At 33.2% G+C, this 72,089-nt stretch overlaps 3 protein-coding genes and 1 pseudogene across 6 annotated transcripts in view; 1 reads left to right on the plus strand and 3 right to left on the minus strand.

Annotated features, from left to right (window-relative positions):
* Window positions 1-1,425, plus strand: part of LOC112010864 (beta-glucosidase 46) — a 5,724-nt gene extending 4,299 nt beyond the window's left edge. For 2 of the 3 annotated variants that reach the window (XM_065782557.1, XM_024043234.2), the window contains 2 exons: window positions 62-182; window positions 1,046-1,425. In XM_065782557.1, coding sequence (XP_065638629.1) covers window positions 62-182; window positions 1,046-1,316 — 392 coding nt within the window. In that variant the 3' untranslated portion in view covers window positions 1,317-1,425. The remainder of the gene's footprint in view (window positions 1-61; window positions 183-1,045) is intronic. The other variant, XM_024043235.2, reaches the window with a different exon arrangement.
* A 28,812-nt stretch (window positions 1,426-30,237) lies between these two features.
* Window positions 30,238-33,332, minus strand: LOC112027133 (G-type lectin S-receptor-like serine/threonine-protein kinase CES101; annotated as a pseudogene).
* A 6,345-nt stretch (window positions 33,333-39,677) lies between these two features.
* Window positions 39,678-41,198, minus strand: LOC136071365 (G-type lectin S-receptor-like serine/threonine-protein kinase CES101). The gene is made up of 3 exons (XM_065782541.1): window positions 41,148-41,198; window positions 40,704-40,911; window positions 39,678-40,621 (listed from the first exon to the last, which is right to left on the minus strand). The coding sequence occupies exons 1-3, from the start codon at window positions 41,196-41,198 to the stop codon at window positions 39,678-39,680; spliced, it is 1,203 nt and encodes a 400-aa protein (XP_065638613.1).
* Window positions 41,199-41,641: 443 nt separating this feature from the next.
* LOC112001975 (G-type lectin S-receptor-like serine/threonine-protein kinase At1g67520) lies at window positions 41,642-46,996 on the minus strand. 2 transcript variants are annotated; one of them, XM_065782559.1, is made up of 9 exons: window positions 46,161-46,996; window positions 45,145-45,862; window positions 43,627-43,728; window positions 43,372-43,473; window positions 43,114-43,280; window positions 42,823-43,033; window positions 42,506-42,743; window positions 42,252-42,402; window positions 41,642-42,175 (listed from the first exon to the last, which is right to left on the minus strand). In XM_065782559.1, the coding sequence occupies exons 1-9, from the start codon at window positions 46,728-46,730 to the stop codon at window positions 41,867-41,869; spliced, it is 2,568 nt and encodes an 855-aa protein (XP_065638631.1). In that variant the 5' UTR covers window positions 46,731-46,996; the 3' UTR covers window positions 41,642-41,866. The 2 variants fall into 2 exon arrangements, with proteins under 2 accessions (XP_065638631.1, XP_023889922.2); XM_024034154.2 differs by having other exon boundaries at window positions 45,145-45,874; window positions 46,161-46,995.
* Window positions 46,997-72,089: the final 25,093 nt, after the last annotated feature.

Consider the following 72,089-nt stretch of genomic DNA (forward strand, 5'->3'; position numbering starts at 1 on the left):
CTTTTATAGTCTCAAATAAATTTTGGCTCTATGTGGTTAACAAGTTCTTATATAATTCTAGTGTACCTAACAGGGTTTTGTGATGAGGAGAATCCCCATTTCACCATGGAAAATTCAATTCATGATGTCAAGAGAGTGGAGTACATGAGCAGCTACTTAGATGCTCTAGCAACAGCAATGAGGTAATAGAAGATGAAGCCATCATTGGCACTAAACGTTTTACATATGTTTATGCTTTGTATTCTATCTTGTTTTGAAAAACAAATAGGAAGTACTCACTGTTAAGGAATCTTATACTGTTTAGATAGGTTTATCAGTTTATGTACTATTTTAGCCTCTCCACTATATAGCTTAAGCTGTTAGAAGTGACATAACCTGCAATCATTTTGTATATTTTCCTCTGTGGTATTTTCTGACAAATTGTGAGATTTTCCCTTGTGAGAAAATATAAAATACAGCGCTGATACCATGATAAATTGTATGGGAAAATATAAAGGATAAAAAGACAATAAGAAAAAGAGAGAGAATGCAAGGAATTCATGTGGTGTGGCCTTAGAGACCTACATCCACAAGAGGTAGATAAAACATATTAGAAAATATGAGACATGGTTTTTATATCACGTTAGGAAAGATAAAACATGGCGCTAATACCATGATAAAGTGTTTGGGAAAATATAAAATAAGAAAAAAAAAATATTATCATTGAGAGATAAGATAAAGAAAGAGAAAGTAGAAAATGAATGTAGTTTGGCCTTAAAGGCCTACATCCATAGGGGAAAGCACTTAATGGTTACATTTTTGTTATATGAATTGTGTATTACAATGAACTTATAGTAGCTTGGTAAGTATTAATAGTAGGCTAAACCTAGACAAACCATACATTAAATTAGCGTAACACTATTTGCAATTTAACTAGGATTTCTTTGCTTGAACTCCAAGTAGAATTGAAAAATAGATTTCAGTCTAGTCAACCCGATATCTTTAACATTTCTAATGAGATGTTTGAAGGCTAGCTGATTTGTGTTTAACTTGGTAATATTATCAGGAAAGGAGCCGATGTGAGAGGGTATTTTGCATGGTCCTTGCTTGACAACTTTGAGTGGCTATATGGATATACCATTAGGTTTGGGCTTCATTATGTTGATTATGCCACTCTCGAGAGAACTAGAAAACTATCAGCGACTTGGTACAAAGATTTCATTGCTAACCATAAGGCACACAATTTTAGTGCTGATGGGGCACCTCAAGAGCAACAGCTTACAAGAAATTCATTAAAGCTGAACGCCACCTCAAACAAGCTGGTGCAATTGCTATAACTTCGGTGCTTGCTAGTTTGTAAATTTTCGGCTTTAAGTGAGCCTTGCATGTACAAGCAATGTGTAAATATCTTAATAAATTTCTATTCCATCGCGAGTAGTTGTAACTCCCAATAAAAACCCAAGCCTCTCCTTCACCACATAATGGTTAAAAAAGGCAAAATATCGTCATAAAAACACCGAAAGTCAAATAGATATAAATCAAGCATACTTTATGTTTAATTTAACCACAAACATTGTTGGAGGAAATTTGCCATTGAACATGATTTTAGCAACTATTTCTTTAGTTGGCATGATTTTGAAACATTTTAGCAAACAAGCATCTCAGCCTTAGGGGGTCGAGTTCAATGAAGAAACTTGAGTCTCTAAGACTCAAGTTCCATAGAGCATATAGAGAAAGAAGAAAGAAGCAGACCAAGAAGCACACTTGAGATTTAGAGACTCAAGTTCTTTCACTGGCCAAGGTATACATGTACAAGCCAAGGTATACGGTATACCTGCCAACATTTGTTACTACTTTTTTTAATTTTTATTCTCTTCCACTATCTATGGTATCTTTTATTATTATTTTTAAAATCTTTTTTTCACTCTCACTTTCCAAGATAAGTCTTATCACATTACTTTTTCTTTTCTTGGTTGAAGAACTCCTCTGCCTCTTCACGTGGCCACACAAAACTAAGAAAAAAAAAGCTTTAAAAATACTAGACATGGCAAAATGGGCGGGTCGAATCGGGTTTGGGTCGGGTCAATCGGGTTGTAGGTTAAACAGGTCACGGGTCAAAATGGGTCATTTTAAGCGGGTTATAATCAGGTTCGGGTCAATTGGGTTACGGGTCGGGTCGGGTCGGGTTCACCCGTATTTTTCACATGATTTTTTTTTAAAATTTTTTTATTTATAAAGAAAACAACATATATTTGCCATTTGGAAAGTTATGCAACAAATTACTTGATGTAAAATGTATTATTTTGAATTCACCACTTATTTCAAGAATGAACTCAATTAAACTTATTAATACTTATTCAATAATTTTAAAATTATACAAATCCTAACATTGCTATCTAAAACAAAATAACATAAAGATAAGTAAAACAAATACACAAGTTTTATTTCTACACAATATCAACATTCCAAAATATAAACAAAATTACAAATGAGTTATTGGATAACTCATTTGATAAAGAATAAAAACATATAAAAAATTTACAATTTTGAAAATTAATTTTATAATCTATTATCAATTGTTGTTGACAGTCTATTTCAATTTGAGACATACTTTAAAGTTTGATTGCTTACTTATTTATACATGACCTCTTTTATGAATATCATATCATTGTTAAGCAACACATACTCTAGGAAATATAATAATTTATTTTGAAAATCTGTTTATTTTGGACATAAATTATTAAAAAATAGGTCTAAGTTTTCATAATTTATGCTAATTTGATACTTTAGCTTCACTATTTTCACACTTGTGAATGTTTCACATATGTCTACAATTTTAAATCTATATTTTTAACTCTACTGTAAACAGAGTATCTTGGCATGTACTTTGCTATTTGATATCAATTGTTTCCTTAAAGTTCACAATAAACAATTAAATCAATATTGTCTTAGTTTTACTATTTTTTTACCAAAAAAAAAAAAGTTTTAAAAAAATGGTTCGGGTCGTGTCAGGTCGGGTTGTGGGTTAGGTTGGGTTGACTCGCAAAAAACACTGGTTGGGTCACAGGTTAACCCGTTTTTGCTTCGGGTTAAAAAAATTGGGTTCGGGTCGGGTATTTTTCAGGTTGGGTTGGGTCGGGTCAGAAAATTTTGACTTGTTTTGCCATGGCTAAAAAATACAAATGGAAAGGAACAAACAAACATAGACACTCAAATGCTAAGAGAGAGATTTGAAGAAAGAACTAAAGAATGAAAAGTGGAGGAAAGCTGGAAAAAGTGGGTAAGTGTCTTTGTTTCGCCTGAAATCTATTTACGGGTTGGAATCCAGTATTGAAGTCTTGAAGAAAAGGTGATTCTAACTTCATTTTGCAAAGCTATTGTGCATTTTTCTTTCATTTTTCTCTTTCTATCTACTGGGATTTCTTAACTTACTCAGGTTTTCACCTTCCTGCCCTTAAAAAACTGCCAAAATTACCCAAAAAAAAAAAATAGCATTTCCTGTTTTGACCTGGTATCCATTTACCAGCCAAAACACCTGGATTTCGCCGGTATGGCCGGTATGAGGCCAGTACATCCGGTATTTTTTCCAGTACGAAACAGGAGATTAAGTGTACCGATTTACTGGCCAGTACGGTATATACTGGCCGTACTGGCCGGTACGGTACGAGAGTCACTTCCTTGCTTGAGAAGCTAGTTTGCAAAATAATTTTGCAAACTTAACAACTAACTAAATTGTTCCAAAAATAATGTGAAATGAGAAATTTCATCAACATTGTTGTCCCACCTTAGGATTCCGACCAAATCTAACTAGAAAGATTGAGAATTTCACTTCTTGCTTATTGATAGGATTGGACCCTTCCCATTATTTAATTCAACTCATCATTTTAATATTTTTTATAAATTATTTTACTTAATTCTAACTTCTCTATAATAAGAGCTTCATTATTCTCCTTCATACTAATCTTGATTTTAGGATCTTCTTCCATAATAAGGCCTTCATTAATTTCTTCAGAAATCTCTATATTTTGTTCTTTGACTTCTACATAATCTTCAAGAACAATATTTTCTTCAACATGCAATTCTTCCTAGCCAGTAATAATCTTGTTTTGTATACGACAAAAGTTCTTCACAATCCAAAGGATAAAAGTTGATAGCAAGCATCTTTTTCATCCTTAGCTATGAACAGATTTTTTCTTTACCTCGTCTAATTCTATTAGACTGTATTTGTTTCCACCAATGTAAGGCATACTCATTATATTTATACAAAGCAAGTTTAACTTTTCTCTCATAATAAATATTCTCAAATTCAAATAAATCCTCTAAATCAAGTAACCAATCAAGAAAATCTTCTTTAAAAAAAAAAAACCATTAAAACTGGCAATTATTCTATAAGGCCTATATGAAATTTTCTTACCAATAGGTTGCCCATGAGTTATGTCTCCGTTGCAATTATCCCTACTATTTCCATACTTCAACGGCGCCATCCTAGCAAATATTTGTGAGTGCTGGCTGTAAGTTACGTAATACTTGATAAGTCTTCTATCACCGAAATTGCTATTGTCTCATATGTTAGCCACCAGACCAGAATAAGTTAAGGCTTTGATACCAATTGATGCGAGATGCGAAGATGTTAAGAAGCAAAACACATCTACTTCTAGAAAACAAGAAACATAACACGTTTGCTTCTGAAAATAACCTCAAATCCATGACAGTTCCCTGAATCCACGAGAGTTCCTTGAATCTATAAGGAGAAAGGGTCTAGAATCCATCAGAAAATAGCAAGACAAAATTATGAATTTTATTGATTGAATAATTGTTAAAAAAAAAGTTTAAAAACTTATGAGCCTATTTAAGGCTCCGTAAAACTTGAAAGACAAGAAAATGCATTCTAAAATAACTCTTAATTAATACCTAACCATAACAAGAACTAAATTTAGCCTAAAAACATTAGAAGCACCTAAAAACAAGGAAATAACTTAGTAAGAATTCAAGAGATTTCAACGTTAGGATTAGGTTGTAGGCTTAATAGTTTAAATGCAATTTGATGAGAGTATACATCTTGAAGGATTAAATTATTAGAATTGTACGGGTAGAATTTTTGCACAAATTTGAAAATTCATAGAGGAGAATCATATAATAAAATTATATAAACAATAATAATGAATCAATATATCTAAATATCACATGCATGGAAGTTCAATGTCTAATGAAAATCATCAACTATGCTTATCATAAATTCACATGCACATATTCAATATATTTCCATATTCATATAAGCTTAATATTCTAGCATACACTGCAAAATTAGCTTTTAAAAAAAAAAAGCATTTAAACATAAAAATTGGGTAGGACATGTGAATATGGGTAAGCATAAAATTAAACATTTATCTATGTTAAGCATAAAATCAAACATTTATCATGCGATTTGTTCGAAACTAACTAAGGGAGGATGAAATGTGTATGCTATTAAAAAATGTTTATGGAACATAAGCCAACTACCATGTAGAGATATAACATTAAGTGCATCCATATTGTAAATGCATGGACATAGTTACATAACAACAAAGATTATCATACTGGTATTACTTAAAATCAATTCCTAATCCTATCATGAATGGCATTATCCATTCATGGCAATCAAAGAGTATGCACCATGTTATTCATATAAAGCAAGCAAGATCATGGGAATAAGAGAATAAGAGAGAGATGAGAGAATTATGCCCTTGGAGTATTTTTTTTGTTTTGTTTTTTGTTTTTTTTGTTTTTGGGAGTATTTGGGAGAGCTTTGGAGTAATTTTTTGTGTTTCTACCTTGTATAATCATGTCGGAGGACTACTACATTAAATATTTCATGCAGGGCTGGCCCAACCTAATTTGAGGTCTAAGGCGAAAGTTTATGTGGGGTCTTTTATATTTAAATATTAATTAAATAAAATTATTTAATATTAATCAAATTGAGGTTAATTTGATGTATTAAATACATAATTTAATGACTAATACTAACTAAAACTAAGGTTAATTTCATATAGAGAATTGAATATCATAGTTGAAAAATTAATTTAACAAAAAATAAATTAAAAGAAAATTAATTTATCTTAGATATATAACAATACATAGTTAATTACATTTATAATCTAATTTATAATTTATGATATTAATTGATGTGTGACTTTGTAGTAGATTAGTTTACAAATACTAAAGTTTCAAACTATTAGGGAAGATTAATCATCATTGATGATCTAACCCATTTGCAAAATTTTTTTAAAGCTTTGTTAGAAATAAAAAAATAAAATGTTAAAGGTATTACTAAATATTTATGATATAATGTGAAAGTAACAATGATTGATGAGCTTCAATAATATATATTAATGAAAAGCTCGTTATGTCTACCTTTTAAATATGATGTTTACCTTTTAAATATATCCACTTTATGGAGAATTTATATAGTCTTCTGGGGGACCACGTCATTTGTCCACCATTTCATTAAAAGAGTCTTACTTGTTTAAAATTGTTGAGTTAATAATTAGTTTCTATTTAAAAAGTTTTTTTAACTCAGCAATTTTAAACAAGCAGGAGTCTTTTAGTGGAATGGTGGACCATGTAACTTGTCCACCATGAGGGTCTCATAATTTCTCCACTTCATGGCTACAATTTTCAAATTAGGTAAGTTTGAAGCTTTAGAAAGTAGTGTCACACTCAAGATTTTGTCTCAACAATCCCATTTGACATTTTTATGATTTCTTTTTGTTTATGGGAAAATTTTATAAATACTACAAAATTGAAACATGTCATAAAATTTTCCAATAATTTCTTATTTGTATCAAATCGTGGTTGTTTGATTATAATTTACTCAATATTATACGACAATCAATCTTTCGAACTTTGTTTATTCTTGAAGAATGGAAAAGTGTTGGGCATTATTGTTCTTGCAATATCTTGCTCATTTTAAGTCTGATTTGGGCTCGTGAGCAAATATTTCAAAGGAAATCCAATTATCTTGAACATGAGCTTGAATTCAAACAAATTGGATGGTTAGATTGTTGGTCAAATCGTGGACAAACTCTAGTTAATTATAGTACGATTTAGTCAAATGTGAGGGAAATGTTTGGAATACAGATTTTGATATAAAATGATAGAATTTGTTGGTTTTATGAATTTTTAAGTTCGTTTGATTGCCGATCAATTTAGTCAAAGTTTGGTAAATCAAGGGAATTTTTGTCATTTTGGCCCCAAACCCATAAAATTGGCTAATTTCGCATTCAATTGGTACAAAATAAATTGATTTTAACATTCCCTTGATCCAAAGGTAAAAATAAAAATTTTTAGAATTTTTAAACATAGATTGGAATTTTTGCATGTAAAATGAGGACACAGAAACCAATTCAATGTCAAAAATACCAATTTTTGCATTTGTGTGTGTGTGTGTGTGTGTTTGTCTATATATTAAGAGGATTCAAAAAGTTAGTTATAACTACAAAAAATGTCAAAAATACCTTTAATCTAATTACATAATCTTTATTCCTAAAAAATAAAAAAATAGGGTTAGAATTGTCATTCAATAAAATTAAAAAAAAAAACCTAATTAAAATTTTTCTTAAAAATTAGTACACACTCTCTATTTAAATATATTTTACACACGTTTGATACATTTTTTCTTAAAAACTAGCACACACTAAACCTAGCAATTTACTTAATTTCAAAATCCTAAATGTACCAAACTACTTCACCATTGCAAATGATAGACTTTTTCAAGATCTATTCTCTCAAGTAAATGATACACATCCACAAGTTTAGAGTCATCAAACTCTAGATATCTTTTGACATATAATTCTAGGATAAAATAATCCAAGAAACATGACCTCCTAAAGTTGTATATGACACATAAGAGCATTAGCATCAGTAGCGGTAAAAGTTTCCTTTTTATTTTACAATAAAAGCTTACTTTTTCTACTTTACACAATCAATTTGCAAAAACACCCGCATCAGATTATCTATAATACACCCTCTTTTATTAAAATAATACTTTTTCACATTTGTCTTTTATTATTTACCATACCCATACACGGTCCCACCACCTTATCACACACCACTTCTCTAAACACTCTCTCTCTTTCTTTTTCTCCTTCTTCTTTTTACTTTCTTATTTCTTCTTCTGCAATTTCTCTTCTTCAACATCTTCTTTCTTTCTTTTTCTTCTTTTTCTTTTCTAAAAAAAATTCTTTCTCTTCCCCCCCCCCCCTCTCCCTCTCTCTCTCAAATTGATGCTCTCTTCAAATATGAAGAAAAATCTCTCTACCAAGCTTCCTTAGCTCAATACACTCACACACTCTCTCTCATGGCAGCGGCAAGCTTGGGTTTTGGGTTGATTTGTATTTTGCCAAATGGGTTTTTTGTTGTGTTTTATTTTGAGTTGATTTTGCTTTGAGTTAATTTTAAGTTGGGTTTGTGATGATTTACATTAATTTTGGGTTGATTGTGTTTAGATTAAATTGATATTGTAATGGGTTGGTTGTGGTGGTGGTGGTAGTGGTTGGTTAGTTGTGATGGTGGATGGATGCTGGTGGTCAACTTCTTCTTCTTGGCATTGAAGAGTGGGTGAGAGAGAGTTTGACAAGGCAAGGGAGAGGAGAGAGAAAAAAAATCATATAGAAACTACGGTAACTGTGCATATGCACAGTTATTGTAGCAATTTTGCATATAAACAGTGTTTAGACTGATGTGGGTAGTTTTTTTTAGCAAAAATGTGTAAAATTGTATAAAATTTGCAAAATTTTCTATTTTGCACTGACAGGTGCGATTGCTCTAAAATATGTAAACTCACAAGCAGAAACCCAATCTCAAATCCTTTGTACTCCAATTAAATGAATAATTTGTTTAGCTCTGAGGACCATAGCTTCTTGTCATACATGAGAAAATTCAAAGGCTATGAGGAAAATCTTAGGTATAAATGAATTCATCATATAATATTATGGCAATGGACAGAGTGCCATGTCTAGAACCCAGAGCAATTGTCAAATAGTTGACATAAAAGTATGCACAAGAAATCTATCAAACATTAGTCGAAATGTCAAATTAATCCTAGTTATTCTTAAGGGTACTAATATTGCTTATAATTAAAGTATATTATGTCTCTAGATACAAGAATTAGTCTCTCCAAAATTAGGGATAAGACTACCTACCAATCACCTCACCTAGATCCCACAGAAGCGAGGGGGCCTCTTGTGTGTCGGGTATGACCTTTTTTGAGGCTCTAGGTAACAAAAATCAGAAAAGTTGACAAGCATAAAAGGAATGAACACTTGCGCCAGGAGTTTTCTATTATAGAAACTCACTGTGGATCCACATCCATAGGAATCCCTAACCGTTGGTTCATGAATTATATAGCTGTAATCATCTGCTAGCATCCTAAAGAAGTTGTTGTTCATACATGCTGCAGATTATTATTGTTCAAAACTGGCAAATAAAAACATCCCACGGAGAACACAATTTTCACCTATTGCCGGCAAATTTATCTACTTTGAGTACTGAAGGAATTTAACTCGTCACAACATTTCGATCACAGATGAAAAAAAAAAAAAAAAAAAAAAAAAAAAAAAAGAGAGAGAGAGAATATGTCATGGATAAAACGGGGATGAATATACCCAAAAGACAAAATTTTACCTTGCATAAGAATTTTAAAAAGGTTTTTTCTTTTTCTTTTCTTTGATAGAATATCATGATATATTTCAGAAAAAAAAAAAAATGCCTGCATTGAGTTGAGATTGTCCCATGAGATCTTCTCAGTGGAAAGGTTCCAGAATATAACCCTATACCTGAAAAATGGGGACCCACCAATATCCTGTATTTCCATCCATTTCTCCCTTAGAAACAAAAACATGGTCAAAAGGGAAAATTCCATCTTGCCTAATACCAACACCAAGAGAGCTTATTGCGTTAAGCACTTATCATACATGGTCGCGCATCTAGACCTGGCAGCATGGATTTTTATACAGTCGGGATTTTAGACAACAACAATGAATAAATCACAGTACTGTAGAAAGCAATAAATTAATACATAAGAGGTTAACAATGCACCAAATTGATAATATTAAGGCATCCATTGCTTCATGGTTTTCGTTACCATCCATCAATAACTGGTTGTGCAAACCCATTTTGTTTCCCATGTTTTTGGAATTTCCAAAGTTAGCTGAAAGTTGATTCTTAACATTGGGGTGCTCTGCACGCCTTGTATGAAGCCCTGTTAAAATGAAAAAGTTTAGCTTTTTCCGAGTTTCTTTTGCAAATGGTGTACAAGCAATGGTCACTTTTCAAAGAAAGCAGCGGGAACAAGTGAACGAATGAGAGAGGGAATGGAGAAAGTTGAGTTCAGAACTCGAAGGAGCTCCTTGTCTACCTGTTCACCTTAGTTATGGCATGTTTGGATGTTTAAAAAAGGAGGGGGAGTAGAGTAGAGGGAGGGAGAGTAATGCAATTACCTTGTTTGGAAGTTTTTTAAAGAATGAGGGGGAGGGGTTTGGAGGAGGGAGGGGTTTGGACTCCCTCTAGCCCCCCAATTTTAATTCCCCCAAATTGGAGAGATTTGGAGGGGGAGTAGAGTATATAAACTATTGACCAAGTAAATTACCTAATTTACCCTTATTATATTAACAAAATTACACAAGGGGAAGGGCTAATTACTCCCTTCCCCCTTACTAATTTTAAAAACATCCAAATAAGGTGGAGGTGAATCATTCTCCTCTACTCTCCTCCCCACTACTCCCCTTCCCTCTACTCCCCTCTACTCTCCTCCCTCTCTAAACTTCCAAACAAGCCATTAATGTCTTCTTCTCCAATTGAGCGCTTTGTCTTCTTGCAGAAAAGATAAAGGAAAAACAGGGGAGCTAAAGAAAACAATTTTGATCTTTGTTGTCTTCTTATCAAGTATGGTTTGGTGAGGATTGGGGGTGTTTGGGTGTGGGAATAAGGATCGAGTGTTGTTTGAGTATAAAGATTGTGACGTGGCAAATTATTTTGAGGGAAGTCTACGTGGAATTGGTGGGTAATACCTGGCACGCCACAAGGGTGTGTGCGTTCCTTGTGTGGACTTAATTGTGTGCACCGGACCTTATGTATACTAGTCGTAATCTCACGCAATGTGCAGAAATATCTAATAATTTTGTAATTGTAACTCTTTTTATATTATAATTTTCATCTACTCATATTATGATCTAATTTGCTAGTGATAGAATATAAAGAGGGATTTAAGTTTTCACAATAATGATAGTTAGAAATGAATGATAAAAATAGAGTTTTCCCACCATTAAAAAAAATTCAAACTTATCTTTAATCCTAAACAAATCTATCTCTATTGAATTATACAAGTATGATCATATTCTCTCTTCTTGAACACTGTGCTTATCTTGATACATTCATAAATATATACTGAATCAAAACATACCTTTATGAGGATGCTTTGCAAGTAAACTAATTATCATATCAATCGTCACTTAACAATAATCAATTAGACATTAGAAAAATAATTTGTTGTTGATAATCTATTGAGACTATTTTCTTTGTGGAAACTACAAAATTGTCCACCCAAAAAGATTACAAATAGACAATTATTAGCAAAGCCTCCTAATTAAGTTTCTATATGCATCCTTATATTATTACTATAATAATAAGAACAACAACAACAACAACAACAACAACAGCAATAATGAAAATATCATTGCTAAAGCTAAAATATATGTCACTCATTCAATTATTTTTGTCTGACTAATCTTTGCTTTTTTCTTAATAAGTGGCAATATAGGGTACTTTAATTACAACTATTAAGAGTACTTTCTCTACGAAAAGTACAAATTTGTCCACCCAAAAGGATTAAAAACTAATATTTAAAAAAAAAAAAAAAACTTAGTATAGTCTCGTAGTTTAACTTCTAAATGGATTACTAAAAAAACAAATCAAATTCTAACTTGCAAAACAACTAGTTATTAACCCAAATAAAATCAAACATATGGGATAAAGAAAAATAACTTGTGATCATGGAATTGGAATACCAAAATACATAAATATGCATAAAAGTTGATACAAATTTGTCAAAAAGATAAACAAATATGATGTGATAATTAAATCAATAATAACAAAAAGCACTGCTAGCAAAAAAAATGGTTGTAATAATAAAAGAACCTACCAAAAGAGAAAAAAAAATTTGGAGAGAGAGAGAGAGAGAGAGAGAGAGTACTGGCATTTTTTGCCATGAAAAACTTGGAAGGAATAGGGGAGAGAGGTGGAAATGAAGTAAAAAGAAAATTAAGATGGAAGAGGAAGGTTTGAAGTAGATAAAAGGATGAAAATTTAAAAAGATAATGATTGAGAGAATTTAGAAATGGTAGAATTTAAGAATATGGGGAAAATTAAAAAAATTTATAAAGGAATCAAATGAAAATTTTAAAAAGACAATAATTGGAGGAGATGAAAGATTGAATTAAGAAGACAATGGTTGAAGAAGATGAAATGTTGACTAAAGTAAAAAAAAAAATAAATAAATAAGAAAAGATGCTAATGACGTGGTGCAAAAAGATATTTGTAAAATTTATTGCAAAGCTTCCATATTATATATAGTATAGATAGATATGTATAGACATTGTTTTTGGCTTTTGATTATTCATTGATTTTATTTTTTAGTTATAAACATATAAATTAAAGTAGATGAATATGTAAAGACAAAATTATATTTAAAGTTAAAATCGCCCAAGAGGATAATAATAATTAAGTGGCTAATGATATGGTGGATGAGGTGGCGCAACATGAACATAACAACAATAAATAGTGCGTTTCAACTTTTAAATATACTAGCCGCAGACCCACGCGATGCGTGGGAATATATAAATATTTGTAATGGGGTGTAATATATAAAAATTAACAATTACTTCAAATATTATTTATTTTTTTAAAAATTGCTACAAGTATTTTTCATCTTTTTATATCTACAAAGTACAAATATATCATACTATTATATTTTGTATGTTTGATTAATATTTTTTTTTAAGATGAACTATATTTTTCTAACTTCTGTTGTAGTGTGTTATATTTGATATACAACTAAACTTTATAAGTTTCAAATTCATTATTCAAATTTCTCATCTCTTAAGGAATAATGAGATTATCATAATAATAAAAATTCATCACAAAATTACAATGTTATCTTAACAAAAATTAAAATGAAACAAAAGGAATAAAAGCCATGTAGAATGTGTTTTGACATAAACTCAAATTCCTATTTCTAAAAAACTAAGTATTAACCCAAATCAAAATTCAACCAAAGCTTTAAAAGGGAGAGAGAAGACTTTGTAATGGGAAATTAAAAAAAAAAAAAATACCAAAACACATATGTAAATATAAAAAACCATCAACCTTAATCAGAATTATAAGAAAGAACAAAAATCCACAAGAGAGGGAGAGAGAGAGTATTTACAATTTTTTTTGGGGGAAATATGGATTGAATGGAAGAAATGATATCAAATTTATACAAAATAAAATAGGGAGAAGAAGAGTCAAAATATAATACAGAGAAAATGATGAAGGAAGTATGACAGTAAAGTAGAGAGTAGTGGAAGATAAAGACAATCAAGTAGAGAATAGTGGGGAGATAAAGAGGTAAAAACTTAATAGACCCTCACTTATACTAATTTCCATCAAAGACCAAATTGTCAAACACATGCTATTGATTCTACTCATGTCCACTACACACATTCATCAACGTGTCTATATACAAATCACGCACTTGCCATTACATTCATTTTATCAATGTTTTGAATTTCCACAAAGGGTTCAAAATAGTGCATATACGAATTGTAAGTGTATGAGTCACTTATATTATCATGATGTTGTGGTCAAAGTTAGTGGCAAACTTATTGAACTCGACCAATTGTTTTTGCCTCAGAGAAGATGGCTATTAGCATTCCAAGTCATGAAGTTTAAATGGCTATGGGAAATTATCATAATGTATCAACTGCTATGCCCCAAAAATAATAGTTGCTCCTACCTTCATTGCATCACATCAGCTATATCATATTATGTTTAATAAGGAAAGAAATAGAAAAATATGAAATTTAAAACTCAAGTATAGGAGTATTGTTAAGTTTTGTCTAAAACTCATGTACACAATATTCTAGACCTTCAATAGGAGACAATTCCAAAAAGAAAATCAAGTAGTTGAAAGAAAGTAGCATAATCCAAAATCTAAAACTAAAAACCCAATTGTTGTTCATGTACACAATATTATAGATAGATGTTCAAGAATTAAAAACCAATTAGTTTCTCCATTCGCATAACAATTAGCTTAAAGCTAGATACTAATGGAATTTTAAAAGAATTCAGTTTTTTGAATTTCCTCACTCCTAAAATCCCAAACTATTTCTCAAAATCTAAACAATCCCCAAAGTTGTTCGTCAACCAAATAGGCCAACTAAGGTCCAAAACACAAAAATTCCAGCCACATCACAACAATCTACTTAAGCTGGTGTGCTTTGAAGAATTAGAGTTTCATTTAAAAAAGTTGAGATAAAAGGATTTAAATTGTTACATCCCAAGTTTTATACAACAAAAAAAATTTAAGCTTCAAATTGTACTTTGTTTTCTCTTCCATTGGCCCACAATTTATGGGACACCAAACAGTCCAATTAAATAATAAACAACAAATTATTAATATAAAGAAAGAGAAATCTTATATAGCTAATTGTGTTGAACAATAAAAAGCAAATTATCAAGCACCACCCAAGAAAAACAACAAATTTATTCCCCTTTCCTTCAAAAGGTTCTAAGAAAAAAAATAATTACCCATTGATTGGTATGAACTTCAATAGAATAAAAAGCTTCCAGTGATTGCAAGGCTTAATTGTTGATATCTGTCAAGAAATTGACAAACAAAACAAAGATAAAAATGAAATTTAGGTCAACATATAAAACGATAGGAAAAGGAGAACAATAACGATTTATCTTTGATAAAAATGAATAACACACTTACTATAAATAAATACAAAAACGGAAAACATCACATTGAAGTTAATTATCAAACAAAAAAACTTTATGGCAAACATATTGAAAGTAACATTCCTGCAATCTAGAGAAGGGCAACCATAAAGCAATTTATAACAAACATGATCAAATGCTCAATTCAAATCAATTTTGAAAAAGAAAAAACATATTTAAATAGTTTTGAGACCATGAAAACTCAAACTCATTAATCATGAAATCCCAAAATTGAATTACATTTTTTTTCTAGTAATGAGATGAAAATAAATAAATAATAAGAATAATACAACAATAACAAAAAGAACCATTAGTAGGAAAAAAAAGTGGTTGAAACAATTAAAAAAAAAATCAACCAAAAGAGAAACAAAATTGGAGAAAGAGAGAGATTATTGACCTTTTTGTCGTGTATAACTTGGAAAAAATAGGGGAGAGGTGTAAATGAAGTAATTAAGAAGAAATTTATATGAAAATTAAGATGGAAGAGAAAGGGTGGAAGTAGATGAAAGGTTGAATGAAGTGAAACTATTGAATTTAAGAAGATATAATGGAAATTTTTTTAAAATCTAAAGAAAATCAAATGAAAATTAAAAAAATAAAATTATGGAGGAGATGAAATATTGAACTAAAAAAACAATAATTAAAGAAGATGAAAAGTTGAACAAAGTAAGAATTCCAAATAAAAACAAAAAAAAAAAAAAAAAGAAAAGAAAAGAATAAAATAAAATAAAAGATGCTAAAGATGTAGTGCATAAAGAACTTTATAAAATTTATTACAAAACTCCATTATTATATATAGTATAGATATGTATAGACATTATTTTTGGTTTTTTTACTCTTCATTGATAATATTATTTAGTTATAAACATCTAAATTAAAGTAGACAAATATGTAAAGGTAAAATTATATATAATGTTAAACCATTGAAGATGAATGTATAAAGTCAATAATCTATTTATATTTTTTTGTTAAACACGTTAGTAATATAAAAAATAGAATGTTAGTAATATAAAAAATAGAAAGGTTTTAAATATTTAAAAATCATTTTTAGTAGATTGTAATATAAAAAAAGAAAAAAAAAATCTCAATACTTTATGTAACTTTTCCCATAAGATCAATATTGTTGACATCCTTTATATTCGAAAAACACTGAAACACATAAACAAAGAGATTAATTGTGCAGAATTGCAAGAGTATATACATGATATTAGTATTTCATTTACAACATATACATGATATATACATGATTCATGGTCAGTTGGTATGAACCGTAATAATTACATCCTCTTCAATGATAGCAGCGGCAATTTTAGGTTGCATTAGTAACTTAAAATCATCTTTAACAGCGAGGCCATCTCTCCCTTATAGCCTTTAATTTCATGCACACTTCAAGCATCGTCAGTTGCTATGAACCATAACAATTACATCCTCTTCAATGATAGCAGCGGCAAATTTAGGGTGCATTAGTACCTCAAAATCTTCTTTAACAGCGAGGTCATCTCTCTTAACACAGCTACATCGGCCTTCTATAAGTACAAGGCTAAACACAACTACAAGAAATCCTAGGGATCTGAAGTGTTTCACCATCATATCCTTTCTACAACAAAGATTTATTAATGACATCATACAGACCAAACGTTAATTCCAAAAAGTTATGAAAATTAGTTAGGAATTATAAACCTAAAGTATATATGCAAGTAAACTAAAAAAAAATCAACAGAGAGAGAGAGAGGGAGAGAGAAATAACCTTTTTTTATGAGAAAAAGCTATGCAGAGAATGGAAGAGAATGACAAATTTATAGTGAAATGGTGTGAATAAGAAGAGACAAAAATGAGAGAAGATGAAAGGAAAGATGAAGAGTGATATTAAAGTAGATGGTAGTGGGGAGATGAAAAGGTAAGGGGGAGATGAAAAGGTAAGGGAGGGAGAAAGTTTGGAGTAAGTGAAAATATTAAAAAAAAAAGAAGTAAATGTAAAAGAAAAATAGAAAAAAAAAGGAAAAAAAATAGGATAATGATGTGGTAGAAATAAATAAATAAGTAGTGCGCTGGATTTATTATATGGTGATAGTGGAAGTAAATAAATAATTAGTGGACTGCATTTATAGGGCTGGGATTTATAGGACTGAAAATTGTAAAAACCACTTTAAAATTGTAGGAAAAATTATATTACAAAAAAAAAAAATGATGTGGCAGCTGATATGGCGCAACGTGAGAGCAGCAGCATTAAACGCCACGCTTCAGCTTTTAGTAATATATAGATAAGAGCAAAGGTCCCAACATAAGTTTTATCTGTTGAGAATAATATATCTAATGCATCAAATGTGTCTTGTTAAGTAAGCGTATCTTATAAACTTCTCTACTTTTATCGTTTTACTCATTAACTATCTTTTACTCTTAATAAACTTCTACAATGATGCAGAGTTACCTTTGGATTCAAAATCATATGGTGAATTGCGGAGGTATATATATATAGAAGCATATGAATCATTCTCCTTGAAATTTGTTCATCCCGTCCCAAATCTCGCAGCCAGTCTCATCATCATTTGTGCAAGCATAGGCTTGACAAAAACAATAGTTCTTGCATACGGCCTCACAGTCATTTAAGGTAAGTTTATCGCTGAATTTGAGTCCATTCTGCGACATGATGCCCTTTCCAGCCATGAACCGTTCACGCAGAGTACACCTGCTAGACGTTCTCCCAAAACGTCCATTGCGGAGGGACAGTGACCTACATGAAAGGATTTCCCTTTGTGTGTTCATGACCATACCAGAAAGAGCACCAAATGAGTTTAATGTCAACCTTTGGAATGAGACGTCTTCATATACAAAATAAGTGAAGTACTTCTCTTTCTTAATTAATTAGCCAAATTATTTATTAATCAATTTAACATGCAAACGCGTAGTAGTACAAACAAATCACCAATAAACTAATTATGCAGCGGAAAATAAATAACACGGTGATTTGTTTAGGAATAGGAAAAACTTGACGGTTAAAACCCAACAGGGTGATTTTCAGGTCACCACTCTCGAAACTCCACTATTATCACAACAAGCGGTTACAAGTAAAGGAATCCCAAGTACCTTACCAACTTACAGTTGATCCCTTACCCAATACCCAATTGGACTTGTTCTGTAGTGACAGTTCCCCTTTTTGATGCACGGCTCCCAAGTGACTAACCAATGCGTGGATTCTAGTACGCGACTTCAATCACCAACTAGAAAGAGTTGTTGGTTGCAAAATTCTTCAGTTCATCCACGATGAAGATCAAGAATATGCTTGGTCACAAAACTCAAAGGTGCACATACACAGCAACTTCTTTAGAAGAGATAAACTAGGGAAAAACTTTGTCTCCGGTCATAATTTGCTTGAACAGAGTTTGCTCAATGCTTGTGCAACTTGTGTACTCTTTGACGGCCCTTAAAATAATCTTTTTATATGCCTAGGGTTAGAAGAAAAAAAGGCCTAAAGACACATTCACGGATTCCAAGAAATCATATCAGAAAATATGATTTTATAAATCTCGACAGATAGCAAGGTGTCAAGCTGCTGTCGAGCAAGTGTCGAGATTTAATAACCGTGCACTTCTTCAGCTTGTTTCTTGGACAGACTTGATGACTTCAACACTTGATCTTGAAACCTTATTTCTTGAAGTATTAAAAACACCTAGAACTACCCAATTACAAGTTGAGTGTGTTTTGTCAAAGAATTAGCCAATTACATAAAAGAATGACATATGTTCTTAACAAGTGAAACATATATGTCCTAACAATCTCCCGCTTTGGCAATCCTTGACAAAACCACAATAAACAAATGAATATATGAGAGAAGTTGTAAATCACTCAACTCATATTTACATGTTGAAAACAATAAAATCTATCCTAACATAAACTCTTGAAAAATTTTGTAAGAAGAGAGTTTATGGCAAGTAGACTTTAACAATCTGTATTTTTGAAACACTTTAAACAAAAACTCATTAAGGTATTTTAGTGTGAATAGAAATAATAAATTGCATACAAGTATAAAAAAATATGTGTATAAAAATAGAAAAGAGACAACACATGTAGAGGTAGGTGAAAGAAATATATATCCACATATAGAGAAAATAAGTACAATATATGTAAAAACTGGTCACAAGACTTGATGTACAAGAACAATATATCTAATAAGATAGAAAAGAAAAAGATACATCATATCCTCACTACATCCCTCATATCAACACTCACCCCTTAACAAAATGCCCTACACTAACTCTCCCTCTAAGAATGACTACTCTCAATATCCAAAAATACTCCCCCTTTTTGTCACGAGTGACAAAGTGTAAAGTGTCAAGTAGACATCTCATCGATAGAACTAGCATCTCCATCATCATCCGAAGCGTCATCATCATCACCATCACCATCATCATCATCCTCATCATCATAAACAAAAGCCACTGGAGGAGGTGGTGGAGGAGAATCCTTAGGAGCAAAGCCACCCATAGTCGCCTACCGTCGTGCAATACGATTGACACGAACGTTCACCTGATACAACTCAGTAGAGAGTGTATCAAGGCGAGCATCCATGCACTGCAGTTGCGCCATGATGTCTCCAAGTGATACATCGCCCATGGAAGTGGAGGGAGCGGATGAGGATGTAGCTGAACGAGATGGAGCCGGACGGGACGAAGGAGTGGAATCCGGTTGTCATGACCTAAACTGCGCTACACTACGTTTTACGGTAGCGGTGTCTATGGCATAAATGTGTGTGAAGTGGTCGGACACAGGAAAAGGGACAGAAAAATGGCGTAAGATCCTCGTGATAGCGAAAGGAAAGATGAGCTTATCACGGGACGCCGAATCTAAAAGAACATCTATAATAGAGAGAATGAAATGAGAAGGAAAATCTATGGTAAGATGCTCAAAAAGAGACAACAAAAACCGAGCACAAGGCTCTGTGATGGAGTTGTAGTGAGAGAGTGGATGGAGTACAAAGGTCATCACCATGTTTATAAAGCAAGGGCCTTTAGCAAAAGCCTTACATGGTGTATATTGATGCTCACCCCAGTTAGCAAGGTGCTCACAAAAAGCAGCCATGAGCTCATCTTTGGACACAGTTCGTAGACGCTCACAACTAGGATAGTCAGGAAACTCTATCTTAGGAACCCGAAGCACATTCGCAACAAATTGTGGTGTGATAGGAATGCACGTACCTCGAATGTGAGTGAAGAAAAGAGGTATTGAATGATCAATCCCATGCATGTTGGAGTAAAACTCCTGAATAAGCACGAGAGGACAGGTGACCAGGACGTCACATAGTGACTCCCATCCTCGACTGTGAATGATGGAGCGAAGGTCAGTGTTGGCAAAGTCCACCAAAATGACTTGGCGTTCTGAATGAATACCTCATCTAGAGAAGTCCTTTGAGAAAGCCTTACGAGCATCCTCATCACAGAACCGAATGTTAGAAGGAGAAGGATTAGAAGATGAAGATGTCCTAGAAGGCAAAAGGTTCTGGGACGGAGCAGACTTACGTTTAGGTGTCATAGACACAACTAACGTAAACAGAAAGAGAGAGAGAGAGAGAGAGAGAGAGAGACAAATAGAAAAGTCCCAAGCAATTCAAATATATCAAATATATTGAAAAGAGAGTACGTATGCATGGGGAATGCATGAACTTGTGACATGCAAAAGAAAAGACATCGTGGGCTCAGCCCAATCCAATCCTACCAGCACACAAGTATATTACACACATCTAAATGCATGAAAATACTATGATAATGCTTATTTGATGCAATGCATGAAACTTTAAACACATGTAAGTGAAAACCCATCCCAAAATTTCAATAAACACTCATCAATTTTGAAAAACCCCAAAATTTTTCAAAAACCCCAAAACCTAGGTTTCAAAACATGAAATGCATGAAGAATGAAGAGATAAGAAGCTTACCAGTGTAGAAAAACTTGAAAAAGCTTGAGGAAACCTTTGAGGAACAAGATTGGATTGAGATGAGAGTGTTTAGGAGAGAAAGGAGAGAGCTATCGAGAGAGAGATCGAGAGAAATGAGAGGCAGATTGCGCGAGGGGTTTATATATAAACCTCAGTAAATCTTGACAGCTAAGGTGCTGAGAGGTGTCGAGAATTTTGTCGAGAAAAGTGTTGAGCAAGATAAATGTCGACAACTGAAGGTGTCGAGAGGTAACGAGGAACATGAAGCACCTGACAAAGAACAAAAGCTCGATCGATCCATCAGGTGTCGAGAAGCTATCGAGGAGGCAAGAACTTTCTCGATCAATCCACCGGGTGTCGAGGAGGTGTTGAGATTGTGATAAGAAAAAACTTGAGAAGCTCGACAGATAGCTAGGTATCGAGGAGGTGTCGAGACAGCTTTTCAAAATAGTTTTTTGAGAGGAGAAAAACACAGACATGAATGTAATCCAACATACAACTCAACCAATGATCCAATCAACATATTAAGCTCTCAAAATTATCTCTCAACAGAAAATTTAAGCACATGGATCCACAAACACACACACACACACACACACACCAAACAAGTCTAACCAATTTTATATTTCAAAAACGAGTCAAGATAGTTTAGCGAATATACATTAGCACATGTAAAACCTTGTGATGGCCAAATCACATTGTACCTGCACATGTATCAAGAGTAGCAAAGAATATTGTGTGTTGTGTGTGAAAAACACTGCAATATTGCATATGTGTATACATGTTATGACGATTTGAGATATGAGAAAATCACTTTAGCTCACACAGAATCATAACTGTTTGATAGGGACTATCACCTTCGAGGTACATCCTATAACTCCCACATCTCCTAGAATACATGCTTGCAATCATATTTAAAGCATTTTTGATCTTTTTGCTTTTTATTTTCTTTGTATATTTTCTTTTATTTTAGCATCTCATGCATGAGCATATAAGAGAGAGAAAAGAAATACCGAAGATGTTAAGCATTTGACACTGCACTTCTGCTATACTGAAACATACAGGTGTTTTTGACATTGCATTTTTGCTATGCCGAAGCATACAGGTGTCATATTATGATTGGTGGGCAACAGTGGTGAGATGGTTATTTATGCCTTTCTCTTAGGATTTTCTAATCCTACCCGTCAAAAAGAGTGATACGAGTGTTAAGTCCAAAAGATAACTTAATCTTATTCATCACAAACAAGAGCCACAAAACTCACTTGCTTAGTTGTGCATAAGAATGCTTATCTAAGTTATAGAAGACACAAAGTTTAGAAACTTTGTTCCAATGGCCATCCAAGGTACACAAGTACCAAAGTACATAAAACACACACTGTTTTTGTATTTTTTTTATTTTTCAATTTTTTTTTATTTTTATTTTAAAAACAAAACAAACAAAAAAGAAAACAAACAAACAAAAACATGTTAAACAAAACAAAGGATAAAACTAGACTGACTCAAAATAATGCAAAACACATAAGTAATGCAACAAAAAAAAAAAAGAAAAAAAAAACAAGAAGATAGAAGAAAGTGATAAAATCACTTAGAGTCCTTTTTTTTATACCTTGGAAGAACCTTTCCTTTGATTAAACCTTTGAACCGATGATGAGGGGGAAGAATTGAAACCGTTCAAGTTTGAAAGGAACATGAGGATTTGAGAAGATCACCAAGAGGAGTAAGAGAGGATTGAAGCTGATTCTAGCTTCCAGATGCGATCATGTTGTTGCTCTGTTGAGTGGCTAGCCACTTGTAGCAATTTGGTCGAGTATGACCAGTAGCTCCACAATGATGGCAGAGATGCTGCTTCTTCTGTTTAAGTTTTTGAGAGTTAGCCTTCTTAGCCCTAGGGTTTTTAACATCTTTCTTATCCTGCTTAGGAGGTGCTCCTAAGATAGATTTACCTTTGTCTAAATTCTCACTAACTAATTCAGTTTTAACATCAGTGTTCTCAATTTTAGTATTATTAGTAGGAGAAACAAACACAGTAGCACTAGTTGAAGCAATATTAGGGAGGAAAGACCATACCCTAAACCTGTTCGGTCTGAAGCAGATTTCTGAATTCTGAGCATCTCATCAAGCTTTGCACTTGAAGTCCTTTCCAATTAAGCTCTGACTTGAAACAGCTCCGCTTCAAGCTTCTTGGTCTTCTCCACCAAGAAATTGTTCTCAAACCTCAGTGCACCAATTATTTAATTAGCTTCATCAAACTTTGTGGAAAGCTCCTCACAATCAAGTTCCACATCACTGAGCTTCTTGATGGCCATCCTATACAGTTTCTCATACTTCTCAGAGAGCTTGTAAAGCTTCTTATAGGCTGTATGGATATCATCTTGATCATCCATCTTCTCACACTTAGAATCCACCAATTCTTCTTCTTCTTCCACGTCTTCAACAATCCCTTCAATAGGATTGACTATGGCAGTGAAGACATTTAAGATTTCGTCATCCTCATTGTCGGAATCATCTTCAGGCTCAATGTCACTCAAGATTGCAGCAAGTGCCTTACTCTTCCCAATGCTTTTGAGATATGTGGGGCATTCTTGCTTCATGTGACTGAATCCATGACACCCAAAACACTTAGGTCCTATGGGAACAGTGTACTGACCGCCATCCCTTGCATCCTTCTTCCCTTTGTCTTGGCTTTTGAATTGAGAAGAACTGGATTGCCCGTGGTCCTTGTCGAAGTTCCTCCCATTAGCATTCTTCATAAACTTCTTGAACTACCTTGTAATGTAGGACTTCATGTTGGAATCTTCATCATTGGAAGACTCATCTGTGTCACTGCTCTTTGCCTTCAAGGTCATACTCTTGCCTTTACCCGACTTGCTAATCTTAGATAATCCTAGCTCGTAGGTTTGCAAGTTTCCAACTAGCTCAGTCAAAGAAATCTTGTCAATATCCTTTGATTCCTCTATAGTAGTAATTTTCGTATGGAATCTCTCGGGTAGAGATCTGAGCACTTTCCTCATAATCTTAGGTTCAGGAATGGTTTTCCCAAGATTGAAGGCTGAGTTCACTATGTCTTTGAGCTTGACATAGAACTCATCGAATGACTCATCCTCTTCATCTTTATTTCTTCAAAGCTTGTAGTGAGTCTTTGAAGCTTTGAATCCTTGACAGCCTTTGTACCCTCATAGGTTGTCTAGAGGATGGTCCATGCTTCCTTTGCAATTTCTGTGGAGGATATTTTCTTAAACTCCTCATTGGTGACTGCACTGAATAAGGCATTCAATACTCTGTTGTTAAAGTTTGCCGCCTTGACCTTGGCTTCATCCCAATCGGCTGGCGCTTCTTTTAGCTTGGTCCAGCCAATCTCTATAGCTTGCCACATCTTTTCATCTAAAGACTGCAAGAAAGCACTAATGCGTACTTTCCAGTATGCATAGTTAGTACCATCAAATAAAGGAGGTATGATTAATGACTGTCCTCTATCCATAACAAACAGGGGTCAGTGGATCAACACAGTAAAGATTAAACATAATCAGAGTGTGCTTGCTCTGATACCACTTGATAGGCTAAAAATGTATTTCCTAAAAATATTTTACACTGAAACAAACGCAGCCTTAGATGCAAATGAGTTTTGGATGCAAATTCACTTGGAATATTACTTTAAAAATTAAATTGCTAGTTTTCAAATAAGTTACTTTTCCTTAATCAATCTATTCCTTAATGCATATGTGGTTTTGTTCCAAATCAAATTGGTAGAATTTTTCTCAAACTCACTATGTGGCAATTGAAAAAATTATCCACGTATAATTTTAGTTATATGACTATTTTAACGAATTGTGTGATTTATTTAAATAATATATATGGATAGCATTTGCACATATTTTATATACTTTTTGTGACTCTCACATTATTCTCTGTCTCAACTTTATTTCGAATAGTTTACGGGTCCATTTGGATACCGTTTATTTTGTTGAAAATTGAAAACACTGTAGCAAAATAATTTTTAAATGTGTGAATAGTACCGTGGACCCATTTTTAATGAAAAGGTTGCTGAAAAAAGAGGTTTGTGGGTCCTGTAAATAGTGCATGGGACCAATTTGTGTGACACCACAGCCAAAAAATGCTCCCAAAAAAAAAAAAAGTAAATGCGTAGACGCAGACACGTTCTTTTTCATCTGTATCCAAACCCAACTCAAGTTTCAATTTTTTTGGAAATAAGTCAGTTTTTATTTTTTGTCGCGCATATGCAAATAAACTATATATCTGAAATAAGTAATTCTCAAATGGGCACTATAAAATAAAATTAAAAAAAAAAAACTATTGTACCTTTCATGATTAACTTCCTAAATCTCTAAAAAAAAAAAAAAAAATTCCTAACTCTCTACACATGAAGACTTATCCTATGCAATTGTGTATTGCCACCCAAATCCAAGTTTTCAACAACTCCATCTGAGGGGGAAAAAAAGAATGCATTTAGTTGGTTATCTAGTGGAGCCCCAACAATATTGCCAAATTCATATTGAAAGAAAAATTCTTGGGATCCCTAGCATGTTGCCTTATTTTGGAAATTGAAATATATACACAGTTACAACTTGTAACTTATACATCCCAATCATTCTTCTTAATCTTCTAGATCAACCTTTTGGAAAATTTAAAAAAAAAAAAATTTATAAATACAAAGAATTACAATTTTTTTTCCTCACGAAATCCAACAATGAATATAAGTCAACATCAATAGATGAAGATATAAAAATAGAAAATAAAAAATTAGATGTCTCATACTCCTTTGCATTCATCTGGGCTCTTTAATAAGGGCCTATGTAATATCGTGTCTCCAATTCATCACCATCGTCAACTATTCCGCAATCAATCTAATCACTCAATGATAATCTCTTTCAAAATGCGTCTTCTCTCTATCAAAATACATAAAATAAAAAATAATCTTTAAAAAAATTATATCAATATGACACAAAAAAAAAAAAAAAATGAAACTGAAATTAAAAGTAAGAGAGCGTGAGAGGAAAGAGAGTTACTTAATTGTGAGTTGTGAGAGGGTGGATTAACTGTAGAGTACCATTTAATCTGTTTCAAAAATGTGTCTTCTCCCTGTCAAAATGCAACAATAAAAAATATCCTTAAGAAAATGCATCAACCAAAAATAACTATAAGAAAATTTTATCAAAATGACTAAAGAAAAAAAACCTGAAAATGAAATTGAAAGCAAGAGAGTGCAAGAGGAGAGAGAGTTACCTAATTGTGATTTGTGAGAGAGTGGATTAACTATGGAGCACCATTTTTTTCTCTTTCTTTCTTGTTTTTGTTTTGTTTTTTTCAAATTAATTGTTTTTGGCACTTTCTGTTGAAAAAAATGATGAATTTAAATAGTCAGTTTTTAGTAGTTATCTTAAATAATAACTACTGAGCTTAGTGGGAGGTGAAAGAGAGGAAAATGGATAAATGGATTAGTAGGATAAAAGAGAGGGTAACGGAGAAGTTTTAATTAATTAATTAATTAAAAGAGAGGGTAAGGGAGAAGTTTTAATTAATTATTATTATTATTATTATTATTATTATTATTATTATTATTATTATTATTTTTGGGGATAGGAATGTAGCAGACATTTGAATACTGGTGAGGTGAACAACTTTTTTATTTTTATTTTTTTAACTTTTATATGTGATGCAGTGGGTTTTTGGTGGAATGTTTGTTTTTATTAGCAAGAATTTCAGGTTTTTTTGAAATTTGGTAGTGTTTGACATTTAGCCTACTTCTAAAAAATGCTAAATTTTTGGGAATAAAAAGATGAACGTGCAAAAAAAAAAAAAAAAAAAAAATCCAAACAGAGAAGTTTTAATTAATTAATTAATTAAAAGAGAGGGTAAGGGAGAAGTTTTAATTAATTAATTAATTAAAAAAAATTTGGGGACAGGAATGTAGCAGACATTTGAATACTGGTGAGGCAAACAACTTTTTTATTTTTATTTTTTTAACTTTTATATGTGATGCAGTGGGTTTTTGGTGGAATGTTTGTTTTTATTAGCAAGAATTTCAGGTTTTTTGAAATTTCGTAGTGTTTGACATTGAGCCTACTTCTAAAAAATGCTAAATTTTTGGGAATAAAAAGATGAACATGCAAAAAAAAAAAAAAAAAAAAAAAATCCCAAATTTTAGGAGTGCTTTGTTTGTCTATTTTACCAGATTATCTTTTAGTTTTGTTTCTACTTAAATCTAAGGAAATAGGAGTACTTTGGGACCAAAATAATCCGGTCTAAACAGGAAAAGCCCCTTAAATAGTAGTATAGATAAATAATTAAAAAAACCTTAAAGTCTAGGAGTAAGTATAACTACAAATTTGAGTCTAGCCAATGGCTATAACTCCATTTAATATTTTTTTTTTATTGAATATAAATTTTGATTAATCTATCCATTCATAAATTAAATATCAATAGCTATGTTATTAGTTAAATGTTTAAATTTCAAGTTTTAAAGGTAGTTAATTCTAAATTAAACTCTACCTCTATATAATATAAAAAATACCTTATATTTTAGGACATAAGTATAGCTACAAATTTACCACCGCACACCCTTGGTGTGATGGTCACTCCACAAGTATAAATGCTTGTGGGATGTGGGAGGCAAGAGCCGGGGTTCAAGTCTCCAAGAGGGAGCTTCACACACACATACACTTAGATTAGGCTAGAGTAGAATTCTATCTTGTATCAACAAAAAAAAAAAAAAAAAGTATAGCTACAAATTTGATGCCAATCAGATGTTAATTCATTCCATAAACTTATTTTTGTGCATAATTGTAGACTACAAAAAACTTGAAATTTGAAAATTTGGTTGATGACATAGGTATTGATTTTTGATCTTTTAGAAATTTTGCAAGTATGAATGATATAAAAAGAAAATGTAATCTATTAGTGGATTTATCAAAATTCATATCCAATTAAAAAAAAAAAGTATTGAGTGAAGTTATAGCCATTAATTACAAACTAGTTTGTAGCTAAATTTTGTGTTTACTACAATATATTATAAGTAAGCATGTTTCCACAAGTACTACAATTTTTATTACATCATGCTTATAAATTTATGTGATATCAATCTAAAAAAAAAAATTCAAACAATTAATGAGATGGTTGAAACCCATCGATCATAGTAATTGTCACATTAATATGTTAGGTTTATATAGCAAAACTGGTAGTATCTTTAATATTTTTCTATAGGTAAAGTCTTGCTTAAGTTTTAAGAAATTTAAATTTTACTTCAATTAAAATTATATTATCAAAAGGTTTTAAATAATTTAAAATAAAATTTAATATTTATTTTAATTATTTTGTTTATATATTATAAGTTTTTTTTTAATAATAAAACTTACACATATTTGACCAAGTGGCTCAATATATGTGTGTGTTGCATGTAAAATTAATGTGTTTTTTTCATGTGATACTTTAATTATTAATATAGTTTTGATTATATTAATAAAATATTTTCTTTTACTTAAGTATAATTAATATTTTCTTTTATGTACATATAATTTTGTGGTTTCAAGTAATTATTTTATCTTTACCTCTATACCCCCATTTGCTTTCCTAGTCACTGTTGCCCTATAGAGTCATTCCCCTTGAATGGAGGTCTTGAGATCTTCGCCTTAGAAATTCTAGATCGGCAAGAGGGATATATCCTCAAAACAAATCGACCCATGGGTTTGATTGATCCTAGCAAGGGGTTTATATTTTTCGGATTGATTGACAATCTTGTGTTGATGGTTGATGGTGATTCCAAGATCTGGCTTTGACAGAGCCATGGACACCCTTACCTCTAGTTATTGGATAATGTTCAATTTCACTCTCACTTCTCAACTCTTAATTGTGCACATTTAAATTCCTCCAAAAAAAAAAAAAAAAAAAAACCCCAACTTTTTAAATAAATTAATATTTTTTTTTTTTTGTTTTTGTTTTTTTTTTTTTTTGAGAGAGTTTCAACCTAATCTCTTATACATTAGAGACTTTACCAGTTGAGCTAAATGGAACCCACCTTATAAGTTTTGTTTTAATAATAAAACTTACACATATTTGACCAAGTGGCTCAATATATGTGTGTTGCATGTAAAATTAATGTGTTTTTGTCATGTGATACTTTAATTATTAATATAGTTTTGATTATATTAATAAAATATTTTCTTTTAGTTAAGTATAATTAATATTTTCTTTTATGTACATATAATTTTGTGGTTTCAAGTAATTATTTTCTCTTTACCTCTATACCCACATTTGCTTTCCTAGTCACTATTGCCCTATAGAGTCATTCCCCTTGAATGGAGGTCTTGAGTTCTTCGCCATAGAAATTCTAGATCGGCAAGAGGGATATATCCTCAAAACAAATCGATCCATGGGTTTGATTGATCCTAGCAAGGGGTTTATATTTTTTGGATTGATTGACAATCTTGTGTTGATGGTCGATGGTGATTCCAAGATCTGGCTTTGACAGAGCCATGGACACCCTTACCTCTAGTTATTGGATAATGTTCAATTTCACTCTCACTTTTCAACTCTTACTTGTGCACATTTAAATTCCTCCAAAAAAAAAAAAAAAAAAAAACCCTCAACTTTTTAAATAAGTTAACGTGTGTGTTTGTTTCTAAAAATAAAAATAAAAAGTTAATGTCATTTTTTGGATTTCCTCCGAATTTAAATTTAAAAGAAATTAATTGTTAATTTGTTTTTAAAATTTTTACACTTTGATAATAACTTTTTTATGGTTGCTTCATTTGTCACGTAATATAATTTTGTTAAGATTTAAATGGAGATGAGATTAAAGGATGACTATGAAATTGACTTGATTTGAAAGTTGAAAAAGCCAAATTGATACTTGATGGATCAAATTAAACTTTAACCAGTTAATGGAGGATCAAATTAGTAATTTAAATTCTTTTGAGATGAAAAACTCAAGAGTGTCTTCTTTGAGGCTTTGATAAAATATTGGATGTAATTTTTTTTTTTTTTTAATTATTGAACCTCTAAAGATCTTAAGAATGTTATATTTGTTGTTTATAAATTATTTTATGTTGATTGTAAAAACGATTTTGTGGCTCACCATCCTATCTTTAAATAGCAATATTAAGGATAAAACAGTGCTTGTAAAGTTCTTATACTTCGAAAAAAAAAAAAAGGCGAAAGAACAGGCATAATGTGCAACAATATTTCAGATGTGAATTTATGACTTGTATGTAATTCAATAGAGCTTTGCCAGTTAAGTATTAGCATTGTTCAAATCTCCAAATTTTAGGATTTAGACCTGTATCGTAAATTTGTAATAGAAATGAACCAAAGCAAAGACTAATTTGAAATTATAGCTTCAAACAAGTACACAAATACAGAACAAGAATCACTGGCCCTTCATCTGGCTTCAATTTCTGAAACTGATACCTTATTTATGGAAAAATTCTCCAAAATGGTTTTGGACAAACTCCTGTTGCGAAAAAATGCTGGTTGTTTTGGTGGAACTGGTGACACAGTTTCATTAGTAATCATGAAAACAACATCTGACATGGAAGGCCTATCTATTGGACTGTCTTGTACACACAGAAGACCTATGTGGATGCACCTCAAAACGTCATTTAATGGATAGGAATCACCTAATGCTGAATCTGCAATCTCTAAGCATTTTCCTTCTCTCCACAATTCCCATGCCTGAAAAAGAGAAAAAGAAGTTCATAGTTATATCTCGAATAGAAAATGAATTGGTCTCATAGACAGAGCAATCTGTGGACAAGGATCACATAAATAGGAACTTACATATCCTAATAGGTTAAGCGATTCTTCCCGATAACAGAAATTGTTATTCTTTTTGCCACTCACAATTTCTAGTAATAGTACTCCAAAGCTAAATACATCAGACTTCATTGAAAAGGTACCCTTAATAGCATACTCGGGAGACATATACCCATGAATAAAAGAGTTCAACAAAATTTTTAGTATATTAAAGTCCCATGCATATAAGAATGCACATGCATACTTGTTCACAACTCATTGATAGATTAACAAATTTACTTACTATGTTCCAACAATTCTCTTTGTGTTTGCTTCAGATTCATCTTGCCAAATATTCTTGCCATGCCAAAATTAGAAATCTTTGGGTTCATCTCAGCATCAAGTAAGATGTTACTTGCTTTTAAATCTCTATGTACTATTCTCAATCTAGAATATTTATGAAGGTAAAGAAGACCTTGAGCAATCCCTTCTATGATTTTGAAACGTTTTGTCCATCTAATTGATCCTTTTTCATAGGATCTACCACGAGCAATTTGTGGAAGTAAGTACAAGCATTTAATAATATGAAAACAAAAATTGTCACCAGTAAAAGAATTTTAAGAGTGAATTTGCTAACCAAAGAGCAAGAAATCCAAGCTTTTTTATGCATGTACTCATATATCAACATCTTCTCTTCTCTTTGGATGCAGCACCCAACAAGTCTGACGAGATTAGTGTGCTGCAGCTTGGCAATTAATATAAGTTCATTCTTAAATTCCACTACTCCTTGTCCAGATCTTTCTGAGAGTCTCTTTATTGCAACTTCTTGACCATTGGCTAATATTCCCTGAAAATAACTAACAAATTATCCCTAATATTTCAATTTATGAGTAATTCTTAAATCATTTTATTGTAAAAGGTCTCTGAAGTATACCTTATAAACAGGCCCAAAGCCACCTTCTCCTAACTTACTTGTAGTTGCAAAATTGTTTGTGGCTTCTGCTGTACTCTCAAAGCTGAAAAATTCTAATGCACTACTCTTCTTCTTGTCTTTTTCAAATAGTTTTCTCTTCCTAGATATGCTAGCATGACTTGTACTAGCTCCTAACTCACATTGTAAGATTTCTTGCTCTGCTTTCCTCTCGCCTATTAATCATATAGTAACACTTAAAAGTGACTATAATTAACTCATAACTAGTAATTTTCATACATTATTTTGATTTGTTCGGAGAGATTACCTTTCTGTTTGCATTTTCTTTGAATGAAATTGTATAAGAAGCATAAAACTAGTAGAACTACAATCCCAGTCACAGATGGGACAACCCATATCCACCACATAGCTGCAGAAACAAATAATAGTTACCACCATTCCTATGTGCAGAACATGTGCAAGTGTGTGTAATATGAGAAGCGTGCCAAAGCTATCATCATAGAGGTTTAAAGTCTAAATAATTAAATTATTGGTTAAAGGCTCACGTCTGAGGTAAATTTACCTTTTTCTTGCACAAGAAAATAGACATCCAGGCTGTAAGAATTGTTGCTTTCTTTGAAATTCACTCCTTTGCTCCAAATTGTACAGCTAGTCTCGTTGTAATCTGTGGCCGCATAAGCAATGCAAGAACAATTATTCAAGCACTTTGCCCGACAATCAAAGAGACTCATGTTGTAATTTCCATCAAACTTGAATCCTTCACCAGACATAACACCTTTTCTTTGCTCGAACTGATCATTAGGCTTCCTGCACGCTGGCAGTTGTTGCTTCACACAGCCGGGATAGGAACCATTGGAACAATCACCGGCACCAAATGGTGCCAACCCTCTCATCTCTAGTATTGCACCTGTGAAATCTATCATGTATCGTGATAATGTACGATTTTTATTCAGGTAATATGTAAAGTACTCCTCATTTTCATTTGAGAACCCTCTCATTGGACAACCGAGGCACAAATTCAAAATGTCCATTTTGCCAATTGCCGCTAATCCAATAGGTGTTCCCTTGCCACCAAATGACCAACATACTTTCATCATCCATGTTGAAACCAGCAGTAAGGGTAAAAGTACCTTTGGCTGGGTTGCTTTCACTTATCCACCAAGTTAGTGACCAAATATCTGTAGTTTTCATACTAATTCCTAGTTTCATGCCAGGCAGAAGCGTATCCGTAGGGCAGTCAAAACTTTGCCATAAAACCTGCCTTGTAGATCCATCTGAATTCTGCTCCCTCAATATAAAGTTACCTGATTCCAGTAGCATGGCACTAGCATTATTTGCTGCTTGAACAGAATTTGACACAATGACACTGCCTCCACTATGTGAAATGGTCAACCACCCAATTCATCAATCATAAGAATACCAGACTTGTCAGCAATTGGGTTGTCTCGGTTGGTAACCCAAACCACCTTCTTATTGGCAACTAACAACACTCCATCAGCTATGTTGAATGAAATTCCAACATACCTATTTCTTGAAGAACCTGGGCTAAAAAATTCCAACCTGAATGTTCCACCAGATGAGGCCAGGTGCTCCCCATCTCTAAGCTTTTGGCCTTGTACCAATATATCTGTCTCAGAATGTGTGTGTCTAATCAGAAAGAAATAAACCAAACTGAGCAAGATAGTCCTTCCTTTGCTAGCCATCAATGGACAATTTTGAGGCCAGAGATGATAAGGTAGTCCTACTCGTTAATTGTATATTGCTAGAAGCCAACCTGCTGGCTTTTTTGACCTGTTTTTCTTTTGGTTTTACCATTGACTTTATTATAGAATTTTGTGTGTGACAAATATTATGAAGTTTCGACTTTTTATGGGTTCTAGATAGCTCGAAACTTTTTAATGGTTCTAGTTAGCTAAACTAGTAAAATATCTGATAGTTGAATAAGAGATTTTGGATTCAATTTTCGTCTATACTAAAAATTGATTGATATTTTAATTTAATGATAAAGAACTATTGTGGACTTAAACCTAAAGCGGACATTACCTTCTAAGGGAGCTCACCCCTCCATGGATTCATTTAAGCAACATGCATAAAATTTATCTGGCAGGGGCTCTTAAAATAATACAAGGAAGAGAGAATAGAAAGTGTTGCTCAGAAAGACCAATAGAAACTATTTAGCATTTTCTTTTGAAATGGATGGAAAAAGTAGAATTACAAGTCACATCTGATGGTTTTAGGGTATGAAATTGGTTGTGTATCAACATTGCATTATTGGTATGATTACTTTATTAGTGGGCAATGAGCATCATTTTTTGTAAAGCATATGCTAACACTAAAACAACCCTTTAAATTTGGCTTTAGCTGTATAAATTAATTAATAACACTCAGAAGAAGATAATAAAATAAATTTAAACAACCGTATGCATATAGCCATATACAAAGACATATATACTCGATGATTCTTTGAAAAATGAAAAATACATTGGCATATGTTTGGTCCTAGCGGACACAAATGCTGGGTTGAGGCTAGTGTTGTCCAAAGACCCAGCCAACCCGACCCACCTCTGCCGCCGACCGAATTGACTTCTCCGGCGGTCAGTGATGGGTTTGTTCCTCCAAAACCTGAGTTTGGCGGGTCGTATGTCGGTTTTCCTTCTCTAGAATCTGATCAAATTGATCCGACCGACTCACAAGATTTTCGGTGATATTTAGTAGATCTGGCGAGATCTAGACCATTTTCATCAAGATCTCGGCAAGATTTCGCCGGATCTTGCCGAGATCTTGCCAAATATGGCCTAGATTAGGCCTGATCTAGAGAGACCTCAAAGATTTTGGTCGGTTTTTCTCCATTTTCATGCCAAATTTTCACAGTTTTCTAGATCTTCAACCCCGACCGACCCACCTGCTGCCTGTTGAAGTTCCAACCGGCCTGATTCGATCATCCTCTTGGTTGGCGACCGGTTGAGATTTCATCCACCTGATCTGGTCGGGTTAGATGCAAGTTGAGCACAAACCTGATCCGACCCGACCCGACCCATGGACAGACCTAGTTGAGGCTGATTACAATCCGTTGGCTATGTAACCATAGGAAATATTAACCATAGGATCCTATTGAAGAATAGAGATTTTCAACCTTTCAAACACATAAAATTGAAAATTTTTATTATTTTATTGAGAAAATGACTTGAGGAGTATATTTGTTTTCAAGATTGACTACTTTGTATGAAACTTTCAAATAAACAAAAAAGAAACATGAAAAAGAAAATCATTGTTCTCTATCAATGGAAGCCTGTAGATGGGAAAATTCAATTTAAGCCATCAAACTCTCACAATAAAAGTGAATAAACTACTTTTAAGTCTAGGGGTAGGTAAAGATTCTTCTCACTTGAGAAAAAGTGGGGAGGGGGAGGGGCCGCCATTGTTTACCGTTGACTTAGTGTGTGTTTGTTTTCCAATTTCTTGAGCCAAAACGCACTTTTTGAAACTGAAATTTTAAAATGAGTGTTTGGTAATGTATGCATAGTAGCATTTGGAAGAAAGTTACATTTTGAAATCCATAGGATTGCGCATTTCGTTGACCTTGGCCAACCCCAGCTTTTGCAAAAGCCACAGTTGCGTTTTAACATTACCATTGGAAAGCCACCATTTATTTCTCAAATTGCCTACTGTGTTTTCTTAAAAACTCAAATTTACCCTTTGATAAATCAAGATAGATTGCCATTTGTAGTCCTAGAACCCTTTGATAAATTAATTGCTACAAAGACCACAAAAAAATAGTGTCTGTCCCAGGTTCAATTCAATAACAAATTTCCAAATCCAAATACAAAAAAATCTATAACAAATTCCCAAATCAGCTAAGAAAAAAAAAAAAAAAAATGGCATATAGCGAAATCTTCCCTTATGTAGTATCTCTCTTTCGTTTGCTTTGCTCTGATCCAATCTTCAGTCAATGGCCGGTGACTACCTCTCTCTCTATCTCTTTTTGGTTTGCCGAGATCTCTCTATTTTTCATTTTGATCTTTCTCACTCTCTCCCCTTTGATGAAGTAATAGTTTAAAGGACGGTATGATGCCACGAAGTGTATCACAGATCCAGATTGTAGTTATTATATATTTTTGGCTAAATTTCACTAAACTACCTTGAGATTTGGGCTAATACCACTCAAGTCCACAACCTTTAAAAGTGACCAACTTGGTCCTTGAACACCATTTAGTCTCTAGACGCTGTTTAAACTCGTTAGTTGTTCTTAGTCTTTCCTCTCTCTTTCCACTTCTCTCTTATCTCTCTTCCCTCTCACAAACCCTTATCTTCTCTCTCAGACCTCTTTGGCTCTATCTTCTCTCTCTCACCCACGGCGGTTGGTGGCTAAAGACTCCCTCTCTCAACCTTTGGCCATGGCCGAACCCATGTTTTGCTATTAAGATCTTGCTCTCTCTCTCTCTCTCTCTCTCTCTCTCTCTCTCTCTCATCAGTGCCATGAAGACAGTTGGCTAAGGATTTTTGAGCTTCTCCTCACCACTGTTGTTGTTGTTCGTCATTGAAGGCTTCGATTAAGTGCTATTGACACTAGCTTTGGTGTTCCTCAGCAATGTAAGAAAAAGTTTGTATTTGTGCTTCTGTTTGGGTTTGAGTTTCTTTGCCAAATGTCAAATGTTTGGTAGAGACCCATGAGCTCCACCACTGCCACATGCGACAAATCACATCGGCAATGCCACCACTAGTGGTTGCATGTCTTTCTCCTCTTTCTTCATTGGTTTTGGTTTTGGTGAATTTAGGACTGAGTTTTCTTATAGTAATGAGGATTTGATGATTCTTTTATTTGGGGTTTAAATGTGGGTTTTGGGTATGATCATTTGTAAATCAGTAGGTATTTTCTGATTTAAGTTTTGTATCAAAATGGGTCTAATATGGTGTTTTGTGTGTGTGTGTGTGTGTGATTATGAATTTGTGTTTGTAATCTGAGATTTTTGGGGGTTTCAAGTTTTATATGGCTATGTGTGTATGTTTGTGTTCTATGATACGGTATAGCCATGTAGTGTGCTTATTAGAAAGTCAAAGATCTTAGCATGAGCTAGGCATTCAGTAAAGGAAGGAGAGAGAGAGAGAGAGAGAGAGAGAGAGAGAGAGAGAGAGAGAGAGAGGGGCTAAGAACAACTACTCTCTCTCTCTCTCTCTCTCTCTCTCTCTCTCTCTCTCTATATATATATATATATATTATAAATTTGTGGTTCACAACTTGCAATTTTTAATGTTCTACTATTTTATGTCTTTTTTTTTTTTTTGAGAAAATATTTAATGTCATATTTAAATTTAATAAGAGTAGTTTCCACTTTCCACTTTGATCGTTTGTTTATTTGAAAATGGTTTAAAATAATTAGTACTTTTTTTTTTCTTTTAGTAATTTAATGAAGGAAATCATTCACAATTCATGCATATCATTCCAATGCTAATTCTATTTGGGGATAATAATTAGTTTTTATTTTTTATTTTTTATTTTATAATATCATGTAGTACAATTTAAACTTGAATTATTGGTATGTATTTTATCATCTTTTTACAATATCATTTTGTGCTCCATGATGATGAAAAATTTTGAGATTTAATTAATATTGATAAGAAGTCATTAATAGTACTAACAAATAATTATGACACTAAACTATCATCATCATCATCATTATTATTATTGTTATTATTATTATTATTATTAAGTAGTTGATTTAAGTATGAAATAAACTCCCTTATATATACAATGTCTGTTTTGGTAATTTACAACTTAAACCACCACTTTTATAAGTGCTAGTTAAATACTCAACTTTTTCAAAAAACACTTTTTAACAGTTTTTACCGAACTTCAACTTTTTCAAAAAGCCCATTTTCATATTGCACTTATATATACTAGACTCATCACACACCTTTTGAGCGTACAATAATGCTCTTTTTTATTTTTTATTTTTTATTTTTTCGATTTAGTGTTATAATGCTTAAAAGTGATATATAAATAACCGTGTGTATTTTTTTTTTTTTTTTTAAAGAAGGAGGTAAGGTAGCTTGAAATAATGTTTAAAAATGAGATAGAGAATTGTAAAAAGTTGAAACCCAATGAGACATTTGAATTTATTGATTGAGATAAGAATTGTGATAAGTAAAAAAATTTAAGATTTGAACAAAAGGAAGATGATATACGTTAGTGTGGATGGATGAGGATAAGAATCCATAGAAATTTCGGGATAAGAATGAGTAGTTTTTATGTGAGGTAGTGGTTTTTTTTTTTTTTTTTTTTTTGGGAAAAATAATTTAGTATTTTTTTTGGATAAAGATAATTGTAGTATTTGAATAGAGAGAGAGAGAGAGAGAGAGAGAGAGAGAGAGAGAGAGAGAGAGAGAGAGAGAGAGAGAGAGAGGGAGATGAGTTCAAGTCACACCTGGTGTAACTTCACAAAAATTACACTTTTTATTAACCATAGATTGTAACAAGATCTAACGATGAGAAAGAAACCACTTGACTATGTAATTAATGTTCTAAAATTTAATGCCAACCACATCAATTTATTTTTTGCTTTCCAAAATTACTCACATTCTATCTCTTCTCACCAAAAAGTCCTATCATTTGTTTTTCTCTCTAAAGTAGGGGCATTAAATGGATGGGTTTGGGGTGAGCATAATTGGGTTGAGTTTATAAAACTTATTTACCCATTAAAACCCATTTAACTAATTGCTTCTAACCCAAACCCAACCCAGCCCAATTATTATGGGTAAATCCCAATTCACTCAATTACCCAATTATCAAAATTACCAAAATGCCCATAAAGTGAAAATGACCAAAGTATTCAAAAATGACCAAAATACCTTAAAACCTAAGAATTATCAAAGTACCCCCAAGACCTAAAAAATGACCAACTAAAAAATAACCAAAATGCCCTCAAAACCTAAAAATGACCAAAATACCCTCGAAACCTAAAACATGACCAAATACCCCAAATCTTAAAATGACAAAGTTTAGCTACAAAATCGATTGTAGCCTTAGGCTACAAACTCACTTAATATCTTTTTATTGGAAGTAAATTTTGACAAATCCACCATTGGATTGAATCTTCTTCTTATATCCTCCATGTTTGTAAAATTTCAAGAAAATTAAAGATCAATAGCTACGTCATCAATAAATTTTTAAATTGCAAGTTTTTGTAATTTAAAATTATGCATAAAATATAAGATTATAGATTATATAGTAAATGATATCCGATTGACACAAAAATTGACATGTGCATTAAGAGCGTAAAGAACATGTAATTCAACGGTTAGATTTTCAAAATATGCAGTAATATCTATTTTATTAAGTGAGTTTGTAGCCTAAGGCTACAACCAATTTTGTAGCTAAACTTTGTCCATCTTAAAATTACCAAAATATCCCCAAAACCTAAAAAATGACCAAAATTCCCTCGAAACCCAACAAATGACTAAAATACCCCAAAAACCATAAAATTACCAAAATACCCCCAAGACCTAAAAAATGAACAGAATACCCTCGAAATCTTAAAATAACTAAAATAACCCCGAAACTTAAAAAATGACCAAAATACCCCTGAAACCCAAAAAATGACCAAAATATCCCCGAAACCCAACAAAAATGACCAAAATACCCCAAAACCTAAAAAATGACCAAAATAACCCCGAAACCTAAAAAATGACCAAAATACCCCCGAAACCTTAAAATTACCAAAATACCCTCAAAATCTAAAAATGACCAAAATATCCTCGAAATCCAAAAAATGACCAAAATACCCTTGAAACCTTAAAATTACCAAAAGACCCCCCAAAACTTGAAAATTACCAAAATACCACTCAAAACCCAATAAAATGACCAAAATACCCCCTGAAACCAAAAAAAGAAAAAACCCAAAATACCCCCCGATACCTAAAAAATGACCGAGCTAGTTATAAATTTGTAATGGAATATTTACATTTCTCTTATTTTATTTATTTTGTTATATTTTTAGTTGTCTGGGTAGATGGAGTAGGTATCTGGAAACTGAAAAAAGCAACTAGTCAAATTTAGTAAATTGAATGGTTGACAAGTGGCAATTAGTAGTGCAAGTGTATGGTGGCAGACAATAGGAACCTAAAAATTACGTCTGAGGTAAATTTACCTTTTTCTTGCACAAGAAAATAGACATCCAGGCTGTAAGAATTGTTGCTTTCTTTGAAATTCACTCCTTTGCTCCAAATTGTACAGCTAGTATCGTCGTAATCTGTGGCCGCATAAGCAATGCAAGAACAATTATCCAAGCACTTTGCCCGACAATCGGAAAGACTCATGTTGTAATTTCCATCAAACTTGAATCCTTCACCAGACATTACACCTTTTCTTTGCTTGAACTGATCATTAGGCTTCCTGCACGCTGGCAGTTGTTGCTTCATACAGCCGGGGTAGGAACCATAGGAACAAGCACTGGCACTGAATGGTGCGAGCCCTGTCATCTCTAGTATTGCACCTGTGAAATCTATCATGTATCGTGATAACGTACGAATTTTATTCAGGTAATATGTAAAGTACTTCTCATTTTCATTTGAGATGTAACTAAAACTGATGTCCCTCTCATTGGACAACCGAGGCACAAATTCAAAATGTCCATTTTGCCAATTGCCGCTAATCCAATAGGTGTTCCCTTGCCACCAAATGACCACATTGGACAACCGAGGCACAAATTCAAAATGTCCATTTTGCCAATTGCCGCTAATCCAATAGGTGTTCCCTTGCCACCAAATGACCAACATACTTTCATCATCCATGTTGAAACCAGCAGTAAGGGTAAAAGTACCTTTGGCTGGGTTGTTTTCACTTATCCACCAAGTTAGTGACCAAATATCTGTAGTTTTCATACTAATTCCTAGTTTCATGCCAGGCAGAAGCGTATCCGTAGGGTAGTCAAAACTTTGCCATAAAACCTGCCTCGTAGATCCATCTGAATTCTGCTCCCTCAATATAAAGTTACCTGATTCCAGTAGCATGGCACTAGCACTATTTGCTGCTTGAACAAAATTTGACACAATGAGACTGCCTCCACTGTGAAATGGTCAACCTACCCAATTCATCAATCATAAGAATACCAGACTTGTCAGCAATTGGGTTGTCTCGGTTGGTAACCCAAACCACCTTCTTATTGGCAACTAACAACACTCCATCAGCTATGTTGAATGAAATTCCAACATACCTATTTCTTGAAGAACCTGGGCTAAAAAATTCCAACCTGAATGTTCCACCAGATGAGGCCAGGTGCTCCCCATCTCTAAAGCTTTTGGCCTCGTACCAATATTTCTGTTTCAGAATGTGTGTCTAATCAGTGAGAAATAAATCAAACTGAGCAAGATAGTCCTTCCTTTGCTAGTCATCAACGGACAATTTTGAGACGAGAGATGATAAGGTAGTCCTACTCGTTAATTGTATATTGCTAGAAGCCAACCTGCTGGCTTTTTTGACTTGTTTTTCTTTTGGTTTTATTATTGACTTTATTATAGACTTTTTGTGCGTGGCAAATATAACGAAGTTTCAACTTGTTTATCACGTATGTCAAAGAAAACTCCTGTCTTTTTTCCCACATTCATTGTTAGAAAATTCTGCACTGTTCCTGTGTGTCGCACGTGGGACTTTTTTGGTGGAGTTTGTATTGTACTTTTCATCTTGTTTGTGTATTTATTGACTAATAAAAGAAATTTTGATCATGTGAAACTCTCTTACCACTGACCTTACCTAACTGATATTCATAAGTTTTATCTGGCAAGTGCTTTAAAAATAAACAAGAAAGAGATAATAAAAAGATGTAGCGGTAGTGCTTAAAAAGATCAAAAGCAAACATTTAGCACTTTTTTGTGTGATTGAAGGAAAAACTCAAATTACAAGTCAAATCTGATGGCTCTAGCCGTATGCAATTGGTTGTTCTGTTTTAACATTCAATTATTGGTATTATTAATTTGCTTAGAGAGCATCATATTTCTTTTGTAAACCATATGCCAACATTAAAACTCTTTGACTTGGGGTGTTGGGTGTGTAAATTAATAACACTCAAGACGAAGATAATCAAATAAATTTTAAACTATAGTACGCATAAAACCATATACATAGACATATACTCTGTGATTCTCTCGAAAATGAAAATGTGACACACATGACATAACCATCTTGTTAAAATGGGATATAACTGTTGCTCTTTATAGTAAAAATTTGCTTTGCTGCAGTGTAGGTTGAAACTTGAAATTGATAGACTCAGGTTCCTTCACCTTGCTACCATCTCTGAAATTGATACCCTATTTGATGAACAATTTTCTGGTCTGCATTCAACAATTCCTGCCTCTGGCATATTCGTCCCAAGAAAAAACGCTGGTTGTTTTGGTGCAGGTAGCTTATTAGCTTCATTATAGATCATAAATATCACATCCAACATGGCAGGTCTATCAATTGGGCTTTCTTGAACACACAAGAGGCCAACATGAATGCACCTCAAAACTTGATCAGTGTGATTTAAATCACCAAAAGTTGGATCAATTAACTCCAAGCCTCTACCTTCTCCCCACAACTCCCATGCCTGAAACAATTCCAAGACTTGTATGAATGATAAGATGTTTATAGACAAAATAAGCTTTGTTTCATTAGGAACTTACATATCCAATAAGATTAAGTGGCCGTTCAGAATGGTAACTACTATAATTCTTCTGACCGCTCACAATCTCCAACAATAAGACTCCAAAGCTAAAGACGTCTGACTTTGTTGAGAAAACTCCCTCCATCACATACTCTGGAGACATATAACCACTGAACAATTGAACAAACTTTGTCAATCAATGATGGATTAAACACATGCATATAAGCACATTCATATCCATGCACTTAGTTGTTAAATGATTTAATCACTCACTATGTCCCGACAACCCTGTTTGTATTTACTTCAGAATCATTTGGCCCAAATATTCTAGCCATACCGAAATCTGATATCTTTGGATTCATCTCATTATCAAGTAAAATGTTACTGGCCTTCAGATCTCTATGAATTATTCTCAATCTTGAGTAGTTATGAAGGTATAGAAGCCCTTGAATGATCCCTTGAATGATGTTGAAGCGTTTCTTCCAATCTAGAATATTCTTTTTCACAGGATCTGTAGTAGTACATATGTGTGAACAATTGACAAAAATCAAAAGAAAGATAATTTAACTAAATTGTCAAAATTTGCTAACCGAAGAGGAAAAAATCAAGGCTTTTGTTAGGCATGTATTCATAGATAAGCATCCTCTCCTCTTTATGAATGCAACATCCAACAATCCTAACAAGATTAGTGTGCTGCAGTTTGGCAATTAGTATAGCTTCATTCTTGAACTCCAAAAATCCTTGTCCAGAGTTTCTTGAGAGCCTTTTTATTGCAACCTCTTGACCATCAGGCAGTTGTCCCTAAATAGGAACTAATTAGTCCTAATCTAACAACTTATGTTTGATTTTTCCATCATTTTATCAAAAGTCATGAAGTATACCTTATAAACAGATCCGAAACCACCTTCTCCAAGCTTACTTGTAGATGTAAAATTGTTTGTGGCTGCTGCTATGCTTTCAAAGCTGAAAAATTGTAACTCATGGCTCTTCTTACCATCTCTTCTTCCTAGCTCATGTAATAATATATCTTTCTCTCTGTTTTTTTCCCCTATTAATTCAGTCAAGACAAGCTAAGAGATGACTCATTAATTTAATAATTATTTAGATGTATATAATTCAAATTATCGCTGAGGCATTACCGAAAGATCTAAGTTTTTCTTGTGTCATATAGTATATGGATCTGAACATGAGTACAATGAGACCACCTAATGTTTTAATGGTGATCCATATTCGTGGTTTAGCTGCATTAAAAATGGAAAAAGATAAAAAATTATACATTTAGAATCGCCAAAAACAGAAAATTAAGAAAGAAGTTAATACAGAACGATATATAAAGATAGAAACTAAAAATATCACATTCAAACCAAATTAAGTCATTATGAATAAGAAAATACCTGTTGCCCGAAATTTTATCCATACAAAATAGTATAACAATGCCAGTATGAATAGTCCTCCTATTATTGCAGTGATGATACACAGGAATAATACTTGCAATCCTGCAGCATGAACAGAGAAAAGTAGAGCTTTTATTGATTATGCTCAATGCTTACATTAACTCAGATAAGAAAGGGGTATGTGTGGGACTTACAAAATCTACAACAAAATTAAATATCAACTTCAAAGCCAAATTAAGTCAAATGAAATCCTTGTTTTGAATTTAAATTAGTAAATCAGAACATAACTATGGCAAATTAAATTTGATGGAGAGTTAAACTAGTGGCTCTGTCCATTGTGCAAGCAAGATAAATGGAAATGGTTGAATGTATCACACTCACTTTATTAAATAACTCAATTTAGTCTCCTACATGAACACATCTCATTAGCCTCAGCCAATTTCGTGGAACTTATATCAGAGTGTGTCATCATAGAAAGTATCTATTTGAAGATGTACAAATTCGGAGTAATAATTGAACTTTTGAGTTAACCGACTGCTTTTACTGTGAACTGCAATTCAAGAACGAGAATGTGTAAAAGCCTCTTCTACCAACTAGTAGCTCATTGAATCTATCAACTATATTGGCTAGGAACCCTATCTTGACACTAGGCAGCATTGCATGTGTATGAAAAGAAAAAAAATATAGATGTTACCAAGTAACGAATCTAAAATGTACAGAGAGGCATATAATAATGATTCTTCTGAACATTTTTACAGTAAATCAAGGCGAGGTTGTTTATGAGGAAGACCAAAATAGTTTGCATATCTAATTAAGAAATGTGTGACAGACCAATCACTCAGACAAGTGTTATACATAATGTAATGTGGAGCACAATTAAATAAAGATGCTTCTAGGCTGAAGATATCAGTGAATACTTTTTGAGTACATTTCAAATTATCTTTTGGCAGGCCTTAGCTAGAGAAATCATGCTTACCCATGGCAGAGAAATGACTTTTGACACACTTTCACAAATCTGACACAAGTCCTACCTCCCAGCCCCTTGGCAACATGTACTAAAAACTGTTAAGGCAACTGGTCAAGACATAAATTTCCTTATAATAGATTTCATCAATTTCTATGCTCTCAATAATTAGATAAAAGATTACAATTTACAGTTTAATAGAATTTCATTTATAAATTAATTATGCAAAAATTCAATTAAAATTTATTAATCTATAATTGAACTAAACTTTATTGTAACTTCAAGTAGGATCCAAAAACTGAACAAAATATTGTCATAAAATGAGAGTTTAGATAAGTATAAAATTTATCAATATGACTTGATGTTTTAAAATTCATAATATTTAATAAGAGCAAAGGCCCTAACATAACTTTTATCTTTTGAGAATAATATATCTAATGCATCAAATCTGTATTCGTTAAGTAAGCTTACCTTATAAGCTTTTATACTTCTATCATTTTACTTGTTAACTATCTTTTTCCCCTTTATAAGCTTTGACAATGATGCAGACTTACCTTTGGATTCAAAATCAAAAGGTGATTGGCGGAAGTATATATATCGGTAATCATCTGAATTTTTCTTCACGAAATTTTGCCAGTAATGGCTCCAAATCTCGCAGCCAGTCTCATCATCATTTGTTGAAGCATACGCATTACATGAACAATAATTCATGCACATGGCCTTACAGTCATTTAAAGTAAGTTTATCCCCTTCGTTGAACTTGAATCCACTCTGCGACATGATGCCTTTTCCAGCTGTGAACCCTTTGCCCGCAAAACACTCTTCATACTTTCGCCCAAAGCACCCATCACGGAAGGATGGTTGTTCGCATTTGAGAAATATTTTTAGTGCTTCATTCGTAGTCATACCCCATAGTGCACCCGATGTATCTAATGACAACCTTTGGAATGAGATGACATCTTTATATACAAAATACTTGAAGTACTTTTCTTTCTCTTCTGATTGGTAGCTAAAATGGTAGTACACATCATTTGATAACACATGTGGCAAGTTGAAACTAGAATTTTGCCAAAGGCCGCTAACCCAGTAGATTTCTCCTTGCCACCAGATGATCAATTGGTTTGTATTGTTGGGGTCCATCCCAAGTTTGAAAGAGCCTGCGGCAGGATCTCCCTCGCTTGACCATGATGTTAGAGACCAACGATGCCCAGTTTTTGTATTAATTCCAATTTTCATCCCTGGCAGAAGTGTATCAGTTGGATAGTCAAAGCTCTGCCACAAAACCTGTGTAAGAAAATAATGCACGGATGGATGAACATATATAGTACCAAAAATTACCAGCTTGAACTTAACAAAAAGGACTAGTAAATTCAGCTGCTTACAATTCAAAGCTGACGATAACAAAGAGAATAAAAATAAACATGAAAACATGCTTATGATAAGGCTAGGTGGGAAGGTCCTCAATTAAAAATTGAAGAAAGCAAAGTTTCCTAACTGCCATGGAGCTCTTGTAAAACCTAATTGTTTAAGAAATTTGAATAAATTGACAAAACATGCTATTACCAACAACCTGCTTTATAGATCCATCTGAATTCAGCTCGTGTACGACAAAATTGCCCGAATCTAGCAGAGTAGCACTTGCGTTGTTCTCTAATGGAGCCGAAAAGAGTACAATTTCCACTCCACCATCGTGTAAGATTTTCAAGTGGCCATCACTACCGATTGTGAGAATTCCAGAATTGTCCAAGACTGGGTTGTTTCGATTTGCGACCCACACTGGCTTCTCAGCTGCTCTCGAGGACCCAAGATTATCTTGTTCATCCCATATGCCTCTTGTGGAGGGGTTCCTTCCATTATCTGCAGCCCACAACGGCTTCCAATCTGTGGCGGCATTTTTTACATTCGCATGTTTATGCCATATTCCCACATAACGTTTTCTTCCACTACCACTAAAGAATCCTAACTTGTAGTTTCCTGAAGCTGAAGCCAAATACTGACCATCTTTGAGCTGTTGGCCTTGTACTAATGTATTACTTTCGGAATAGGCAGTCTCTATGAACCGTGTGAAATAGTAAATAAAGAGAAGATTTACTACTATGTTAGCCATTGGAGGACAGGGCAGAGGAAGCAATGTTGTCATAAATCACATATCAAAGGAAAAAAAGTTCCATCTATCTTGAAACCTTACATTCCTTTGCTGTGTTGAGCACATAAACTGTGCTGAGTATTGATTCTTCAGTCAGGTGGCTGTGGATTTTGTCAAGCTTGATAAAATCAGTTTGGTCTGGTTAATATTCTGGAGATATTTGACCTGGGAAACTATTGGAAATACTTATCTATGAAAACGAAACGCAACTGGCATCCCAAGGTCCATGGTCAACAATCCACTTTTTCACTCCCTTCAAATAAATAATTTGTTTGAAATTTTCAAATAAAGTACATAAAATAGAATTTTTTTTTTAAAGTCTTTGTTATCTATCAATGGAAGCCTGTAAATGGGCAGACTCAATTTATAAAATCAATCAAATGCTTTCAATGGTAGTAGTAGGTACAGATTTTTCTTGTTTGAAGCAAAAAAGGGCAGGGTGCGGCTTGGTTTCAGTGGCAGTTGCCATTGAACCCATTGGATTGCGGACAAAAAAGGCTGGCATTGTTTACAATTGACAAATACCGCTTATTTTGCTAAAACTGAAAAGTTATTATTGAAAGTATGGTAGATAAATGTAAAAATTAGTTAAAATAATATAATGAGGCTTATGAATAGTATCAAAAAGTGCAGTAGGACCATGAATAGTAACAAAAAAAAGTTGAATGGTGAAATAATTTTAATTTATAATTCCTTCCTTAGCGTGCGTTTGCTAACAGATGTTTATGCGTTTTGCATTTTTTTTTGTTAGTCCCACGACATTGTTCATGGACAAGCCAACTTTAGTAAAACGCAGCAATAGTGTTTTGCATTTAAAAATTATTTTACTACAGTGTTTTTAGTAATAAGTTTTCAGTTTTCAGCAAAATAAGCAGTATCCAAATAGACCCTAATGTCTCTCTTACGTTTTGGCATGGATGAAATTGCCAAATTATTTTATTATTCAGTTTATTTTTGTTACTATTTATGGACCCTACTATACTTTTTGGTATTATTCATAAGTCTCACTGTACTATTTTATCTAACTTTTACCTTTATTTATAGTATTTTCAGCAAAAAATTTTCAGTTTCAGTAAAATAAACAAATCCCAAACAGACCATTAAACAAATGCGAGGTTTGTTGGGTTTTATCAATTTCCCCTCTTTTAAAATTGATATCTAATTGCTTCTATAGGTGCAACTTCCCGTGCAAGTGATGTAGCTATATGACGCACCTAGGATGCACCTAAGCCTAGCTTGGAGTTAGCATTATGCGTCCAGTTCTATTGTTTACCCCAAGTTTCAATCCTGGTAGAAGTGTGTCAGTGGTGTTGTCAAAGCTTTGCCTCATATCCCACTTTGTAGATCCATCTGAATTCATAATTTGGTGCGGCCTGAAATTGCCAGTATGCAGTAGAATAGCACTGGTATTACTTGCTCCTTGAACCGAACATAGTACTATAGACTGATCCCCACTGTATGAAATTTTCAAATTCCCATAATCATCAATAGTAAGAACACTAGATTTGTCAGCTATTGGGGTTCTTCGATTGGCATCCGATGATGGCTTCTTGTTGTTTCTGTTGTACCATATCCCTAAGTAAGCTTTACCTGAAAGTTCGAAGAATCCCAATCTAAAATTTTCATTAGCTGAAGCTAGTTCATCCCCATCTTTTAGCTCTTTTCCTTGGACAAAATTTTCAGCTGGCTGAGAATAAGATGGCCCTGGCAAAAGTAGAAAATAGGAAAAAATGAGGAAAACAATTCGTGCTTTGCTAGCCATTATCAAACAGTTTTTGATCTGGTATGGAAGGGGATAGAATTTTAGAATGGTACATTTCATGCTCAATTGGCGTAGGCATCGGGAGAAGTGCTGCCTAACTAATTTGTGATTAATGATTAGCCCAACAACTAAGAAATGGGTAGGTTTGTGTTCATTGACTACAAACTTTGAGACTGGTAGGTCAGTGTCCTCGTTGGAATTTAGCATATGAACACAATTTATATATAAAAATTTAGTTACGTTGTAGAATTGATGTGTGTAGTGTTCCTAAAATTACGGATATTCTACCAATCTTCTTGTATGCCTGCACTATTTTATAAACATTATTGGACTATCATGAAATATTTTATGAAAGTCATTGGTCTACCATTGAATCTGAAGTGATTAATATAGCAACTTCATTTTATTTTTCCAAATGGTTATATGCTTAAATAAATGAATCATAAAATTATGGTTTTGATCCCTAATAAGTCAAATGCAGCTTAAAATTTTTTATCATTACCGAGGCCTGTACAAAGTTGATTACAAAATCATTTAAGAAAATTATAGCTAATAGGCTGAAACAAATTCATCCTAAACTTATTTCCCCATGACAAGCAGGATTTGTTCATGGCATGAGTATACAAGAAAATAGCATTATTGTCCAAGAACTCATTCACTCAATGAAACAAAAAAGGGTAAGGGGGCTAGATTGCTTCAAAATTAATATGAAGAAAGAATTTGATAAAATGGAATGGAGCTTCCAGGTGATATTTTAAAATTTTTGGTTTTTCTGCTAAATAAATTGGTTGGATAAACCAGTACATCAGTATTACTATTACCACTTTCACTATCCTTCTTAATGGTGGTGCTTAAGCTTAAGGCTTTTTTCTATTTAATAAGTTGGTTGGATAAACCAGTACATCAGTATTACCGCTTTCACTATCCTTCTTAATAGTCAGGCTCGATGAACTTATAATAGGCAGTAAATAAAAAGAATATTTCTTCCTATGCTAGCGATGGAGGACAGGACAGAGAAAGCTATGTTGTATCAAAACACATATCAGAGGAAAAGGAATGCCATCAAGCTTGTAACCTTAGAATCCTTTGCTTGGTTTTTCCTAGAGGAGCAGATAAATTGTGCTGAAATTTGATTCTTCAGTCAGCTGGCTGTGGGTGTTGTCAAGCTTAATAAAATTGTGTTGAATTTTGATTCTTTCGTAAGAGGAAGAAAAAAAGATAAGAATAAAACTTGATTAAGTCAGCTGGCTGTGGTTCAAATTGTGGGCATGTCACTTGAAAATAAATTGTGCTAGGATATACTTAAGGCTTATCTATGAAATGCACCTGGCTCCCGAAGTCAATGTCAATGTACTCCCTTGAAAGAAATAATTTGCTTGAAACTTTCAAATAAAGGTTTTTTTTCCCCCAAAAAACTATGTTATCTATCAATGGAAGCCTGTTAATCAATCGCTCACTATAAAAAAAATCAATCAAATGCTTTGAAGTCTAGTGGTAAGTAAGGATCTTCCTCACTGGAAACAATGGGCAACCAAAAAATAAAAACCGCCGGCTTTGTTTACAATTGACCAAGGCACGTAGACTTTGTTGGGTTTATGAATTTTCCGTCATTCAAAAAAGATATCCAACTGCTTCCATAGGTGCAAATGATGTAGCTATAGCTCAGATGACACCTTTCCATACATAATAAAATTAAAGGCACAGGCTGTTGGAGTATGTGTGTTTCAAACACTTAACCTTTGCTCTGTGTCCCACATTGGTTAGGAATAAATCTTGTTATAAGTTTATAAACATTTACATATCTTGAGTGGTAAATTGGAATACATTGGGTTAGTTGTTGGTTTAGGCTTGGGTGTGTTATATTTTCTTGGGCCTCATTTTTTCCCTTTCTTGCTTTTGGCCCAAATTTGATTTGATATATCTGTTGGTGGGTATCTGAGCAGCCCGTTGGGCATCAAATCTGCACTCTAACCGTTAGAGGTCTAGTCCATTTAGCCAGCCCACTAGTCTTCCTTTAGTTGATATATAAAACTCTTGTTTTCACTTCTTTCTATTTAGTTTTCCTAGCCTCTTGCTGCCGCCACTCTCCCTTTGTTCAGCTCTAAATTTTTTGCTCATCTCCACAAAATTTCAACTTCTAAGTTTTTAGTTTTAAGGAAAGGCAATTAATTTTCTGCTCATCTCCAAAAAATTTCAGCTTCTAAGTTTTTAGTTTTAAGGAAAGGCAATTAAGGTTGTTCCTAGTTCTTCTTGCTTGAGTGTGTGATCAACTCGAAGAAATCACTATAGTCTAATCTTGGGGGGTTGTTCGGCCAAGAGAGTCATTCACACCGAGTTCTACTCCGAGTGGCATGAATCAACCTTTAAGGATAACACATTTTACGTGATTCTATAGTTTGTGAGATCTTTCTAACTCTATCTATTTATTTTTGTCATTGCTAACTTTTTAGGGTTTGTATTGTTGAATCAAAACTTGTTTATTTAGCCATATTTTCCAACAATCTTAAAGGTTGATATTTGTGTTTTAAAAATGAAGAAACAAGTTGTTGATTCTCTTAAGGTTCAAAAATTACAAAGTTTGAGGCTTTTGATGGAAATAATTTCAAACGTTGGAAAGAAAGGGGTTTGCCCATCTTGGAATTTACCGAAATTGACCGGGTTCTTTATGAGACTAAACCCAAAGATGATCCTAAAAATATAGCAGAGTGAGAAAAAACAAATAAATTGTGTGTTCATACTATTAAGTGTGGTTTATTTAACAAGTTGTTTGATAATTATTGTCATTTTACTTGTGCTAAAGATTTATGGGATGAACTTAATGATCATTTTGGGTTTGGGGATGAGGGTGCTAAAAAGTTTGCTATGGCTAAATTTATGTCTTTTCAAATGGTTGAGGAAAAAAATGCTTCTAGCTAAATTGAAGATTTTCAAAAATTAGTATCTGTAAGGGCCTTTTTTGTGTTATGTGTTGAGCTGGGCTGCTTCTTGCTGTAATGGGCCTGAATGTTTCTGAGTAAAGGAGTTGAGACCAGTCTAACTGTAACTCAACTTGGGCCGGCTTGTGCACAAACAATGCCTCATCTGCCAAGAGTGTGCTTATGGCAATCAGAGTTGTTTCAAATAAGTTACAGCAGGCAGATATAATAAAAACAGAAAAAAAGGATACAGTGACCTTTTCTTGATTGAAAAATGACCAAGTAATCTCTATTTTATGCCAATCACAGTAATAGCAATGGCAGTTATAACAATGGCTTTTACAAAAGAAATAAAGGATTAAGTAATAATAGGAGTTAATCGAAAATAAATGTCAAGTCAAGTTTGGGTCCGTAGGGGCAAAGACCAAGGAGGAAGAACGCCTCCTCTCAATGCAACTAATCTCCTAGGAAAAAAAGATCTTACCGTAGGGATTAATGACTTTGAGGGAACCGGACCTAAATGGTTGGTGCCCAAAGGAATCTCTTTTGTTTACTTATCTCAAAGAGAGTAGGATTTCGAGGGGGAGTGAAGGAAATCGACCTACTGGTGCATGCCCATTATATTATCTCCCTCTGTTTTCTGTTTTCCTTCTTATCTTTTTTTTTCCTTTGTTTTTCTTTTGTTTTCTTTTTTACTTTATAATACCTCTATTTTTTGATCCCTGTTTCAGGGCACGGCAGGGGTCTTCTTATAGGGCCTATCGTGACCAGATTTTACCACTTTGTCTCTTAACCACCTTTGTCTGGTCTGGGCGTACTTTCTGACCACCAAAGGGTTCGTCTGTGTACCACTTACCTTCGCCAGGGAGGCAGGTTTGTTTCGTTTTGTTAATGTGCCGTGGCATTCTTTCCTGCCACGGTGTAAATGCTTTTTCTCTCTCTCCTTCCCTCATGGCATGCCCCTAACGGTTCCCCCCCTCAACCTTGCCTCTTTTGGATGGTCTATCATCCCAGTAGGACATACCTCCCAAAAGGGCTTGGGCAGGAGCCGCAGAATAGGTCTTTTTCCCTCTCCCCACCACCAAACCATACCCCCCTTTACCTCTGACCTCTGACCCATGACCCTACCACGTCCTATATTGGCTGAGTACAGGTTGGTGATGCCTGGGCCTTGTGCGTGCTCTCCTTTTATGTATGTCCAAAATCTGCCTGCTGGTCATGCGTTTGCTGCTGTCTGGAGCTTTGTTTGCATAGTCTGCCGCACCTCTTCTTTCTTTTATGTGGGTCGTTTTATAACTCTCAGGTCCCTTTAGGGGCTGGGCTTCATTTGATACTGGGTTTTATATTTTTCTTAGCCTATTTCTTGATTGTCATCATATTTTGCCATACTATTCTATAATTCTTGCTGTAATGACTTGGTCCTGCCTGTCCCCTTTTAGACCTCCCCTTTACTCTCTTCCCCAAATGGCTTTGCATGGCCATGGACTTTCTTACTTAGGGGCTCTAGTGTCCCCTTAGGCATCCTCGGCCCATTTACATGTTTTGGGCTTCCTCGGCCCTTTTCCTAACTTTGTGTTCCCATGGGCTTTTACTTACTTCATTGGGCTTCCCCGGCCCAATTACTTCATACTCATCCTTGGGGTTTGTGGGTCTGCCAACAATCCCCTACTCTCTTTGCTTACATTACTTTAAGCCTGCTGCGGCTCATTCTTACTTTTTCACATCATATACTGCCCATGGGTTTGTTATTCTTTCTTTTTGGGCTTTTCGAGTCCATTTGCTTCCTCAAGATCCATTTATTTATCTTATAGACCTATGACCCATTATTCCTACCGCTTGGGCTTAATGGTTTTATTCTATGCTTGCCACTTCTATTTGCTACCTGTATTGCTGGGTTGGGCCTCTTTCCTTTTTTGTGTTTTACAAAAATGACCCTCAATAGTATCCAACCTAGCTAAACAGGGCAATGTTTTGCCTGAGAGGTTTGTGGCTTATGGCCTTGTGTTTAAGTTACCAGACTCTTGGAAAGAGTATAAACACCGGTATAGCCACCATAGAACCTATTTGAATCTTCAACAAACTATCGTTGATATTCAAATTGAAGAAACAAATAGGATGTCAGAAAAAGTTTCTAGAGCTAAAAAATTTACTTCTAAGGCTAATGTTGTAGAGGGAGGACCCTCTAGACCTCCACAACATAATAAGAAACATGATTTCAAGGGAAAAGGAAAATTTCATAATAAAAATGGTCTAAATCCTCAAATTCGAAAGAAAAAGGGTAATTGTTTTATTTGTGGCAAGGTAGGTCATTATGCAGCAACATGTAGGGTAAGGGGAAACTTCAACAACAATAAGAACAACAACAAATGCTCTACATCAAATAAGGCAAATGTGGTGCCAACCGAAGAGATCATTGCGGTGGTGGTGTGTGAGGCACACTTGGTGACGAAAGTGAAGGGATGGGTAGTTGACTTGGTTTGCACAAGACATATTGGTGCATTCAAAGAGGAGTTTAGTTCCTACATTCCTATGGCAAAAGGCATCGAATGTGTATATGCTGGGGACAATAGGTTCGTGCCGATGAGTGGTAAAGGGAAGTACTCTTGAAGTTAACTTCCGGTAAAACTCTTTTACTTAATAATGTCCTTCATGTACCGCACTTTTGACACAATCTCATCTCGGTACATTTGCTTGGTAAGGCCGGTAATAAAGTTTTATTTGATGGTGGCATAGTTATTTTAACTAAAAAGAATGAAGTATTTGTTGGTAAGGGCTATGATGATGAAGGTCTTTTTGTACTTAATGTTGATCAAGTTATTAATGAAAATGGTTCATCTTCTTGTGCTTACTTAGTTGATTCCATTGATGTTTGGCATGGTAGACTTGGATATGTTAATCTTGGCTATATAAAGAAAATGAAAGAATGTGGAATTATTAACTCACTAAGTGAAGCTAATATGGACAAATGTGAAATTCGTATTGAAACTAAAATCACCAAGAAACCTTGTAAATCTAGAACAAGAGAAACCGAGCTTCTTGGATTGGTACATAGTGACTTGGGTGATTTTAAACACACCATGACTAAATGTGGTAAAAGATTTTATATGATCTTTGTTGATAACCACTCTAGATTCACTAAACTTTATTTACTAAGAACCAAGGATGAGGCTTTGGAGATGTTTATAAAGTATAAAAGTGAAGTTGAGAACCAAAAGAATAAAAGGATTTAAAGACTTAGAACCAATAGAGGTGGTGAATATGAGTCTAATCCTTTTAAGGAATTTTGTGAACAAAATGGCATGCTATGCTTAAAGAACTCTTAAAGAGATGATGAATGCTGTGCTTGTTAGTTCCGAGCTATCTTCCAACATGTGGGGGGAGGTCATCATTTTGGCTTGCCATATACAAAATAAGGTACCACATAAGAAAACCGGTAAAACTCCTTATGAACTTTGGGAAGGGCATAAGCCTAACTTGAAATACCTCAAAATGTGGGAGTGCTTGGCTAAGGTCATGCTACCCGAGCCTAAAAGGAGAAAGCTTGGTTCTAGAACATGTGATTGTATGTTTATTGGCTATGCTTGTAATAGTTCATACTATAGATTTCTTGTCATCAAAAGTGATATATTAGAATTATACATTATTATTGAATTTGAAAATGCCATATTCTTTGAGCATGTGTTTTCTTTGAAAAATAAGGAAAAAGAATTGCATGATTCTATTGAAATTTCTAGTGACTTTGTTGATGATGTGCAAGAAATAAGGAGTAAGCGAGCTAGGATGGAAAAGGATTACGGTAACAATTTCCTTGCCTATGTCTTTGAAGATGAACCTGTAAGTTACTATGATGCAATTAAATTCATAGTTGCACTTTTGTGGTTGGAAGCAATTAATAATGAATTAGAATCTATTATGTCTAATCATACTTGAGAATTAGTTAAGCCTCCACCCAAGGTTAAACCTATTGGTTGCAAATGGGTGTTTAAAAGGAAATTAAAACCGGATAGTACAATTGATAAGTTTAAAGCTTGCTTAGTAGCCAAGGGCTATAAGGAAAAACATAATGTGGATTATTTTGACGCTTATTCTCCGGTTACTAGAATTGCATCTGTTAGAATTTTATTTGCCATTTCTTTTATTTACAAACTTGTAGTACATCAAATGGATGTTAAAACTACTTTTCTAAATGGTGATTTAGAAGAAGAGATTTATATGGTGCAACCTGAGGGTTATGTAGTTCTTGAACAAGAACATAAAGTTTGCAAGTTGGTTAAATCTTTATATAGTTTAAAACAAGCACCTAAACAATGGCATGAAAAATTTGATAATGTTATGCTTACACATGGGTATGTGATCAATGGTGCCAATAAATGCATATATAACAAGTTTATTAATACTGAAGGTGTTATTATATGTTTATATGTTGATGACTTGCTTATATTTGGAACTAGCCTTGATGCTGTGCATGATGCTAAATGCTTTCTTGCCTCTAATTTTGATATGAAAGATTTGGGTGAGGCAAATATAATCTTGGGCATCAAGACCCTTAGGGATAATGATTACATTACACTATCACAATCTCACTATGTAGAGAAAATTCTTAAAACGTTTGAATACTTTGATATGTCACCTATGTCTACTCCTTTTGACTCAAAAGTGCACTTGATTAAAAATCATGGTGATAGCGTTTCACAAGATAAATATGCACAAATCATTGGTAGTTTGATGTTTTTGACAAACTATACTTGCCCTGATATTGCATATGCTGTTGGTAGATTGAGTAGATATACTCATAATCCTAGTATTGAATATTGGGATGCAATATCTAGATTGTTGAGATATTTAAAGGGTACTTTTGATTATGATTTGTCATATTGTGGTTATCCTGCTATATTAGAAGGATACTGTGATGCCAATTGGATCTCTGATACAGATGAGGTAAAGACCACTAATGGATATGTGTTCACACTAGCTAGAGGGGCTGTCTCTTGGAAATCATCCAAGCAGACTTGCATAGCGAGATCCACCATGGAATCAAAGTTAGTGGCCTTAGAGAAGGCTTAGTCCAAAGCCAAGTGGCTTAGGAGTTTGTTAATTGATATACCATTGTATACTAACTCTATTGCCTCTATTTGCATACATTGTGATTGCCAGGTTGCTATAGCATGTGCTAAGAGCAAAATTTATAATGGGAAAAGTCGACATATCCGATTAAGGCACAATATTGTGAGGTAGCTTATTGATAATGGTGTAATGTCCTTGGACTTTATGAGGTTAGAAAGGAATTTGGCCGATCCTTTGACCAAGCCATTAGCAAGAAGGCTAATGAGTGAGGCATTGAGGGGGATAGGACTGATACCTAAATTGTGACATTATAGCCAATGCCCAACCTCTATGATGGGTGATTCCATGCAGGGGTTAAATGGGTAGAGGTTATTTGTGGTCCATATGGGCATTGTTAGTTATTATGTATTCCGCTATCTCATTGAGGATATTAGTGATGAGTCCATCCTTATGGTGTGAGACAGTGCTAAATTGCTGATTGTTAGAGGTTGAGCTCTAGCTCTTAATGGATCCATAGTCCTTACCTGTTGGGATGGGGTGTACTGCACACACTCTTGATGGATGCCACCTATGTGGGAGTGGAAGTTGTGCTGTTTCCTATGATACTTGGGTAGGTCTCTAAAGCTCTTATGAAAGCTAGTGGTGCATGGCCTACATAAGGCGCCAACGTTGGCAAAGAAAGGTATGTGGGTGATAAGTTTAGTTATCTAATAGCTTGGTTAAAAGAGTCTAACTCTACCATTGTCTAGTAGTTCCTACTTATTTATCCTAAGTATGGTTAAAATCTTATGGTACCATATTGATGCATGCCTTCTTGAGTTTATTGCCTTTCCTAGTTTAGTGTTTGTAACATGTGGGGGATTGTTGGAGTATGTTTGTTTCAAACTCTTAACTTTTGCTTTGTGTCACACATTGGTTAGGAATAAACCTTGTTATAAGTTTATAAGCCTTTGCATATCTTAAGTGGTAAGTTGGAATACAATAGGCTAGGTGTTGGCTTGGGCTTAGTCTTGGGCTTGTTATATCTATCTTGGGCCTCATTTTTTCCCTTTCTTTCTTTTGGCCCAAATTTGATTCGATATATCTGTTGGTGGGTATCTGAGCAGCCTGTTGTGCATTTAATGAACAACCCGTTGTGCATCAAATCTGCACAGTAACCGTTAGAGGTCTAGTCCATTTAGCTAGCTCACTAGTCTTCCTTTAGTTGATATATAAAACCCTTGTTTTCACTTCTTTCTATTCAGTTTTTCCTAGCCTCTTGCTGCCGCCACTCTCCCTCTGTTCAGCTTTAAATTTTCTGCTCATCTTCACAAAGTTTCAGCTTCTAAGCTTTTAATTTTAAGGAAAGGCAATTAAGGTTGTTCCTAGTTCTTCTCGCTTGAATGTGTGATCAACTTGAAGAAATCACTATAGTCTAATCTTAGGGGGTTGTTCGGCCAAGAGAGCCATTCACATCAAGTTATACTCCGGGTGGCACGAATTATCCTTTAAGGACAATGCATTTTGCGTGATTCTATAGTTTGTGAGATCTTTCTAGCTAACTCTATCTATTTATTTTGTCATTTCTAATTCTTTAGGGTTTGTATTGTTGAATCAAAACTTGTTTATTTAGTCATATTTTCCAACATAGGCTTCAGGTTTTAAAGCAATGTATGGGTTAAAAGTTAAAACTACAAGTATAGTAAGAGCTTTTATATAGAGCTCTTACCTTTCCATCAATGTCTTCAACTTCCATGCTTCATAAGTCAACCACTCATTACTCATTCACATCTACCCAAATAGCTCACTTTCACAGCCACCACTAAAGTACTGAAACCCTTTTGGCCTTGCCTTGCTTTTTTACCATCATCATCATAACCATTCCCCCAAACTCAAACCCTTCGCCCAAATAAACATTTTCTCTTGAACACCCAAGATTTGGCAATAAGAGTCATATTCGATAGAGAAATAGGAAAATTTGGTTCAAATTTGATCATTGGCCCAGGGCTGTGCTACTTTTGAAGGCAATAAAGAGTGGCGTTGGTGAAGGTGACGACGAAAGCTGATTGTACATTTGGGCCACAGTCCACAAGAGAGTATATATATGTGATTATCGTTATCTCAAAGAGAGATAGAGAGAGAGAATATTTTGTAATTGGCAGTTTCAATTTCGAAAAAGCTTTAATGGTGGAATTGAAACGCTATTGATGACTTGTTGTAGGCGACACTATCGAACGCTTGTAGCATGTAAAAGACTTATCGTTTAGTTGTGTAATGACCCTACCCCATCTATGTAGATATTATCCGCTTTGGAGCCTTGTACCCCTCTTAGTTTTGTTCTCTCCCAAAGCACACAACAATGGGGGAAAAGACTTTTACACATTGAAGGGAGATCATTCTTTATAAACACATTCCTATGTACTTCCCTAGGCGATGTGGGATTCCATGGAATGCAAGACCCCCCTTTTTCGGTTACTACAATCCACCCCCCTTACGGGCACATGTGTCCTCGTGTGTGGGGCCCACACTTCTGGCTAGGGCATAGCTTTGATACCATCTGTAACGACCTCGCCCCACTTGTGTAGATATTGTCCGCTTTGGGGCCTTGTACCCTTCACGGTTTTGTTCTCTCCCAAAGCACACAACAATGGAGGAAAAGGCCTTTACACATTGAAGGGAGGTCATTCTTTATAAACGCATTCCCATGTGCTTCCCCTAGGCGATGTGGGATTCCATGGAATGCAATACCCACTTTTTGGGTCACTACAAATTGTGCTTAGAATTCATTATTTCAATTGATAGCAAATTAGGGATTCAAGGAATAGCCTAATAATAATAATAATAATAATAATAATAATAATAATAATAACAATTGTAATAGGATCCATTCATTTTTTAAAATACTTTATAGAGAATTCAAAAAACTGTTAAAAAAGTTAATAATTTTTTTTTTTGTTTTTTCATAAAAAGTTTCTTAAGATGGTTTACTAAAATATGCCTTAAAGACGTACGTTAGTAAAACCTATAATAATAATAGCATCTTTAATGTTACCTATTACCTTTGTACTTCAAAGCACACCATTGTTTTACTATCTACCTAAAAAAAAAATTGACAGCAAATTAATAACCATCAAGCATGACATCTATAATTAAAATGGAATACTCAAATGCTTTAAGTCGTGGGCAATTGATTTAGGAAAAAAAAAAAAAGTTTAAATTACAAATTAAACTCTTCCAAGTTTATGGTCATTTTGATTTTTTTCGTCCCAATGTTTAATTTGAATCTTTATGTTTATAAAGCTTGCAATCTTTATAACTTGTCCAATTAAGGTTTTGTTTGGAAACAGTTTATTTAACTGAAATTGAAAACTTTTTGTTAAAAGTACAATAGAAAAAAACTGAAAGCTAGTTGAATAGTATAATGGGACCCATGAAAATAGTACTAAAAAGTGTAATGAAACCCATGAATAGTAAAAAAAAAAAAAAAAAAAAAAACTCTCTCTCTCTCTCTCTCTCTCTCTCTCTCTCTCTCTCTCATGGTGGCTTTTCAAATCAAAGAACCTAAAGTGACGAGCCAATCCTTAGCAATTGAAGAAAAGCAAGTGAATTGAACTAGTGAACTTCCCCAAGTTGGTATTTGTCTTCTAAGGATATCCCTTCCTCTAAGAGGGATTTTTAATTTTTTTTAAATTTTTTATTTTATGAAAACTCTTTTTCAAAATTATTATTTTCTTCCAATATGAGAGAATCTTTGGGCCCAGACTACCAAACCCTTTACTAAAATACCTATATATAAGCCTTCAAATCCTTGTTCTTTGATGGACAAGAAAGTCCGATTACTTCTTAAACGAAGAATAAACTTTCCTTCTATATAATGCAAACTCTAAAAAAGTAATCAAGTCAACATTTCTTCCACACCAAGACAATCCAAATAACTAAATAAGTAAAAAAGTGCAAATAGAAATTTGAGAACGTTTCCAACAAATATTCACCTTGATTCAATCCCGTCAAACGATTTTTCTTCTTTGTCTTGATAGCTCCACCTTAATCCAAGTAGTCTTTTTCTTGAGTATTATGATCATCGTGTACAAAACCAAACTCATCACTTGTAATTGTATCAATCAATTGCAAACTCTTACAATATTTTTTTCTTAAACTATACTAGTATAAACATTGGGCTCTAATGCTACTTCTTGTGCGATGGTGGAATTTCTTATTTCACTTGTGCAAATAGCACTAACATATTTGAACAAGAACCAATAACGGTGAATGCATAAACCATAAAAATACAATAATTTACATGGTTTGACAAATAATCTTCCTCCATGGAGAGAGAGAGAGAGAGAGATCAAACCCAGTACTCAATAAGGATTACCTCTCTTACATAACTTTCATCATGGGTATCTTTTTAACTTTAAAAGAACTATCAAACTACTCTTCTTCTAGGTGTCTTCTAATTTATCAAGAGACTACTGTTCTTCTAAGACTTTTCTCCTTCATTAAAAGAACTCCTTTTTTAAGAGTTTCTTCACTTTTAAGAAAACCCTTGTTTAGAAATATTATTTCCACCCAATATTAGAGGACCCTTGGGCCAAGGACATCCAAACCTTTATTTATTGTCTATATATAAACCTTATAATCCTATTTCTTGGAGGACAAGAAAGACCAATAATATATTTGACAAAGTATAATTTACTTCATTTTTTTTTTTACAAGAAGTAGATGATTTCACACGAAGAAAACCCTAAAAAAGAAAAAAGAAAAAGAAATTAACTTTCTTTCTATATGAAGAAAAGCCAAATGGGTACCAAGTCCAAATAAGAATTTGAGACAATTCCAATAGTTTGCAATCTCTATATCTGTTCTAAGACAACTTGGACAATTTTATCAATTTTTTTTAATAAGCAAGAACAAAAAGAAGACTAATTACATTTGGAAATACTACTATGTCTATTCCTAAATGAACATATATTCATTTGGAAATGAATACTGCATTTATCTAAGATCCATCCCTGAAATTGTTACATTATTGGTGGAAAAAGTTTTTGTAATTGTTTTTATGAAAAACGCTGGTTTTTTTGGGATAGGTAGTTAGATGGTTTAGTTAAAAAACATATAAATAAGTAAATAACATCTTACACGGTGTGTCTGTCTGTTGAATTTTCTTGTACGCACAAGAGACCAACACGAAAGCGGCTTAATGCTTCACTTGGAGGGCATATATGTTTCATTCAATGTTGTGTCAGTTATTTATAATCCTCCACCTTCATTCCATATTTGCCATGCTTGATAGAAATTCAGTTATACGCAATTAATGCTAACTATCAAGGATTCAAGGTTAGATTTCATATTAAATTTACAAAGGTTTATTAGTTTGGATTACTTACATATCCTATAAGATTGAGTGGGTGATCTGAATGATAGAAATTTGTTTTCTTCTTTCCTCTCAAAATGTCTAAGAGTAGTTCTCCATAACTTAGTACATCAACTTTTGTTCAGACAATACCATTCATAACATATTCCAAAAACGTATAATTGCTAGAATAAGAAAAAAAAAAATGTTAAAACCATTTCCTAGCATGAGATCTTGTTTTTGTAAGGCTGGGTTGTTATCAAACACCTAAAATCCTTTTCTAGCATGAAACTAGATCCTAAAAACTAGGTTTTATTTTGAAAAATACATTAAACCATTTCCTAGTATGACATTCCGAACAAACGGCTTAAGTGATTATTGCTCAACCCAAACTAACACCTGGCAAGTGGTTATAGTTGACCTCAAATTGATGCCTTAGGTGCTAATTGTTCACCCTGTGCCCCTTGAGCGGTAATCATTCACCATGAGTCAACATTTTAAGTGGTTTGATCTCACACAATCACATTCAGCATCATATCTCTATGATTATGAGTTTGATTTGGTCATGAAATGTGGTATTTTCTTGTAGCATCGGTGTTCACTTTCATTAAGTCTACCATTGGGGCATATGCAGACACCCAATTTTGCAAACAATCAAAACCATTTATTTTAATCCACACAACACTCAAAATTGTAAAATAGTCATTTCACATGGGTGAAAAATTCCATGATTGATCTAACATCAAAATCCTCATCATATCAGGCCATCATAAGATAAAAGAGTAAAATGGTCTTTGAGTCAAAAGTCGAAGTTTTGGCCAAGGTAATACCCAAAATTTTTTTTTTTTTTTTTTTTTTTCCAGAAACAAAAAGGAATTTTTATTGGTATATGGATGGTTGTACCATAGACATTCATGCATAGGATAAATTTAGTTGATTTTAATTCATCGTTAAAAATTAAATAAAATATGGTCAAAAACTCAATTCGTTTTAGTGTAAATGAAAAAGAGTGATAGACATGCAAGCACATGATAATCTTGACAGGTAATTTGTGATTTCTTTAATTATTTATCTTTTAATATAGATGATTATCTTAATAATTCTAATTACTAAATTTAATTTGAAATAACCTAATCAGAAATGAGTCCATGATAATCTTAAAACCCTGATATATATATAATAGATTCAAAATAAACCGTATAAATAATTAGCGAGTATTCTACAGTAATTGCCAGCCATATATGACAAGCAAACCCAAGTTAAATGCTCTCAAATCATGAAAACCAAACTTCTCTTGGTCTTGTTGAGGTTTGCATAGTGAACGTCAATAAATCCAATGATCATTATTTTCGTACCTGTACCAAACAATCGCTCATTATCTTTGTTAATTAAATCATTACATAGTGCAATGGGAATTCTTGATCAGCTCATAGAGTCGTAGCGTACATTGGGATGGATTGTGTGACTGCTTTAATAAGCACCTCTCTACCCTATTTTGATAGCAACTTCTCCTTCAAGAAACGGTATTCAATAGTCCTAAAAGTATCTTGTTTGGACCTCCCAACAAAAGATGGCAACCTCTAGTATTTATCATGACCTTTAACTTTGGGAACCCTTAAAAGGTTTTTATATGGCTCCTCATATCAACCTTAGTATTCTTAATGAAGAAAGTTGTAGTTTTCTCCCTATTAAGCTATTGACCCGAGGCCTCTTCATATATCTATTGCACCTTGCAAAGTTTGCTGTAATTTCCCATATTAGCTTGATAAAATAAGAGGTTAAACAAGGTTCTCTTTCCTTGTTGTTATTACTCTTAGCTCATTCTCATTCTCAGCTACAGTCTTTAGAGTGTTGTAGAGAGAGAGAGAGAGAGAGAGAGAGAGAGAGAGAGAGAGAGAGAGAGTCTCTCTCTCTCTCTCTCTCTCTCTCTCTCTCTCTCTCTCTCTCTCTCTCTCTCTCTCTCTCTCTGCAAACAATAAGAATATTTGGAGACAGTAGGCCACCCTATCTAGATTCCCCTTGTGGAAGAGAAAAATCCTTTGGGCTCAACAATTATTACTACAAAATAAGATACAGTAGTGATACATATTATAATCAATCTAATCTAGTTACATCGGTTAACTCACACAATATAAGTATATAACCCTAATTAAAAATTGTAATAAATCATTGAACCATACAAGTTTGTAAAGTCATAATCAAGTATAGCCCCTGTCACAAAGGCATGTATATAAATACTAGATTTTCATACATAACTCGAGTTTAGTATTTATATGGCATCCAATTTTAAAACTGTGACATTATTTATTGAATAATTTTTTGGCTTATTTTCAGAAACCTAACTCAAGTATTTTAGTATTTATCTGGCACCCAATTTTGAAATTGTGACATTATATACTGAATAATTTTTTGACTTATTTTTAGAAACATCTAACTCTTTTGTGATTGTGTTGATAAAAAATGTAGGTTGTTTTGGAGTAGGTAGTTAAATAGTTTCATTTGCAAGAAAAGAAACAACATCTAGCATGGTGGGTCTATCTGTTGCCTGATCTTGTACGCATAAGAGACCAACATGAATGCATCTCAATACCTTAGATGGAATGAATGACTCATCTAGTATTGTTGGGTTTGTAAGCTCTATACCTTTACCTTCATTCCATAATTGCCACGCCTGATACAAGCCCAATTATTCATAAATATTAGCTATTAAGTTTAAAATTCCATGCACATGATAAGAAGGCTCAAGAGGGAAACTTACATATCCTATAAGGTTGAGTGGATACTTAGAGTGATAGCGACTATTGTTTTTCTTACCACTGATGACTTCTAATAGTAGAACTCCAAAGCTGAATACATTAATTTTTATTGAAACAACACCATTCATTGCGTACTCTGGGGACATATAACCACTGAAATAATAATTGACAATAAAATTTAATGTATGAACAAGTACATATATTCACTTTGTAACGACTCCGTCCCAACTGTATAGATATTGTCCACTTTGGAACTCATACCCCTCACGATTTTGTTCTTTCCCAGGTTGCACAAGGGAAAAGGCCTTTACACATTGAAGGAATGTCACTCCTTATAAGCACATCCCCATGTGCTTCCCTAGGTGATGTGAGATTCCATAGATTGCAAGACCCCCTTTCGGGTCACTACAATCCACCCCCTTCGGGCTAGGGCATGGTTCTAATACCATCTGTAACGACCATGCCTTAACTGTGTAGATATTGTCCGTTTTGGAACCCATATCTCTCATGATTTTATTCTCCCCCAAAGCACACAGCAGTGGGGGAAAAGTTCTCTACACATTGAAGGGAGGTCATTCCTTATAAATACATTCTCATGTGCTTCTCTAGGCGATGTGGGATTCCATGGAATGCAAGACCCCTCTTTTTAGGTCATTACAATCCAATTGTAGTGACCTAAAAAGGGGGGTCTTGCATTCCATGGAATCCCATATCGCCTAGGGAAGTACATGAGAATGTGTTTATAAAGAATGACCTCTCCTTCAATGTGTAGAGGCCTTTTCCTCCACTGTTGTGTGCTTTGGAGAAAGAACAAAACCGTGAGGGGTATGGGTCCCAAAGCAGACAATATCTGCACAGTTGGGGCGGGGTCGTTACAGATGGTGTCAGAGCCATGCCATAGCCGGAAGTGTGGGTCCCACACACGAGAATGCGTGTGCTCGTAAGGGGGGTGGATTGTAGTGACCCAAAAAAGGAGGGTCTTGCATTCCATGAAATCCCACATCGCCTAGGGAAGCACATGGGAATGTGTTTATAAAGAATGACATTCCTTCAATGTGTAGAGGCATTTTCCCCCACTGCTGTGTGTTTTGGGGGAAGAACAAAACCGTGAGGGGTATGGGTCCCAAAGTGGACAATATCTACACAGTTGGAGTGGGGTCATTACACTCACACACACTCACAAATAGAATTCAATTATGCATGCTTGAAAGGAAATGCATACTTACTATGTTCCAACAACCTTATTTGTGTTTTCTTCTGATCCTTTCAACCCAAATATTTTTGCCATGCCAAAATCATATATTTTAGGATTCATCTCTTTATCAAGAAAAATGTTACTTGCTTTTAAATCTCGGTGAATTATTGTTAGCCTTGAATATTTGTGGAGATAAACGAGCCCTTGAGCAATGCCTTCAATGATGTTGAAGCATTTTTTCCAATTTAATAAATACTTTTTAGTATAATCTGACTCATAGTAGAAAATAATAGCAAGAAAATGATAAGTTTATTAATTGACTTAGAATAAAAGAAAACAAAAATATCATCATATAAGCAAATTTTCATAGTAATGAACATATAGCCTACTGAAGAGGAAGAAATCTAAACTTTTGTTGGGTATGTATTCATATATTAGTATATTTTCTTCTTCTTGAATACAAAATCCTAAAAGTCGGACAAGATTAATGTGTTGGAGTTTGGCAATGAGAACAACTTCATTCTTGAACTCTAGCAATCCTTGTCTAGATCTTCTCAAGAGTCTCTTAATTGCTATTTCTTTCCCATCAGGTAATTTACTCTGAAAATATATTGTGTTAGTCATATTTTACTCACATTACCTTAAATCAATCTCCACTTACATTATTTCATTTTCTATCCAACTTCTATCTAGCACTTGGGATGAGGCTCAAGTGCAAATTAATTGGTCAAATTGGATTAGCTAGCTTGATTAGGTCTTAAGTTTAAATGTTGAACCTAACAAAAAATAAAGAGATGGAATAGGTTAATTTAAGCTTGTAGATAGATCTAGCAAATTAAATTGGACCAGGATCCGATAACCCATCCAAACCGGAACGAAAAATAGGGTAGGCGTAATAGAAATTGTAACCCATTTGAGTCTGATTAGTTTCTGACTAGTACCAAACCAACCTGACCATTTTATTATGACCTTATCGTAAACTTTTAAACTTAAATTTATTATTGACACATTTTCAATATATTATTGTATATTAACAATATAATAAACTAGTCACAAACCCGTGTTACGCATGGAAACCTACCTATTTGTATAGTAGACTAAAATAATTTTTACAAAATCCTATCTTGATTATGAAACTATACTATCACATAAATTATTCCAGTCTTTTATGTTTAAATTAAATTCAGATATAAAAAACTTTCAAAATGTCAAAAAATATTAAAGAATCAAAAGATTCACTGTCTAAAAATTATTGAAGCAAAAAAAAAAAAAAAATATATATATATATATATATGTGACTAAAAAAAAAAAAACCCAAAAATATCAATGTTAAAACTTCCAAAAGGACAAAAAATTAAAGAGTCAAAATAGTCAAAACCTACAAATTATAGAAACAACGTTAAAAATGTGGCTATAGTGTTACCTTTAAAAAAAATAATTCATCACTATTGTCGTGGAAATTTGTTAAATAGTTTCAATATTGCAAAATAATATCTCAAAAATTCATATGTTAAAACTTCTGAAATGCCAAAAAATATTAAAGAATCAGAAAATTCATTATTTAAAAATTATTGAAACAAAAAAAAAATGTTTATATAACTACACAATAGAGAAATATATGAAAAATGTGGGTCACTTAAAAAAAATAATCCATGGCTATAAAAATTGGAATTGCATGTAGTCTTATTAACACCTACGAACTAAAAAGATTTGTTCTTTCTTAATTTGTTTCCTGATCTTCCATGAAGTTAGCTCCGGAGAAGTTTATCATGTTGGGATCGTGAGCCATGAATTGGTTCATCAATTGTTGCTTTTGGATCTCATCTTCTCCACAAATAGTTTTTGGTTTACACGTTTGTATTTTGGGTTTTAGGTCTTCTACCCAAGCTGTTCTTAAATAGAAGACAATAGAGATGGTGGGAGAATATTATTGTATTTGGCTAGAAGTCTAACTTGCGTTAGAGTTTTTTTTTTTCATTAATTAATTATAATATTTATTTAATATAGAACTAAATTAATGAGAATAGCTAAGAAAATTATCTAATTTTTGTAGTGATATTTTATATTTTAATACTGGGATTTAAAAAAAAAAAATCCATAGCACTCGTTTTGTATGGCCAAATCTATTGTATTTTAGTTTAAATTCTCTGCACTTGCAATTGTGGGAATCTTCGGCATATATTCATTCGGGTAAAGTCTTTTCCTACATTGAATTAAATTGGATTGTACATAAATAAGTGTTTACCGGATTGAATTATTTTTTTAATATTTATTTTAGTAATGTTGATGTGTAAATGTTTGAGTTTGAATTTAAGTTAGACTTGTTAGAGAGATAAAGTTTCACTTTTTGTTAAGTTTGGATTAAACAAAAATAATTTTATTTAAATAAAATGGTAGTAATTTTTTTTAAATATATTGTGTTAACGTGGAAAATTGTGAAAGTTTTAGAGGTTTCGGTTTTATATATATATATATATAGATTTTATATATGTGTGGTGCCCTGCACTAGCTAATTAGTAATGGAACGTTAAATCTTAATTAGCATGGACCATTCAACTAAGTTTGATACTTTATATATACTAGTCGCAGACCCACGCGATGCGTGAGAATAGATAATTATTTCATAGTTATGGTATAATATATAATTTTTTCTCTCTAAATTTTGTGGAAAATAATTTTTTCTCCCCAAAAATAAAACAATCTCTGAAATTATATTTCATTTATCTATCTCAAAAAATATATCATCATTTTATTATTTGGACCTTTTAGTTGATATTATTCATTTTTTAGGCAGACCATATTTTTTTAAATTATGTCATTGTACATTATGTTTTTCTAATTTTTTTTAGTACAATTAAACTATTTAAGTTTCAAATATATTATTCAAATTTCTCATTTTCTTGAAAGAGATTATTTTTATTTATAATTTTTCTTATCCTAGGAGTAGTTTCGAACTATTAATTGGGTTTTGTTTGCTAATATAGATACATTAGATTAGAACTGCATATTTCTTAGACATTTCTAAAAATATTTAAAATAATATGTAGAAAAAAAAAAAGTAGACTTTATATCTTAAATTGAACACTTTAGTTTCTCCCAAAAAAAAAAAAAAATGAGCATTTCATTTATCGAAATGAAAGAAAATAATTTGTATAACAATATAAAGAGAACATGATCAAACAAATAAAAATTGACTACATGCACTTTCAATTATTAAGATTAATTGCCTTTAACTGGACTTTTGTATTGAGCTTTATCATCTTCCACATCACTTTTCTCTTTATTATTTATTTTTTGCTTTTTGTTTTTTAACAATATTAAATATAAAAATATATTGACTTTACAAATTCATCTTAGGCAGTTTTAACTTTAAATATTCATTTGCTTGAATTTTGATGTTACAACTAAATAATAAATCAATGAAAAATTAAAGCAAATATATTGTCTATACATATTCATTTTGGGTTGTTTTAATAGTTGATAATCACATTCAAATCCATAGCCAATATTGTATTTTGATATAAATTCAAAATCTCACTTTCAAAATAACTAAGTATTATGTCAAAAAAAAAAAAATCAAACAAAAGCTATAAGAGGGAGAGAGAAGACTTGTGATGAAAAAAAAAAAAAAAACACACTACCAAATTGTATTAGCCCAAAATAAAATTATAAAAAAAAAATACAATGATTCATCAACCTAAAGTAAAATTGCAAGAAAGAGTAAATGAATATATTTATATATAAATGAGATGAGTTTAAGTTACATCATTTTTATACCATTAATTCAAAATAGATCAAAGTCTAAAAATACACTACAGGTCACATCATCAATTTTCTAAAATTAATGTTTTATCTCATATTTCCCATTAACTTCAATAAATGCCCCTCTCAATTTCTCATAGTCTCTTTCCATCCCCTTTTCTCAGCAACTCAAACGTACAAATCTACTATCCTTCCATTTTTGCCACTTCCTCAGCCCTTCATTTATTCTAAGGTTCTAAATAATTCCTCTTGTCACTTTTTTCCTAAAGTCTCAAATGGCATAAATCCATGAGAAGAGCCAGCTAGTTTGCAAAATAATAGAATTTAAAGTTCTCTACATGTATCAAATAAAATTCCCAACTCTATAATGTGCTCACTTTTTTCTTTTTAGTGTTTGCTTTTATTTTTTTATTTTTTTAATTTTGGGTAGAGTAGAGGATCAAAGTTTAGTGTTTGCTTTGATTTTTTTCAATGGACTTAGAGAAGTTAGTCTTGGATGTTCTTCTTCAATAAACCCCTTTCCATATGTAAAACTCACGCATAAATAATTAGTTTCCATATATGCAAAGTCCACCAATTTTGGGAGGGAAAAAAAATCAGAGATACAACAATTTACAAAGTTTTCAACCAGTACTCCCAAAACTTATTCCAATCAGCCAACCAAATTAATTAAAAATAATGGAAAAAACAGCGGCAACAGCGACAATAATAACAATAACAATAACAATAACATAGAAGAACCTAAAAGGCGAAACCAGAGACACCCATTAATCCTATGATCAAGAAAACAATATGCAAAAACCAAAAATAGCAAACCTCATAATATTGACAACGAATTCACTCCCACACTCGCCGTCACATTGCCCATTAAAATTAACCCACTTAAAAAAATGCAACCCAGGAACAACAACACAATTACAATTAATCTTCTAATACTTTTCTGATTCATAGGTTGTTTTCAAATTTGTTATTGTACTAAATTAATTTATTAGGATTATTTAAAAAAAAAATAATTGATTAGATTAAATCAAAAATCGAAGAGGAAAACAAAACAACTTAAAATACAAAATTGCACCACATCAACCATAAGTAAAGTTCTAAAGAATACAAAAATTTATCAACCTAAAGTAGAGATGCAAGAAAAATAAAATCAACCAAAAATTAAGAGAGAGAGAGAGAGAGAGAGAGAGAGAGAGAGAGAGAGAAATAACCTTTTGTTTGTGAGGAAAAACTATGCAAAGAATGGAGGAGAGAATGACAAATTTATAGTAAAATGGTGTGAATAAGAATAGACAAAATAAGGGAAGATGAAGGAAAGATGAAGAGTGGTATTAAAGTAGGGGATAGTGGGGAGATGAAAAGGTAAAAGAGTAACAAATGTTGGACAAAGTCTAAATATTTAAAAAAAAAAAAAAAAGAGTAAATGTTTAAATAAAATTATAGAAAATTAGAGAGAAATAGGATATTGACGTGGACGCTAATGTGGTTCAACTGGAGCATAGTAACAATAAATGTTATGTTTCAGCTTTAAGATATATATAGAATATATAGAATAGATATAGATTTTGAAACAGAGAGAAAATATAAAGAAAAGAAAGAGAGGAAAATATATAACATGTGATTGCTTTAGCTTATATATATATATATATAGATGGTGGAATTAAATTAATAAGAAGTGGGCTTTATGGTGGAGATAAGGATGAGATTTATTTTATATTTGTTAGTATTTTAAAATTGGAAAAAACTAATTTTAAATTGTTGAACAATTACAAAAAATATGGTGGAAATGACATGACTGTTGACATGGCTCAACGTGAGCGTAGCAACATTAAATGCTACGCTTCAGCTTTTAGTAATATATAGATGTGTGTGTGTGTGTGTGAATGGCTAATTGTATTATGATTATATACTATGTATGTACAAAGCAATATATGCTACAGTATTAAGTGGTTAAGTTACTATATATATATATAGTTAATCTTGTAATTAGCTTCTTAAGGGAAGGGTATTTTAGTAACTTTCTAGAGACATGAACCAATAAGCTTAGACACTTTGCCCAATCCTTGAGAGGACACTTGTTTTCCTTACCATGCATGTGTGACATGTAGCAAGCCACAAATTCAAGTGAGAAACTTCCCTAGCCGGCCAAACAAACCTAAATTCCTACCTCCTTTTGCTCTCATTTCTCACATAGAACTAGAAAGAGCTAGAAAGCTTAAGCTCTCTCCCTGTCTACGCACATGGTTCCAGTAGCAAAAAGAGGAAATTTCTTCACTTTCTTCTCAAGTTTTTGCTTAAAGATTCTTGCTATAATGAGTCTAGTTTCCAATCTCTCAAGACTTTTGACAGATGCTATAGGTTAAAACTTTATAAATTAAAAAAAAAAAAAAAAATTATGAGACTAAAAGGTGTGAAGAACTAACCTTATAAACTGGTCCAAAACCACCCACTCCTAATTTAATTTCAGTTGAGAAATTACTTGTAGCATCATAAATGCTTTTGAAGCTGAATGTTTGCAATCCATCTTGCCCATCTTTGCTTTGTTTCTTCACTTTGTCATGTACATT

This window comes from Quercus suber, unplaced genomic scaffold (genome assembly GCF_002906115.3).
Source record: "Quercus suber isolate HL8 unplaced genomic scaffold, Cork oak 2.0 scaffold_306, whole genome shotgun sequence".
Lineage (NCBI taxonomy): Eukaryota > Viridiplantae > Streptophyta > Magnoliopsida > Fagales > Fagaceae > Quercus > Quercus suber.

What these genes read in the sequence shown, in the direction of transcription:
- LOC112001975 (XM_024034154.2), bottom strand. Translation starts at nt 46,730, where the DNA reads ATGACAACATTGCTTCCTCTGCCCTGTCCTCCAATGGCTAACATAGTA. An exon ending in CAGATGGATCTATAAAGCAG is followed by an intron (nt 45,875 to 46,160) that starts GTTGTTGGTAAT and finishes TTTCTTACACAG; the next exon opens with GTTTTGTGGCAGAGCTTTGA. An exon ending in AGAAAAACTTAGATCTTTCG is followed by an intron (nt 43,281 to 43,371) that starts GTAATGCCTCAG and finishes CTGAATTAATAG; the next exon opens with GGGAAAAAAACAGAGAGAAA.
- LOC136071365 (XM_065782541.1), bottom strand. Translation starts at nt 41,198, where the DNA reads ATGAATGTGGGAAAAAAGACAGGAGTTTTCTTTGACATACGTGATAAA. An exon ending in TTGACATACGTGATAAACAA is followed by an intron (nt 40,912 to 41,147) that starts GTTGAAACTTCG and finishes ATTCTGAAACAG; the next exon opens with AAATATTGGTACGAGGCCAA. An exon ending in CCCAATTGCTGACAAGTCTG is followed by an intron (nt 40,622 to 40,703) that starts GTATTCTTATGA and finishes TTGTTCAAGCAG; the next exon opens with CAAATAGTGCTAGTGCCATG.